The 72089-nt window shown below is 40.0% G+C and overlaps 1 long non-coding RNA gene across 1 annotated transcript; it reads left to right on the forward strand.

Annotated features, from left to right (window-relative positions):
* Positions 1 to 38666: 38666 nt before the first annotated feature.
* Positions 38667 to 51414, forward strand: LOC122465679. The gene is made up of 3 exons (XR_006290674.1): positions 38667 to 38693; positions 47998 to 48113; positions 51128 to 51414. It is a non-coding gene; the product is annotated as an uncharacterized LOC122465679 (long non-coding RNA).
* Positions 51415 to 72089: the final 20675 nt, after the last annotated feature.

A 72089-nucleotide genomic window follows, 5' to 3' on the forward strand; every position in this document is an offset into this window, starting at 1 on the left:
CAACTCTTGACGTTGGCAATATTGTAAAAGTAGCATCAGCCATGGGGGGCAGTCACTGACACGGAAACATGTTGCCTTTAAGGCCAGTTGCTGAGTGCCACATGATCTATATTGGATACAGTAATATTCTGGACCACCAGTCTGCAGCTCCTGTTCGCTTCAGCTTATGTGACCTTGTTAGATCATAAGTAATAACAGACCATCCTCCTCAGTTCAGTGTTGTACTTGCTCATGTGTGTTCTCTTCTCAATTGCAGGACTAAAAACAATTTTAGGTGTTTCAAAATAAAATTTAAAAACTATAAATGGACCCAGTGATGATGATGGGCTCATTATTATAAATCAGTAAATATCTCTTTGAATCAGTTTGTAAGTAAAGACATGATTTTCCTAATTACCAGCACTGCATGTCAAACTTTTATGTGAAGCTCAGGCTGTTTCTTCTACTTAACATAAGAATGGCCATATTGGGTCAGACCAATGGTCCATCTAGCCCAGTATCCTGTCTTCTGACAATGGCCAATGCCATGTGCTTCAGAGGGAATGAACAGACCAGACAATCCTCAAGTGATCCATCCCCTTGTGGTCCACTCCCAGCTTCTGCCATCAGAGCCTAGGGACACCGAGAGCATGGGGTTGCATCCCTGAGCATCTTGGCTAAAAGCCGTTAATGATCCTATTCTCCATGAACCTATCTATACCAGGGTTAAAAAAATAGTTTTAGTCTTCACAACATCCCCTGGCAATGAATTCCACAGATTGACTGCCTGTTTGTTTTAAACATGCTACCTATTTTATTGGATGACCCCTGCTTCTTGTGTTATGTAAAGGAGTAAATATTACTTCCCTATTCACTTTCTTCACACCAATCACGATTTTATAGACCTCTATCATCTCTCTCTCTCTCTCTCTCTCTCCCTCCCTCCCCCTCCCCCTTAGTCATCTCTTTTGTAAGATCAAAAGTCCCAGGCTTTTTTTTTAATCTCTCCTCATAGGGAAGCTGTTCTATACCCTTAATCATTTCTGTTGCCCTTCTCTGTACCTTTTCTCATTCAAATATCTTTTTGGAGATTCAGCAACCAGAACTGCACACGGTATTCAAGGTATGGGTATATCATAGATTTATATAGTGCTTCCTAACTTTTTTTTGTTAGCTTTTTTGACTGCTGCTGCACATTGAGTGGATGTTTTTCAGAGAACTATCCACAATGACTCCAAGATCACTTTTTTGAGTGCTAACAGCTAATTTAGACCCCATCATTTTCTATGTATACTTGGGATTGTGTTTTCCAATATGCATTACCGTGTATTAATCAACATTGAATTTCATCTGCCATTTTGTTGCCTCATACCCCGGTTTTGTGAGATCCCTTTGCAACACTTTGCAGTCTGCTTTGGACTTAACTATATTGAGTAATTTTCTGGCATTTTCAACTTTCCCCACCTCACTGTTTACCTCCTTTTTCCAGATCATTTATCCAGCTGTTTACTCCTCTCCACTGTGAAAACTGACCATTTATTCCTACCCTTTTTTCCTGTCTTTTAAGCAGTTACTGATCCATAAGAGGACCTTCCGTCTTATCCCATGACTGCTTACTTTGCTTAAGAGCCTTTGGTGAGGGACCTTGTCAAAGGCTTTCAGAAAGTCCCAAGTACACTATATTTACTGGATCACCCTTGTCCACATATTTGTTTGACCATGTAGGGGGGCAGTTACTCTGCTCCTGTGAAAGGCTAGGCTGATTGGGGAAGCAGCCACAGCTGGGGCCACCCCCAATCAGGCCACAGCTGGCCCTATAAAAGGGCTGTGAGCCAGGAGCTAGGTCAGTCTCTCTTCCACCTTGGAGGGAGATGGACCTGGCTGCCTGGGAGCTCAGGGTACAGAGAATGGAGCAGTGCTGGGGAGCTCAGGCCTGGCAACTTCCTTGTCAGCGGCCTAATAGAAAGGCCAAAGCAGGTACTGGGCTGCAGGGAAAGGCAGCAGGTCCAAACCCCCCTTGTCAGTGATGAGTGGATTAGACTGCAGTCTGCCCCAGTGAGTGGGGGGACTAGATGATGATTGGCAGTAGCCACTGAGGCAAGGTGGGGATAGAGGGTTGGGGGTTCCCTGGGAAGGGGAGACCCAGAGACGGCAGGGGTACTGCAGAGGGCAGAACCCTGGGATAAAGGGCACCAGGGTCCGGGAGGGACACAGGGGGCCAGCGGCAGGCGAGACACTGGCCTGCAGAGGGTGCTCTGGGCTGGAAGAGCTAATTCCCAGGACAGCCAGCAGGAGGAGCCATGCTGGTGTGTCGTCGCTTCGCCTCAGACCCCCTCAGAGAATTCTAATCGGTGAGGCATGAATTACATTTACAAAAGCTGTGTTGACTTTTCTCCCAACAAATTGTTAATCTGTGTCTGATAATTCTTTTCTTTACTGGGGTGCTGGAACAATTTGTATAGTGGGGGCGCTGGTTCATTGAACCACACTATAAACCCTGTATATGGTGGAAACCTCTGATGTTTCATTCCATATTTTTTATGGAAATATGCTTATGATATGAATATCCCATAACTGAGATACCTTACATGAGCCATCTTGCATCAAGTGCATCATTGGAAAGGTTATGATTTACTGAATGTGTTTATCCAATTTGTATGCATGTATCATTTTTATATCTGAAGCTGGGAATATTGACCATGTCTCTGTATTTCAGATGTGCAATGTTGGATGAAGCCAAACAATGTTAGTGGCTTATTGAAGAAATGCACACAAACATTACCCCAGGAACTGTGTGCAAGAGAAACCTCTGAGATAGCTCTATACAATGGGAACTGTTTGACCCAGGTCACAGCAAAAGAGTTTTTTTACAAATACGGGGAAGATATAGAAGATGTACAGTGACAACATGAGGGGTCCTCACTCTCCCTATAGAACTCCTGAGGAACAAAGACTGAACTGTGAGAAGTGATGGTCCAGGGCTAATATCTTTAGCCTGTGTAAGAAAACCTGGGAAAGCCAAGGCAACTTGTGCCTTAAGAATCTGCCAGCTTGTTTATCACTCAGGGTGAGAATTTGTTAATTTGTATCCTGCCTATCTAGTGTGTTAAGCTCACTCTTCAGTTTTTGTTTATTTACTAATGTAATTTGCTTTGTTCTGTTTGCTATTCCCTTAATCATTTAAAATTCACCTTTTTGTAGTTGATGATATCCACTTTATGTAATTTCTAACAGGGTGGGGGGAGAAGTCATGCACATCTCTCTTTGCATTAAGGAAGAGGGTAGATTTTTCCATACAGCGCAAGACAGTATTATTTTGGGTTTATCTCCCAAAATGGGTGTGCATGTGAGTGCTGGGGGAGTCCTCTCACATAGAGCTGACTTCAGTCTGTGACTTATGTTGTTCCTTGACTTTAGCAAAGCTTTTGACACAGTCTCCCAGAGTATTCTTGTCAGCAAGTTAAAGTAGTATGGGCTGGATGAATGGACTATAAGGTGGATAGAAAGCTGGCTAGATTGTCGGGCTCAAAGGGTAGTGATCGATGGCTCCATGTCTAGTTGGCAGCCGGTATCAAGTGGAGTGCCCCAATGGTCGGTCCTCGGGCCGGTTTTGTTCAATATCTTCATAAATGATCTGAGGATGGTGTGGATTGTACCCTCTGCAAGTTTGCAGGTGACACTAAACTGGGAGGAGAGGTAGATACACTGGAGGGTAGGGATAGGATACAGAGGGCCCTAGACAAATTGGAGGATTGGGCCAAAAGAAATCTGATGAGGTTCAACAAGGACAAGTGCAGAGTCCTGCACTTAGGACGGAAGAATCCCATGCACCGCTACAGACTAGGGACCGAATGGCTCAGCAGCAGTTCTGCAGAAAAGGACCTAGGAGTTACAGTGGACGAGAAGCTGGATATGAGTCAACAGTGTGCCGTTGTTGCCAAGAAGGCCAATGGCATTTTGGGATGTATAAGTAGGGGCATTGCCAGCAGATCGAGGGACGTGATTGTTCCCCTCTATTTGACACTGGTGAGGCCTCATCTGGAGTACTGTGTCCAGTTTTGGGGCCCCACACTACAAGAAGGATGTGGAAAAATTGGAAAGAGTCCAGTGGAGGGCAACAAAAATGATTAGGGGAATGGAACACATGACTTATGAGGAGAGGTTGAGGGAACTGGGGATGTTTAGTCTGCGGAAGAGACGAATGAGGGGGTATTTGATAGCTGCTGTCAACTACCTGAAAGGGAGTTCCAAAGAGGATGGATCTAGACTGTTCTCAGTGGTAGCTGATGACAGAACAAGGAGTAATGGTCTCAAGTTGCAGTGGGGGAGGTTTAGGTTGGGTATTAGGAAAAACTTTTTCACTAGGAGGGTGGTGAAACACTGGAATGCGTTACCTAGGGAGGTGGTGGAATCTCCTTCCTTAGAAGTTTTTAAGGTCAGGCTTGACAAAGCCCTGGCTGGGATGATTTAGTTGGGGATTGGTCTGCTTTGAGCAGGGGGTTGGACTAGATGACTTCCTGAGGTCCCTTCCAACCCTGATATTCTATGATTCCAGTGGGGTGTGGCCCTACGTGTGTGTGTGTGCGCGCGCACACGTGATACAAGAGGCCGAAGAGCCTAATTCAGCAAAGCAGGGAAAGGGAACACAGGCTGGCTGAGCAAGAGAGGCTCATGAAATCCCAGTACAGGGGGTCCAAACCATCACAACCTCTTCAAGCCAGGGGATGTGGCAGCACACCCCACACCCCTAGTTCTAGCACCTATGTTCTTCACTATAGTTTTCAACCAATTTGTCTGGTACTGAAGTTAAGGTTATTATCCTGTAATTACCAGGATCACCTCTGGAGCATTTCTAAAATAGGCATTTCATTAGATACCCTCCAGTCCTCTGATACAGAGGCTGATTTAAGTGCTAAATTACATACCATACTTAGTTGTTCTGAAGGCAATCAGATATGAAATTGCAGAACTCTTGGGTGAATACCTGCTGGTCCTGGTGACTTAATACTGTTTAACTTATCGGTTTTTTTTTTTTTTTTTTTTTTGTTCCAAAATCTCCTCTATTGACACCTCAATCTGGACAGTTCCTCAGATTTGTCAATTACTACATATATAATCAAATGTCACCTCAACGTGTTTTCTGTCTAAATAGGCAAGCCAGATAGTAACCCTTCCTTGTGCCATCTCCCTTTTACTCTCCATGCCTCAGTTCCCATCTGTAAGTGATTTATTCAGGTGTTGTTGGAACTCTGAAGCAGAGCTAGGAAGTGAACCTAGATCTTTCTCTGAGTCAGTAGCAGCTGTGGTAAGCTTGTCTCAGTTGGGAGCCGCTCTCTGTGAGCAATGCAGGGAAGTCATAATGATTTCACCAATGTACTTGTTTACATCCAAACCCAGATTTATGACTTAATCAGATGATCACTCAATCTTGAATCTTAAACTCTGCTAATATTAACCTGACACGATTTGCTCCTCCTTCACTGGTTTAAAATGGGGATCAGCCCCCTTAAGTGTTTCCATGTTCAGAAATGATGGGGTCAGATTGCACCTTCATGAGAGAGACCCATATAAGAAACTCCTTTTTTTTTTTTTTTGTTGACTAGATTTTTCTATCTGTCCTCCCCTCCCCTCCCCGCAGTTTCTGGAAATCAGCTTCGGAAAACAGCTATCCATGTGAAGGCTCAATGCTCTAGTCTTCCTTGTGAACCCTCCAGCCTTCCCTGGTCCCTTGGCAACTGCCAGGGGCTGGTCCACTGGTTAACGTTCCTGCATTCTTTCTGGGGTAGAAAGGGAGTAGGACATTCCCCTCTACAGAGTGAGAAGCACCTAAACTAAAAAGTGCTTTATCTTCTTGTTTCCCTCTAATTTTAAATGTTTACATGGGGGCCTTTATGTTTGGCTTGTGCCACATATTTGCAAATTTGTTTTGACATTAGTGTTCTCATAATTTTCCAACCTGCTCTATTTTTGCAGGTCCTGCTTAAAATAAAGACTAATCGTGGGTTTTATACCACTCCCAGAAAGAGGCTGCAAGATACTATAGGACTAAAACTTGACTATAGCTTTCTCATACAGAGCATTGACAAAAACAAATAACGAAAGTAGCAGTGAGATGGAATATGGAAATACTAGAAATCTTAGCAAGACCTGGGTCATGTGAAATTTTAGCCATATAGCTAAAGAGATTTGAATAAATTGTTTGGATAAGCATCCAAAACAAGGGTATGACAATACAAGATGCTCCCCGACTTTCCTTAGGTTGTATTTAAGGCTCTTATCTTTCAGGAGACACCAAGAACGTTGCAGGATCAGGTCCAAACCTCCCATCATTAGCAATTAGTACTCTAAAATAGAGAAGTTATTTCCCTGTTAAACTAATCTACAGCAAAAAAAAAAAATACACTCTAGGTTTATGTAAAATTGGACTTGAACAAAATACAGCACTTTCATTCTTAACGTGTAAATGAAGTACTACAGAGGTCACCTCAGCCTTATGTCCATTTCATTGGTAATGGACAATGAGACAAAAAGAAATGTGCTATTCAAGAATCTTCTCTTCTTAGTTAGAAGTGTTCTAGTTCATTCAAATTCATATCCTGACCCTTCATTTATTTTAGCATTCAGCTTTTTACTAACTTGTGACCCATTTACAAAATACAGAGCTGTTTCAACATCAGAAGTAAATAATATGACAACTTGTCACACCAATCAACTTCGAAAAATGTGTTTGGTGGCAAAAACAATGTCATAAATGCAAGTTAGATTGGGGGAAGGGAGTATTTATAGCAGGATTGCACCTACAGTCAATCCTGAAGAGTAAAAAAAAAACAAAAAACCAGACACTCTTGATAAACTAAATCTTAAATGTCTTTGAAGAAATGAATTAATAATGGCATAACTTCCTTAGATCTTTTCCCTCTGATGTACAGCCACCCTCAATCTATATGGCACTTTCACTCTTCTTATTAAAAACATATTTTTTTCTACATATAAATAAATAACAATGGAAGAGGAACTGAGGTGGGGCAGGGAAATAAAGCTCTATTTTTTAGATAGTATTTGAAAAGAGGGAGAGTTGAGGAGGAGCAGAATTACACATGGGCTTGTTGATATAAGGGTGTTTTGCCTTCGTGTAGTTGTTCAGGTGCTGAATCCATCCAGATCCTTAGGGTAGCTGTGATGCTACAGGGGCAAACTGCACGGGCATCTTCCCCCCCCACCCCACCATCAGTACAGCACTGTTCTGTTAATATAGCTACCCCAGTGCAAAACCCCACAGGGTAGACAACCCACAGCAAGGCTTTCTCACAGGCAGACATGTCTCTGTAGAAAGTGACAAGTTTGTATAGTGATTGAGAGGGAAGAGTGATGACAGAGAAGTGGATGGAATAGGAAGGAGAGTAGAAAGTGTCAAGGAGCATGAGGAAGAATGAAACGAGCCCAGTCAGTCTTACTATTTTTTAAAAATGAATGATTTTGAATTTATAGGAGACCCTTATTGTGTGCTTACATACTTTACGCTAAAGTGATTTAAATGAAATAGGATATAAAAGATCCACATCTGAGCCTTTTATTCTAAAGTTACAGCTCAGAGCAATATTTTATAGCAGAGTTAAACTCCTGAGAATACGGGTTTATAATGGAAACTCTGACAGACCATCAACTACAGAAATGCTAGCAGGTGCCACTATAACCAAAAATTTATTCATACTAATAACAATGTTCCACCAGAACAAGAGTTCAGAGAAGTTTGCTTATGGCAATTAGATCTATAGCCAGTTGAACCTGTTCTTCATTTCGAAGGATAATTTCCTTTTTATTTCCTGTGTCCTTTGTATCTGGTTATTGCTTAAACATAAGGATAGTAGTTATTGTTGGTTTTTGTGAATGGCTTTCCTTGAGCTCCAAAAGTCTTGTGCCATTTTTGGGAAATAGCAATTAATTCTTTGCTGTTGGGTTTTACAGTATTTTGATATGTCATGAAAATGTGACCTTATGCCAGTTCTGCATTCAATTTATTGTCTTAAAGGAAACTTTAGCACAGATTAAACAGTATGAACTATGTTACTACAAGGACTTTTCCTTGCAGAGTGTTGGTTGTACATTTTCTATGATGGCCTCTGCTCTTTGACACACAGACCTCCTGACATTCAACAACCTCTGAAACTATGAATCTTGCCTTTTTAATGTAATGAAGGAGCTCCTATGAGGGAACTGTGATCTCCTCTTCAAGAGAAAAATAGAGTGTGTGTGTGTCTGATCAGATATTTTGAATAAATGTCATAATTAAACTGGAATTCCTGAAACACATTAGTCACAATAAATCTGAAACACAAAGGAAAAAAGTCAGATGGTTTCATGAAATTGTGATCAATTTCCTAATAATCCTCGAACTATACATTGAGTATTTGGAGCTGTAAGGAAAGATAGGAAGTATGGCAAGAGACCACCCTTAACCAGGCAATCTTCAATGATCTAAAAATCAAAAAAGAATCCTACAAAAAGTGGAAACTAGGTCAAATTACAAAGGATGAATATATTTAAAAAAACACACACACACACACACACACACACACGTATGTAGGGAGACAATCAGAAAGGCCAAGGCACAAAATGAGATCAAACTAGTTAGAGACATAAAGGGTAACAAGAAAACCTTCTACAAATATATTAGAAGCAAGAGGAAGACCAAGGACAGGAAAGGCTCATTACTCTATGTGGGGCGGCAGGGGAGACTAACAGAAAATGTGGAAATGGCAGAGGTGCTTAATGACATCTTTGTTTCAGTTTTCACCAAGAAGGGTGGTGGTGACCAGACTTCTAATGTAGTGAATGCCAGTGAAAATGAGGTAGGATCAGAAGAGGCTAAAATAGGGAAAGAACAAGTAAAAATTACTTGGACAAATTAGATGTCTTCAAGTCACCAGGGCATGATGAAATGCATCCTAGAATACTCAAGGAGCTAACTAAGGAGATATCTGAGCCATTAGTGATTATCTTTGAGAAGTCATGGAAGACTGGAAAGATTTCAGAAGACTGGAAAAGAGAAAATATAGTGCCCATCTATAAAAGGGAAATAAGCACAACCCAGGGAATTACAGACCAGTCAGCTTAACTTCTGATAAGATAATGGAGCAAATAATTAAGCAATCAATTTGCAAATATCTAGAAGATAATAAGATGATAGATAAGTCACCACAGATTTGTGAAAAACAAATAGCTTTCTTTGACAGGGTAACAAGCCTTGTGGATGGGGGGAAGTGATTGCTATATCTTGGTTTTAGTAAAGTTTTTGATACTGTCCCACGTGACTGTCTCACAAATAAACTAGGGAAATCCAGCCTAGATGGAGCTACTATAAGGTGGGTGCAAAACTGGTTGGAAAACTGTTCCCAGAGAGTAGTTATCAGTGGTTCACAGTCATGATGGAGGGCATAACGAGTGGGGACTGCAGGGATCAGGTCCGGTTCTGTTCAATAGCTTCATCGATGATTTTGATAATGGCATACAGAGTACATTTATAAAGTTTGAAGATGATACCAAGCTGGGGTTGCATGTGCTTTGGGGGATAGGATTAAAATTCAAAATGATCTGGTCAAACTGGAGAAATGGTCCGAAGTACATAGGATGAAATTCAATACGGACAAATGCAAACTACTCCACTTAGGAAGGAACAATCAGCTGCACACAAACAAAATGGGAAATAACTGCCTAGGGAGGACGACTGCGAAAAGGGATCTGGGGTCAGAGTAGACCACAAGTAAAATGAGTCAACAGTGTAACGCTGTTGCAAAGTAAGTGAACATTCTGGGATGTATTAGCAGGAGTGTTGTAAGCAAGACATGAGAAGTAATTGTTCCACTCTGCTCTACTCTGATTAGGTAGGCCTCACCTGGAGTATTGTGTCCAGTTCTGGGCTCCACATTTCAGGAAAGATATGGACAAATTGGAGAGCGTGCAGAGAAGAGCAACAAAAATGATTAAAAGTCTAGAAAACATGACCTCTGAGGGAAGATTGAAAAAATTGTGTGTTTAGTCTGGAAAAGAGAAGACTGAGAAGGGACATACCTTTTACATACTTGAAAAGGTTGTTACAAGGAGAAGGAAGAAAAATTGTTCTTCTTAACCTCTGAGAATAGGACAAGAAGCAATGGGTTTAAATTGCAGCAAGTGAGGTTTAGGTTGGACATTAGGAAAAACTTCCTGTCAGAGTGGTCGAGCACAGGAATAAATTGCCTAGGGAGGTTGTGGAATCTCCATCATTGGAGATTTTTAAGAGCAGGTTAGACAAACACATGTCAGGAATGGTCAAGATAATTAGTCCTGCCACGAGTGCAGGGGACTGGACTAGACCTCTCAAGGTCCCTTCCAGTTCTATGATTTAACACAGAACAAATTTCCATTTTTAAGAGTTGGAATTTAGGCTTCAGACATATGTCCCTTCTCAGCTGATGGTTTGTTCTTCCAGAATGTCTTTCACTCTTGCTATTCTGTGATGATTTCAGTGTCCAAACTTCTGTATTCTGTAAAGACGTTTCCTATATAGCAGTACAGCGAGTGAGAAATTATTGCTGGGTCATTCACTGGAATCTTGCATGTTTGCCCAGGATGCTTGCATATCAGCGTAGATTTTTTTTTTGCAATACAATGGATCTACATTCATTAAGAAAATAGAATTTGGACCATGCAAATACATGAAATATTTCAGACATCTCATAAGAAGTGATTACAGTTAAGTTTCTAAGTCCATTGCACAAATAAGCTTTTGTTACTCTCCCCAAACCCCTTTTGTTATAATGTCAAATTCTAGGAAACTGTTCTGTACCACTAGAAACCATTTTGCTAAGTGTTTAAAGATGTTATAGCTATCTTAATGATTAACAAGAGGCCTGTTAGGAAGTTTGCATTTCTCATTTTCCTAAGTACTTTAAGTGTTGAAGGTACAGATATTGGGAGGGGGAAGAGACTTCACTGTCTTGATAGACCTGATATGATCTATCAGAATTCACTCAGATGAAATTTATATTGACTTGAAACGTATTTGAGGGGGGTTTGTTTTTAAATCTAATTGCTTGTAAAAATTGTGAAAGAATGGATGAACAGGAGGTTGCTGCTCTCCTTGTACAAGTTAAATAAAATGTCAGCTGGCATGATGTCTGTTTTCCTATCTGTGTTCTTCTTTATGGTTTAACCTTGCTATGTATATCATAGACTAGAAAATAAATGATTCAGATCTCATCCACAATGGAGTTACCTATGGTGTAAATGAAACTCAAATTGGACTCTAGGTACCTAAGTCCCTTTGTGGATCTGGGCTCTAAAGAGTCATTCTCTCAGACCTAATGCATATTTATTTAAGGAAAGTGAAACAACTTCAATTGGAGACACACGTCAGAATCTCCCTGTAGTCCAGTGGTTCCCCACTAAGGTGGGGAAACCCCAGTTTAAATCATATGACCCAGGAGCCTCCGGATACCAGCTGGCAGAGGGATCCTCTGTTTTCACCAAAAGAATGTCATGTGTAAATAAATGAATGTGTGAGCCTGTGTCACAATGGTAATTATGATCGTTGCAAAAGATTGTGTGTGTGAGAGAGAGATATTAAAAATGATGGTAAGTTCTGTGACTAGGGACTGGTCACCAGAAAGGTGAAAAACACAGGCTTTCTTTCAGGCAAGAAATGTTTCTGTTTACACTGAAATTAAGTATTGTATAGTTCACAATGGGCATCCCCTTACAGTCTGGGCCAAGTGCTAATGAAAGACTGAAATCATTAAAGAGAAAATTTGCAGGAAGAAGGGAACCAGCAGGGGAAAGCTCTGCTTACACGTAAGGGGAATGGAATTTTTAGTGGTGTAACTAGGGGTATGGAGATAGACCCTCCTTCTTTCAATATGGAAGGACAAGTTGCCAGTGGGCTTGATCTTATGAGAAGGAATCTTAACCAATTTGGTTGAAAATGCAGGAGAAGGACTTATGGTAAGTTATCTTGTTAGAGTCTGGAAAGCATGTTATGATTGTCTTATGTAACCATTTGTTTCCAATATTCTCACTATCACTTGTCTCTGGTCTTTGATAAACTTATTGTCAATATATCTACATAATGTAATCTGTATATCTCTTTATATAAAGTGCTGTGTGTTACATGAAGAGGTGATCCTGAGTTGAATCCTACAAGGTGACATGTAATATTTCTTTGGGAATAGCAGTTATGTGTGTGTAGCACAGAACAGGGGCTGGATGCTCCAGGGGGATGCTTGGAGGATACAGTGGTTATGTGCCTATTGTTAGCCTGCGCACAGAGAGCAAGGCCTGGAAAGTAGTGCTTGTATTGCCAGAGGGGGTGGCTTCAGGGAGCTGATTCACAGCAGGCAGACAAGACTTCCTCCATGCTAAGGGCAGATGGTGGAGAGGTGCCTCATGATCCTGGGAAGCATCACAAATCCCTTCCCCCCACATCAGGCATGGCAGGAGAAGGGAATTGAATCAGGGTCTCCAACATCTTGATTGAATTCCCTAATCGTTGGGCTAAAGATTATAACGGTTCTTAGGGTAGTTTACATCAAAAAATAGTTTAGGTTTTGATTTAAATGATGATGGTCTGTGACAGGGGTAGGCAACCTATGGCACGTGAGCTGATTTCCAGTGGCACTCACACTGCCCGGGTCCTAGCCACTGTTCCGGGGGGGGAGGGGAGAGCCTCTGCATTTTAATTTAATGTTAAATGAAACTTCTTAAACATTTTAAAACCCTTATTTACTTTACATACAACAATAGTTTAGTTTATATATTATAGCCTTATAGAAAGAGACCTTCTAAAATGTTAATGTATTACTGGCACGCGAAACTTTAAATTAGAGTGAATAAATGAAGACTCAGCACACCACTTCTGAAAGGTTGCCGACCCCTGGTCTATGAAAAGGTGCTGCAGGTCTTCAACAGTCTTGAACTGCACCAAGCACAGGTTTCTGGGTCTGATTCTTAAGTCATGCAACAGCGAGACTAAGGCTCAATAAGGATATAATGCCCAAGCACAAAAGAAAAAGCTGCTAAAACTTCAGGCCCCAGGACGAATATAGGCATGTGGGGTGCCTCCTATTACAGAGCTTTCTGTGCACAAACCATATGTAGTTGCGCATGAAGTGGATAGCAACTGCTGAAATATAAGTATCAAGGTGAGTCACCAAAACAATCTTCATGGTCCAACGTAATCTAGATTAGTTCAGTATTGCCCAGATGGAAGAACCATGTTACGACAAGAGTCTTCCCTGTAAACAATAAGGTTACTGCAACACAGACAACAGTGTCCAAGACAAAAAATCTAATGGTAGACTTGCTAATCATGCGTTAGGCTAGTAAAATGGTAGTGGTGTAACATAATTTAATCAAAGCAGGTGCAATTCCACTTAAACCAATAAAAATGCACCTGTTTAAATCTGGCATGTAGGTATGTCTCTCCATTGTTCTCTTTATTAGTGTAAAATATTTGGAACAAACCAGCTATTTAAAACTTTTTTATTTCAGTTTTTAAAAGTGTGCATGGATGTAAAGGAAGAAAGATGTTTAGTATACTGGGCTTCAAATCCAGAAGGCTGGCAGACCAGAGGAAGTAAAGACTCCTCTGTGTGGTGATTAAACATCTAAAGTTACTGTGAGATCAAGCAACAAAACCTCACTTATTGTTTGTAGCCTTTGCTTTTGTTAGCAGTCTGTATGAGAAGAGAGGGACAACACATTGTCTCCAGATGCTTAAATGTAAAAGAGATCAATGCCAGTTTTTCATGATTAGCCATTTGGTTTACCTGTGAAAAGAAGGCCATTTTCCTCAAAGACAACGAGAACTACAGAATATGTGGTATCTCTTCAGTTTTCAGGATATTATGTGAACCTTCTTGTCCTTGTTTTCCTTACTGCACTGTAATTGCTTATGTCTTTAATCTGAGAAGAACAGGTTTTCTGAGTACAAGCAGGACTGAATATAATCTATTCTATAATCTAAACTACCCTTGAAGACTTTTGAGTTCATACTAAATTGCATACTGAGAAACTGGTCACTTTCAATTCTGAAGGTTTTAAAATCAATTTTATGCAATGAGACTTTATTATTTGTTACAAAACATTTAAAAGAATATGTGGTACTTGAAGTCATAGACTCAAATGAACAAAAGCTGTATCTAAAAGAGTCAGTATAGTGCCACAGAGGACAGTCCTATACTAACTCCTTGAGACTTCACAAAGGCAATTAAAATACTTCATTTTGCAGATGCCATGTGCTTCCATTATGCTTATAAAATTATTACAAAGTATAAAGGATGCAGAGCTTCCAGTGTTAGTTCAAGTGGAACTAAACCGTGAGTGGATTTATCTGAATATTGAAGTGGCTTGAATGTAACCAAAATAAGTTTGACAACAGCTTCGGCTTAGAGGTGAAACGCTAACAACTAAACCATTACAATTTAAGTGAATCATCTTACAAAAGCAAATAGATTTGTTTCTTCACAGGGAGGAAAAAATCTCTTGGTTAAGAAGTGGGGAGCAAAAAAAAAGGTGGTGGGGGGGAGAAGGAGGATCCTGGGAACTACAGGCCAGTCGGCCTCACCTCAGTCCCTGGAAAAATCATGGAGCAGGTCCTCAAGGAATCAATTCTGAAGCACTTAGAGGAGAGGAAAGTGATCAGGAACAATCAGCACGGATTCACCAAGGGCAAGTCATGCCTGACTAATTGCCTTCTCTGACGAGATAACTGGCTCTGTGGATGAGGGGAAAGCAATAGACGTGTTGTTCCTTGACTTTAGCAAGGTTTTTGACACTATCTCCCACAGTATTCTTGCCAGTAAGTTAAAGAAGTATGGTCTGGATGAATGGATGATAAGGTGGATAGAAAGCTGGTTAGATTGTCGGGCTCAACGGGTAGTGATCAATGGCTCCATGTCTAGTTGGCAGCCGGTATCAAGTGGAGTGCCCCAAGGGTCGGTCCTCGGGCTGGTTTTGTTCAATATCTTCATTAATGATCTGGAGGATGGTGTGGATTGCACCCTCAGCAAGTTTGCAGATGACGCTAAACTGGGAGGAGAGGTAGATAGGATACAGAGGGCCCTAGACAAATTAGAGGATTGGGCCAAAAGAAATCTGATGAGGTTCAACAAGGACAAGTGCAGAGTCCTGCACTTAGGACGGAAGAATCCCATGCACCGCTACAGACTAGGGACTGAATGGTTTGGCAGCAGTTCTGCAAAAAAGGACCTAGGGGTTACAGCGGATGAGAAGCTGGATATGAGTCAACAGTGTGCCGTTGTTGCCAAGAAGGCCAATGGCATTTTGGGATGTATAAATAGGGGCATTGCCAGCAGATCAAGGGACGTGATCGTTCCCCTCTATTTGACATTGGTGAGGCCTCATCTGGAGTACTGTGTCCAGTTTTGGGCCCCATGCTACAAGAAGGATGTAGAAAAATTGGAAAACATCCAGCGGAAGGCAACAAAAATGATTAGGGGACTGGAACACATGACTTATGAGGAGAGGCTGAGGGAACTGTTTAGTCTGCGGAAGAGAAGAATGAGGGGGGATTTGATAGCTGCTTTCAACTACCTGAAAGGGAATTCCAAAGAGGATGAATCTAGACTATTCTGAGTGGTAGCAGATGACAGAACAAGGAGTAATGGTCTCAAGTTGCAGTGGGGGAGGTTTAGGTTGGATATTAGGAAAAACTTTTTCACTAGGAGAGTGGTGAAACACTGGAATGCGTTACCTAGGGAGGTGGTGGAATCTCCTTCCTTAGAAGTTTTTAAGGTCAGGCTTGACAAATCCCTGGCTGGGATGATTTAGCTGGGGATTGTTCCTGCTTTGAGCAGGGTGTAGGACTAGATGACCTCCTGAGGTCCCATCCATCCCTGATATTCTATGATTCTAACTACAAAATTGTGTGTGGCATGCTTTCTTTAGCAGCCTTCAGTAGGACTGCTGGGGTGAACAAAACAATCTCGAAGGAGTCATTGAACAAATCATACAAGTGAGAAGGGCAGGCCTAAGAAGACAGCTACACAACAGGAGAACTGGTGAAAAATCAAACAGGAAAACCGTGTCAGCTTAATGTAAAATTTACAGGTGTCTTCCTTAATCATTATTAACATGGCTTGTACATAGGAACTGAAATGCAGTTATCATGCAAATGCAACAAATTTCCTGCAGAAATAGCAGAGGATATTTTTAAGTCATGTATGGTTTTTATTTACAGCAATGGTGCCTAACGAAGTGGCAAAATACAGCCATTCATGTAACCAAGCCTACATGTATGACATTCTGTCCAATCAACAGTAAACATGCAGTAAATCCATCACACTTTGTGCCAGAAAATGTGCTAGATGTTATACATTGCTATTAGTCTAATGGTTTATTTAGGGGATTTTCTCTGGTGCTTATTATAGCATCTGAGCACTTCACAAAAGAGAGATTTATCCTAACACACGTGTGATGTAGCATTATCCACATTTTACAGATGGAGAATTGACACACAGATTAAGTGATTTGCTGAAGGTCACACAGGAAGTCTGCAGCTACGCTGGAGTCCCAGTCCAGTGATTTCACTGAAGGACCATCTTCCTCCCATTATTCCTCTATTATCAAAGATCTACCAAAGTAAAGATGCTGCAACTAAGACCATGGATTAATGTCACTGAGAATCTTCTGAAGTTAATGTCAAAATTCTGCTGAATAAAATGTAGCCGCTCCAATTCTTATGTATATAGCAAAATGGCAGTCTGTTCCACCTCTCAGCAAATGTAGTAAGTGTTACATTAGTATAGGGACAGTGTACAGTAGTTAAAATAGCTTATTTTTGTCTGATGCAGCAAAACGTCTTCTCTGAGAATACTATATACACAAATTTCTTATTTGAGTCAATGGAACCTGTGCTCTGGTTTCTGATCAAATGGCAGGGAATCTAGCTAAGGGGCTCAGCTGGTTGAAAAAATGTTTTGTTTCCACAGAAAACTTCAAGGAAAAATAAAACTAACTTTCATGAATTTTCCATGGAAAATGTTGGGGTTTTTTTGTTGTTGATGTAAATCTTAAAAATAGTTCAGTTGGAAATATCAGTTAGGTGTAGCTCATGCTCACATTTTTCTCTAGAGGCCAAGATCCCTAGTTTGACTAATCATCTACTATGCACCATGATCTCACCTCTTGGTGCATTGTGGGAGTCCCAAAGCCATGGTCCTTCATGAAATGAAGTCCTGCTGGGGAGCCTAGCCCACAGAGGAGAACGAGGACATGAGGCAACTAAACTACAACTCCCATGGGGCACCACAGTGGCTTAGCCTAACTAACATTTTACCAAAAAAACACATATTTTCAGTGGAAAGCGCACAGGTTTCATTGAAACCTTCATTTAGCCCCAAAGCCCAATTTTCTGATGGAAAAGTTTTAGCCAGCTCTACTAATGGGACAAATTCAGCCCTGACTTAAGCCCAGACAGAAGGTTGATTGGATGCTGGGAAGTTGTGGGAGGAAGGGAAGAAAGCTTCCTCTACCCAAGGCTGTGGAGCTGCTCCACGGAGGCAGATGAGCTCTTTGTATCTCCTAACAAGGCTGAACTGTATGAGGGAGGAAAAAACAAGGATACTTTGCTTTCTCACTGTCCCTTTGATACTGCTCTTCCCTTACTTCCACCCAACACCTGTGTGCTGCCACCTTGTGACTCTGCCGTGCAAGAGTGTGCATCCCGTTTGCTGTCCCTTCAAATCAAACTCTTCCCATGTGCTGTAGAACAGGACTAGTCCTTCTTCATGAAGTAAGGGCACCATTATAAATAGTCAGTGAGCAAAAACCAAAATCAAAGGCTGATGTCAACTGGAGGCATGTGACTAAATTGATGATCCTTGATTGTGTTGACTTTTGTGTAAGGCTTATACTGTTTCTAACTGTTCCTTTAACAAAATATTCTGTTTTCTTACAAAACATCTTTTGATTTCACTAAATGGACAAATAGAAACAAGCTTTTTTGCATTTGGAGTTCATTCTTGTGAGGTGTACGCTTCAGGAAGCAGTTTCATAGAGTCGGTAAGAGAGGTTTTCCTTTTTTCTTTACTTAGTCATTCTATTTTGTCTAATACCCATGTCTGGGAAGAGCAGTAGAAAATGAGAACAGTAAATACTGCGGAACCAAAATGAAGCTCTTCCTTAGAATTGTTTGCATTCACAAAGATTTGCTCATTAATGTAATAGGAAGGAAAATAACCCAACAATCTCTTCAATTCAAGCATGTAAACGGGTTATACAGGCAGGGGATTTGGTAGGCTCTGATTGTGATTATAAAGGTCCATTAAGAGAAACAATGAAATGTAAAAGTGCAGAATGAAATAATCTGGGGAGAAGATCTGATAGATCCTTTGTCACAAACTTGGCCTGTGGTTTTTCAGTTTGATCTATTGTTTGTTTTGTTTCGCTTCAGAGTTCTCGTCTTCAGATTTGGTGTTCTGTCATTTTGTTTGGATTGGCTAAGCCTCCTGCCACTATCTTTTTACAACTCTTCATTTGCTTAATTAAAACTCCCTTAAGTAGACTTAACTAGAGCTGATCAGAAAATGTTTCCTTCAGCAGAAAATGTTGACTTTTGTCCAAAAAAAAAGGGTGGGAGGAGCACCTACCGAAACACACAGTGGGCCTGATTTTGTTGTCCTGTGCCTTGTGTAGTCACTTGCATCTGTGCAAAGTGGGTATAACAGATTCTTATCAGATAGCATTTTACACTCTCTGTACGGGGGTTTAATTGACCTTCATATGGAGTAGGATAGTGGAAAAGCCCAAGCATACTTGTTTTAGTTAATCTTTGTGTTACGCCCTCCAGCACTTGACATTTTGATCATCTGTACATTCTCAATATCTGTTAAGTACTTAGGGTGAATAATATTTAACAGCTTACTCCAGGTTAACTTTTGTTTTGGGAAGATTTTGTATGTTAAATGGCAAAAAAACATCGTTAATGAATGGCTGAGGTTGCCTGGTGATAGCTTGTGCCCTTCCAGAATGTCAAGTTCCGTGAAACTCAACTTTCAAAAACCAGGAAATAAAAGTATGCTTTGTGTAAGTGTGAAGGGGTTGTTAAAATTGATAAGTGTGGTATTTCAGAGGAGTAGGCTCAGTGTTTGAGTGTAGGGCAAGCGCAGATATTGTTATGTGACTAGGCCGCGGGTAGTCATGCCTCATGATCAGTCAGTAGCCTGGTGCCAGAGCCAAGGGTCAAAACCAGTTTACCTGAAATGAGTCAAGACAGGAGCAGGGACCAGGCCAGGCCTGAGAAAGGCAGAAGTGCTATCGTAGCTATGGGCAAATACTTTGAGTAGATGGTAAGCTGCTGGCTTGAAAGCCAGTCTGCTGCCTCTTCCAACTAAGTAGGCCAGCTATACACATTTGGTTGCCTTGAGCCTGCCAGTGCTGCAGGCCCTGATTCCTGACAGGTAGCACCTGTCCACTACAATGTGAGTGTGTGTTATGGGAGTTGTGGGGCACCGTTCAAAGAGGGCAAAGTTAATGTTGCGTGGACATTTACCTTAACTCTGTATCTCCTGGCTTTCAGAAGTTTGAGTTTTGCTGAACTCAACAATCTGGAAGCTATCACAGGGCAATCTTAGCTCTGTGTTAATGAAGTTTTTTGCTATTCAATTTCCTAGTTCTTTAAGCTGAAAGGAAATGTTAGTAGGAGCTTGTTGCAGTTCTTAACTAGGTTTGCAGTTGATATGCTACTGTTGCTAGGCAATGATCAACGATCAAGCTTTTATATAGTGCTTTTCATTCGTATATTTCAAAGTTACACCATTATCCCCCTTTTTACAGATGAGAAACTGAGGCACAGAGGTGAAGTGACTTTCCCAACGTCACCCAGCAGGCCAGTGGCAGAGCTAGGATTCGTCCCAGTCCAATGGTGTTTCCACTAGGCCATATGGCTATGTGCTCCTCCCACCTCTTGTACATATTGTTATAGTGAAATGTTTGCGATGTATAGTTGCTAACAGAGCCAATGAGAGAAACCTCATCCATGATCTATGTGTCAAAACATTAGCCCTCTTTTTTTTTATTTACTTTTTATTACCTGGTAGTTAAAGTAACTTTTTAAGCATGTGAGAAGTCGTGTGTATGTCACTCCTTCTTCACCCCATTCCACCATTCCCTGTGATAAGTACCCCTTCCCAACAAAAAACCCCAAACAAATAAGGATAGACAGATTTTTAGCAATATGCCTCACAATCTTTTCCAGATTTCTGCCTAAGGTGAAATTTAAGCTGATATTCTCTAGGTGGGTCAGGTTCAGAAAGACTATTCTTTATCCACTTGAGCTATCCAGTTCGCCTCCCAGTTTTCATGCTAACAATTAATTCTGTTAATTCCTCTATCTGCGCATGCTCAGTGTAATCTATTAAGAGTAAGAAGCACATGAGGCTTTCAGTGAGCCTAATAGAAGCAAAAATATTCTTCAAATATTTGATTTTTCAGAAAGGGTTGGTTGGTGCCATGCACTCTGTTTGCTACCTTCAAGTATTGGAGATCCTGTGCAATGATCTGAGGCCTAGGTTGATCTCCATCTGTGAACAAAAGAGTGTTGCCAGAATCTCTCAACTTCAAGAAAAGCTGCTTTTGGAGGGGTGCTTTACCTCAGGAAGCCTTTGGTTCCAAAGTTAGATGACTAAAGAACCCTGCAGCACCATGAGTCATACCAAATTTCAATGCAAGTAACCATGTAGATTTTAGAGCACATAGTCTAGCTTTAAACAGAAAGCTGATCTGAATCTTAACTATAGCAGAGCTGTTGCTCTGCTGTAATATTTTGTTTTCTAACTTTACATAAACAGTCCTTCTATAGCAAGAGTTATTTTGGATCCTTGGGCACTTCAGTGAGACTGCTAATTAGTGCCAAGTGTGGTGGTGTCTTTTATTAGTGGGTACTGCCCAATGATCACTCAACTGAGACCATCCATTCATCTCAAGCACAAAATGACATTGCCATTTGTTCACTACTTGTCTGGGCTGGATTCAGACCAGTGACTTCTAAGTAAAAGGCTCTGTATTCTCTTCTAATAACTAGTAATAACTTTTGTTTCCATAATTGCTTCCATTTTAAACTCACAAAGCTTTAGTCTCCCACATGTGAGGCATGTCTGTCTTTGAATTCACTATATTACATATTCTCAAGGTACATTGGAAAAACTAGAACAAATACTTATTGCTAGCCTGAAATATTCAGTTAAAGCCACATGTTGGGTTTTGTGTAGCTACAAGCTTATTCATTCTTTAATTTTTTACTATCAGTGATTACTTTTTTTTAATACAAGTGGATTCCTTTTCAGGGAGCCTGAAAAAATCAATTTCTATGTTGTGTTGCCCTTTGAAAGTCATAGCCAGTGCTGCTGATTCATAGCATACTTACCACACTTTCTACAGGTTCAATTAACTCAATTTAAAACAGAATTTCCAAAGTCAATGTTATCTTGTAAGGCACTATAAATGTCAGTAAAAATGTACTATCTACCTAGAGTTAAATGCTAAGAGAGCAGATGGGTTCTACCTACGTCACTTAAAACAAATAGTGCCATATTGGACAAAACACTAAAAAATATGCTTTTCATTCCTGAGTATCTTTTGTAAGAGGCACTAGTAATTATAAACAGATTCTTGCAGAAGCCTGAAGGAAGATTATTCTCTCTGGGTGACAGGAATCAGGGCCTGCAGCAGACTCAGTCTCTAGGTAACCTAATGAGTGTAGCTGGCTTGTAGTAGGCTTCCTGACTGGTTGAAGGATCAACAGACTAGCAGTTTAGTGGCTAAGTGCTTAACACTTAATGCTTAAGAAATACAGCCAAGTCTATTTTTAATAGTGGTTCTTGCTGGTTCTTGCTATTACAGCTTCAATAACTTGGATTATTTCTATACACATGCTTAGCAAATAGATAATATATTTTAAATTTTTAAACCCCAAACAAATAGTCTCCAAGATCAGAAACAATATAACTTAGAACATGCAGTGTTAATGAACTTCAACAAGGCTATCTATGGAGGTAGTGGAATCTCCATCCTTAAGGTTTTCAAGGCCCAGCTTGGCAAAGCCCTGGCTGGGATGATTTAGTTGGGGTTGGACTAGATGACCTCCTGGGGTCTCTTCCAACTCTAATCTTCTATGATTCTAAGGTTATATTGCACTAAACATATTAGAATAGCATAAACAATTTTAGGTTCATCTGACAGCCTCTGTCAGTTATTCCTGCCCCCCCCCCAAATGGTACAGACTAGTGTTGGCACAAATAACTGAGTGTAATTTTTAAAGGTGTTCAGTGTTGACCGAACTCTGTTCCCATTTAAAGTCTGTGATAAAATTCCCACTGACTTTATTGGTAGTGAAGTCAGGCAAAAGCTGAGTCCTTTGAAAATCTTAACCTAACTGTCCCTGAGTGAACTGTGACTTCCTTTAATTTTGTTCATTAATCATAGAAATAAGTCCAAAAATAATTTTGAATAATGTGCTGCATTGGCAGGTCTGGGTAGAGATGAAAAATATCATTTCCATCTTTAACTTCGAGGATGTTCATCACTTTTCCATTTGTTTTTCATGTCTAACTTCTGTGATTCATAAGCTCAGCACTGCTTCTGAAATTCTGTATGCATATACAAACCAAAATCCTTTTTGGTTCATCCATCTCTTGGCAACATCCATTTGTACTTAAATCAAGGTAGTGACTTAAAAGTGAAAAGCTGCATTCCATTATAAGCCCCTTGATCACTCTGACTCATATGCTAAAAAAGTATTTAATACTAGAACTAAATAACTTGTGAAACCTGTCAGATTTGATCAGTAATGAGTAATTAGGATCATGCTCTTGATTTTGTAAGGCTTTTGGCACAATCCTACATGACATTCTCATGAGCAAAATAGGGAAATGAGGTCTAGATGAAATTTTTATATGGCAAGTTCAAAAGAGGTTGAAAGACCATACTCAGCATAGCTACCAAGGATTTGCTTTGAAACTGGAAGGGCATATCTAGTGGGGTCCAACAGGGGCCAGTCCTGGGTTTTGTACTAGTCAATATTTTCATTAATGACTTGGTTAATAGAGTGGAGAGAGTGCTTAAAAATTTGTGGATGACAGCAAGTTGTGGGGGGCAGGGTTTGCAAGCACTTTGTAAGACGGAATTAGAATTCAAAATGATATTAACAAATCAGAGAATTGGTCTGCAATCAACAGGATGAAATTCAATAAAGGGACGTACTAACTACTATACTTAGGAAGGAAAAATCAATGCATAACTACAAAATGGGGAATAACTGGCTAGGCAGTAGTACTGCTGAAGAGGATCTGGGGATTATAGTAATCACAAATTGAATGAGTCAACAATGTCATGCAGTTGTGAAAGAGTATGATTCTGGGGTGTATTAACAGGAGTTCTGTATGTAAGAACCAGGAGGTAATTGTCCTGCTCTACTTGGCACAGGTGAGATCTCAGCTGGAGTACCATGTCCAGTTCTGAGTGCCATAGTTTATTAAAGATGTGGGCAAATTGAAGAGGGTCCACCAGAGAGCAACAAAAATTATAAAAGGGTTAGAAAACCTGACCTATGAGGAAAAAATAAATTGGGTATGTTTAGAGTTGAGAAAAGAATACTGATGGCGAAGACCTGATAAGCTTTTATACAGAGGACAGTGATAACTTGTTCTCCATGCTCACTGAAGGTAGGGCAAAAAGTAATGGGTGTAATATGCAATAAGGGAGATTTAGGTTAGATATTAGGAAAAGCTTTCAAACTATAAGGCTAATTAAGTTCTGAAATAGACTTCCAAGGGAGGTTGTGGAATCCCCGTCATTGAAGGCTTTTAAGAACAGATGAGATAGGGATGGTCTAGATTTACTTGGTCCTGCCTCAGTGCAGAGGATTGGACTTGGTGACCTCTCTAGGTCCCTTCCAGCCCTACATTTTTATGATTATAGGAGACAGCAGCAGCTCTAGAAATACCTCTTTAGTGAGTAAAGCAAAACATTCAAGGTGGGTTAGAAAGGCAGATCTCAAGCTACCCGTTATTAAAAAATCTAGTTTGGTTCAATATCAGCTCTGGAGCTGGTAGAGAGGACAAGAAGTAGATGACATGTACTGAGATCCTGACCATTTAGGGATGGGTTGACCCAGATTTAAAGATTAGTTGGATATACTAAATCCTTATGTAGTACTATGTGTTGGAGTTACTCATGGATAGTGGCTAAAGTGAAGTAATTTATCACTCCCTGTCCTAAAATGATACACTACAATGGATATTTTAGCAAGAGCATAGTGGGGTAAAATCCTAACTCTGTTTCAACAGTACAGGATAGTGCAAGTAAAAGTGTCTCTTTTTAGGTCAACAATCTCTAAGTCCTAGATCCTGGAAAACAGTAAAACATGGAAGTAGCACTACTGAAGTCAATTGGACTGCCTAACTCATATGCTTATTTACTTATTCTAAATTTAGGATGTGCAGTGGAGTTGGAGGCTGAAGTGGAACATCCAAGTATTAATTCATATCCATATTTTCCTGAAATCTTGTGCATAGGTGACCCTATTGCTCTGGACGCCCAGGAGCACCGTAAGAATGCCATCATAGAGTTGGGATGATAGGCAGAAGTACAAATAACAAATGAAATTGTCCTACTGTACATTTCATTGTCTATAAAGGGACTGAATGAAAGCATTAGTATGAGCTTTAATGTGTTTCTGGTTACCAGCAATATGTTGAATTAATCTGCTGTAAATGAATTAGTCTCCTGTAGCCTTGCCATTACTAGGAAATGCAAAGTTACCCTTTGACCCATCATAATTATTACATGAACAACATTTATTCAAAATAGTGGCAGGAATGATTTCTTCAAGTGGAAGAACAGCATTAAAACTTGCTTTACACCTAGCTTAATGAATTAGCTCACCCTCATGGACAGGACTTACAGAAATTAAGATGACATCATGCCAAGACTCAGACAAATGGCACCTCAAAACACTGCTTGGTATTCCATCACATTTACAGAAATATTGACATTAACCACATTGTGAAATACATTTAGTTTTCTCTCAGGGCTCAGGCAAGACCATCATGGTCAAGGCCGGGTCCCAAAAGGTAGGACGCTACAAAAGTATAGTAACCTCTGCACAGTTGTACACCAAGAACGGGGTGTACTGCAGTAGGGTAACATACAGTATAATAAAGGAAATTTATGGGAATTTCCACTCACTGGCTGTAAAAGCCATAGTTCTGTTGTATGAGATCAGTGGGATATGGGGAGAGGGGGAGAGAGACTCAGGGCTTCAAGCGCAGCACTAGGGGTAGCTGTAATATAATACAGGGAGATGCTGTTACAGTTCCTATAGGCTGGCCAGTACACAGTAAGAAATAAAAAAACCAGTAGCAGAGAAATAGCAGCCGCACTTGTCAGGATAGGAAATTCCCTCCCCAAGTGAGGCTGGCATAGGTCAACCATTTCACTGTTGCTTGCTCCATAGGTACGTATTTAGGACAAAACAACATAGCTGATAAGAATTCAATAGTTCTTTTATGAATAAAAATAGATTGTTTTGAAACATTTAAAAGTCTACATTACCCGCATGAATGTAAAGAGGTGAATAAACATGGCTGCCCCCTGCTGTACATGACTAATTGCCTTACTAACCAAGGGCATGGTTTAGCTGATGATGCATGCATAGAAAAGCTTGTATCCCTCACAGGAGTCATGTAGCAAGTAGAGGCAGGATGATGATTACCTAATGTACACAAAAAGAAAAGGAGTACTTGTGGCACCTTAGAGACTAACCAATTTATTTGAGCATAAGCTTTCGTGAGCTACAGCTCACTTCATCGGATGCAGTAGAAACAACAGTGAAAAGGGGGCTCTGTTGATCAGACAAGGAAGGGAGCTTAGAAAGATTGTGACTGATTTCCATGAGAACAGTTCTGTGGCTGAATAAATGTAATAACATTTTGAAGTGTGCTAACTGTATAGCAATTCTTTTTATTGCAGACAAGAATATTCACTGTTTATTCAAAGGCCAAAAGACTCTGCTTTTACCCAACATCTCAGTGTTCCTTCAGTCCTCAGATCTTTTTTCCTCCCATCATGTTTTTCTCTGTCGGACTTTGCCAGTGCTTTGGTTCTGATACAGAAGTGGCTCTGTGGTTTTCCCTCAGTTGTACTGAGTTTGTGGTCAGTTGGGTTTTCATAGACCTGAAGACTCCCAGAAACCTTTTCAGGTCTCCCTAAGAAACTTGTATATCGACTTTACTTCAGGTTTCTACAGCCAATCAGTCAGCATACAGCTTGTTTGATAAAGCTGCTTGAAGGCTAGCTTCTGTCTGACTTTTCTCCTTTCTTATAGCTGCTCTGTTTCACCTGTGGCTTGTTAAACATCAACTACTGGCTTCCACTTAATGCTTCTGTAACCGCAACTGTCCAATACATACAGAAACCACGGTCATCAGTGAGAAATGAATTTGGAACTTCAGGACCAAAATTATAAATCAGGCCAAACCTACCTAACTTCCTTCTTTGACAAGGTCACTGGCCTAGTGCCTGGGGATCAGCTGCAGATGTGAAATATCTTGATTTTTAGTAAAGCTTTGACACAGTCTGAAATGACATTCTCATAAGCAAACTAGGGAAATGTGGTCTAGATTAAATTACTGTAAAGTGGGTGCAAAACCATTTGAAAGACTGTATTCAAACAATAGTTATCAATGGTTTGCTGTGGAGTGGGATCCCCCAGGGGTTATGTCCTGACTCTGGTACTAGTCAAGATTTTTATTAATGACTTGGAAAACAGAGTGGAATGTGCGCTTATAAAATTTGCTGGTGACACAAAACTCTGAGGAGTTGCAAGCACTTTGGAGGACAGGATTAGAATTCAAAATGACCTTGACAAATTGGAGATTTGGTCTGAATTCAACAAGATGAAATTCAGTGAAGACAAGTACCAAAACACTTAGCAAGGAAAAATCAAATGCACAATTACAAAATGGGGAATAACTGGCTAGGTAGTAGTACCGCTGAAAAGGATCTGGGGGTAATAGTGGATCATAAATTGAATAAGAGTCAACAAAGTCATGAAGTTGTGAAAAAGGCTAATATCATTCTGGGGTGTATTAACAAGAGTGTTGTATGTAAGAAACAGGAGGTCATTATCTTTCTGAACTCAACACTCTTGAGGTCTCAGCTGAAGTACTGTGTCCTATGGACAAATTGGAGAAAGTCCAGAGGAAAGCAACAAAAATGATAAAGGTTTAGAAAACCTGACCTAGGAGGAAAGATTTTAAAAAACTGGGCATGTTTAGTCTTGACAGAACAGAAAATGGGGCGGGGGGGGGGGACATGTCCTCAGATATGTTAGGGATGGTTATAAAGAGGACAAGGACGAATTGTTTTCCATGTCCACTGCAAGTGGAATAGGAAGTAATTAGCTTAATTTAGGTCAATATTAAGAAAAGCTTTCTAGCTGTAAGGATAATTCAGTACTGGAATAGGATACCAAGGAGGCTGTGAATTCCCTGTTGTTGGAGGTTTTTAAGAACAAGTTAGACAAATACTGATTAAGGACGGTCTAGTTATACTTAGTCCTGCCTCACCACATGGAGCTGGTCTAGATGACACCTCTCAAGGTCCCTTCCAGCTCTCCTTTTTTATGATTCTATACATTTTCCCCCTTGAACTAAAGAATATGTACTTTAGTTGAGGGATAGTAATAGAAGATATAGGTGCTAGAACCAACCACTGGAGAAAATCTGATCCCATGCCCTAGCCCAGCACATTACATCTATAGATCATAGTGTGGTAAACTATATTTCTATCACAATACTAGGGGGAGTTAGGACGGTAGGTTCCCTAGGTGAACTAAGGAAGAGTTGGTTCCCTTGCATACAATATGGAAAAAATCAGACTAGCTAGGAAAAAGAAATATCATTCAGGCATGCATGGCATTGATCCCAATTTGCTTTTCACTACTCTTTACTGAAGATCATCTTCTTGCCACCCTAATAAAAGATAAGTTTATATAGTCTATTTTCAGGTTAATATTTTAATTTTAACCGTTAGTATAAAGAAAAGGCTGTACCAGTATTTCTGCCAAAGTTACAGATAACACTGTCACATTGACTAATGCTGTCTCCAAAGGTCAAAACCCCCTTCTGTGTTAAGTATAGCCACAAGCCCTAGACAGAAAAGGTGTTCCAAAATGCTAATGACGTCCATCAGATGAAGATCAATTTTCAAGACCTGGCACTGAAAGCGTCCAGATACAAGGAGTTACATTTTCTGCTTCATTGACGAATGGTGAGTCATTGGCCATAGAGTGGAAAAAAATGATTACCAAGGAATCTGTGACGAGGTGATACTGTTTCCCATAGTGGCTGTGATGATTCACCACATCCTCTGCTTTAATAAGTTTTCCTTACCCTCAGGTCATGTACCTGTCAAGCTATTAAAATTAATTTTTCTTTATTTTTGTCCTGGAACACAAATACTGAGTGAGCATGCTTGTGCGAAAGGACAATGAGACTTAAACGCAGGAATAGTTCAGTACCACTTTTAGGAAGATTTTTTAAAAAGTTTGTTTTAGTTCTGTCAAAGGAAGTAAAATCCTTGTTCATATTTGCGAAATCTGCCATCAGGTTTTGTTTCATTTTCCCAATTTAGAGTTGGATTGTTCTTATAGAGCCATAACTGAAAATAAATTTGGTGTTTATAGTGATACAGTTTTTAAGTTCATAGATCTTCATATGTGAAGATAGTATTGCAAACTTGTTCCTTAACAAATTGTTTACACTTTTATCTTTGTTATGTTAATGATAAAGTCACACTAGTTTGTTGGTATAGCAATTTTATGTGGAGGATTGGGAGCCTTCAGATTGAGGTTTGGAATAGGTTATGAAAAATAGTATATTGACATGTAGTATTACAGAGAGGATGTTTTGCTTTGCCAAAAAAAGTCTCATTAAAAAAACATTACTTTTTCCCATAGAAAAGTTTATAGTATAGAATTTTAAAAACAACTTCATAATTCTATAGTATGGTATAGAAGTCTCTATATTCTAAAAATATCTATTTATATGAATATTCTAATCATTTTCCATTAATTTCTGATTTTTTTTTTTTTTTAGTTAGGGTTTTAGAGGAATTTCTATTGAATCTTATTGGTTACATCCCTATTAAATTCTGCAGGTATTTTCCATAAGGGGAGAAAGATACTTTCTAGAATCTTTTAAAAACCTCCTATGATTGTCACTCTCTCTCTCTCTCTGTGTCTCTCTAAGATATAGAGATAGATATAATCTATCTATATATGAATTTTCCTTTGTTTTCTAAGTATTATGGATTTTTTTTAGTGAAATTTCTATAGAATCTTATTTACTTCATCCATATTAAATTCCCTAGGCAAATATTCTACACTAATCAAGGAAATGTGAACTTAAATATTTTCAACTGAGCTGAGGCTTCAGATTCCATATATATGGGTGCACTTTGTGCCTGAAATCTTTGAGGTACAACACAAAATTTCATCATTATGTAATCAAGATAGAATATTGAGGCTACATAAAGCTCAGTCAAAACAAAATGCTTCATTTTGTGTCAGAATGATTTTTTTGGGGATGTCTTGGAACTTCCAGAGAACCAAAAGAATCAGTTATTTGCATAGCTCTAATTAGGACAGTCAGCTTTGAGATATGAATCTACAAGATTTGCTCTTAGACATTTCAAATAAATAACTAAACCCCACCCAACCCGCTTAGCTCCCTTCACATAACCGTGTGGATTTACTGAAGAAGTTGCTTTTTATCAGCATACAGTGTAATTTATGAGTATAGCGGTTACTATGGAAACGACTCTTTTTTGCTTAATAGCTGAGAGCGAATGATTGCCTAGATATTTACAGTAATTTGCTGAGGGCTCCAGAACATCAGTAATGCTCTATGCAATTTTATTTTGTGATTATTTTTCCCCAAAGACTTTAAATCTAAATCATTTTATAGATCTGAGCTAGTAACAACTATTTTGTAATTTTGCATCAGGGCTTCTACATAGGACAAAACTGCTCATATTCAGTGTAAAGGGGGTATAATTGAAGACGTGTATTTTAAAAGGAAAACATCAGGAAGATGGAAGGCCTCTTGTAGTTCTGCTGTGACTTTTAGGTCACATTGGGTCAGGTCTCCTAAGACTTCATTTCCTGACTCTGCAATGCAGTTCACTGCTAAGTCCCTTCTTAAAACACACTTTTCCCGTAAACCCTGGTCCTGTCTCTGAGATATGCACTAAAAAATCTGGAACTAAGACGACAAACTCTGTTCAGAGCTTCTCAGTCACTTGTACTTTTATTACACCATCCTTTGACTGATCATTGTCTACTTTAAACTGAAGAGCCTGGTTGTTTTCTCATGTAAAATGCCTAGCACAATTTGGGTGATGAATAAAAAATGTTGCCAGAGGTGGTATCTTTCAGACTGAATCTAAGTGCAAGAATTGGTCATTCCTTTCTTCTAGTGATCTTCTAGGTAGAAGTTTGAAGATCATATGGAAGATATCCTCAGTACCACGGGGCAGATCCCCAACTGGTATAAATTGTCAGCTCTATTGACTTAAATGGAGGTGTGACAATTTACACTAACTGAGGCTCTATCCCCAGTGGCTTTACTGTCCAGGGCTGTGCATCACTCAGTTCATGTGTGTCAGGCCTTTGTATTCAGGGGAGCAGGGGAGCAATCTTTTTCACCTGCCATGCAAGTGTCAAGCACATTTGGAGTCCTGCACTAATGGGAATGCAAAGGGTGATGCACTGCCATCATTTTAATGGGGGATAGGGAGGCTTCCTAAAAACACTTGCATCTCAGTTAGCAATACATATAACATTTCCTAGGTAACCTACTCTTCTTCCACACTCACAGAAATCAAGGCTGAGTTCTTTTAGAGTGCCTTTAGTGTCTAACAGTTCATCTTCATTGTTTTCTTTTATTTTAGTACTTAATGGTAGAAATCGGTACGGATTGGATATAGTTCTGCAGCCCTGGTCTCCCATCCAAACTCTCTCTCCATTTTTTTTTTTTATGAACTTCTTTTATGGAGTGCTCAGAGTCATCTTATCACCACAAGATACCGAACCAAAGAGGTGCAGTTCATTGAAAATATTTTTAGAAACCAGACAGAATGGGGTCAGTTTTCTATGCCAAGGAAAAGGAAAAAATGCACCAGGTGTGAGAGACTATTTTTAAAGAGGTCACATTATTTGCACATTCTCAAGCTTAAAATGAAGCTTTTATAGAAATGCCTTTTCCCCTTGTGAGGTTATTTATGTTACCTTGAAACTATTCTGTCTGAATAAGTTCCCATAAGATGTCTGAAAATAGGCCTGATCAGTCTTCCATTTTAACTTACTTGCAAAAATGTTATTGACTCCAAAGAAAGTAGGATTAGGTCAAACTGCAAAGAAAGTTATTCAGCTTAAGTCTTTTAGGGCCTCATCCTGCTCCCATCAAAGTCAATGGCAAAACTCTTACTGACTTCACTGGACAAGATCAGCTTCTTATATTATTGGTTGTTTTGATCTGTTCTTTTTTTATATATGCAATTATTCTGGCTTAGTCCTATGAACTCCTTAAAAATAGCATTTTATACAGAAAAGGTGGCCTTTTCCTCAGTGCATGAACTGTAACTATTGTGAGTAATGTTAAATATCTCAAATTATTCAGCATAAACTCTTTATCAAACAACACTGCAAATTGCAAAAAAAAAAAAAAAATCAAGACTATGAAGGACCTGTTTATTAATATACGCAAGACTGGATCAATAGAGTGGCCTAGAAGATCAAGCCCGAGCCATTGTGTGGCTTAGATTTTGAATGGTAGCATTCAAGCTATGGAATGACACTGGTAACACTAAAAACTTTGCTGGATACCTTTCTTTATGTTAGCTTTTCAAATAACTGGTGTCTGAAGAGAGGATCTATGTTGAGGGATGACTCAAGGCTGACAATAGAGCAAGAACAGAACTGTATTATTAGTAAAAGTACTTTCTTTCAACTAATACCATATAAAATACAATGCACAAGGTCATGCATGGCACTGTGATAGTGGGTATGGTGTTCTCAGCTCACAGATAGAGATGATTCTGCCTATAAAAAAAGAAAATAAATAGACTTTATGATCTTTCAGTCAAGTCCACAGTATAAGTAAGAGACTCGATTCCACAATAGACATTAAAGGAAGTTTCATGTGGATGATAAAGCTATCAAAATACCATTATTCATTGGTTCTGCACACTTAGGTGTATCAAACCCATTAAAGAACCAATTGTAATTCACTATAGAATGGCACATTTATTAAGCTGAGGTATCAAACTTCAGAAAGGTACTTTGGCATGAAAAGGAAAACAATTACTTTTTCTTCCACCCCCCACAACTTCATACATCCAGAGCTGCACAACAGACACACTTGAATGAAGGTGACCAGTCCAGTACAATGTTCTGTGGAATTGCACACCCACTCAGAATTGACAACAAATATTGTCTGAGGTAAGGCTAATGTTGAACTGTAAAGCTGCGAGAGATTGTAAAACTGAACTGATTTGGAAGTTTGCCTAAAAACAAAGATCACAAGTCCAAGAGCTTAATTAAAAGTTACTCTCAGTTACAATGAAATATGCTCACTTCCAAATAAAGCCTTATCTGTCATGTTTGATTAAAAAAACAAACCAAAAAACCCCCCATTTGGCTGTTGATCAAAAGTGATTAATAACAGGCAATGTAATGCTGATCCATATTTATTCTCTCTTGGGGGTTTCCATTCCAAGTGCTGTCAAGTTAATAAATTCCTATTAAATGGAATTCAATCTACTAAACTAAGCAATCAGAAATATGCTGGCATTAGTAGTATAATAATGTTTTTTCATCTTGTGATCTAAAGGGATAAGAGCAAGGGGCCAGACCGCAGGCCAAATCCAGACCACCAGACACTTTTGAACAGACCCTAAACTCTTTGAATGTGCTTATTATCATTATTGTTTTTATTATTATTTTCTCTGGAGACTGGACCTTGACTATACCTTGACCAAGAAATTTGGACCTTGACAAAAAATAATTGACTACCCCTGGTTTAGAGTCTGCAGGAGAAATCTTAGTTCCACTGAAGTCAATGGGAGTTTCAGTGGACACAGATTTCACCCAAAGTGTTTAGAGACAGGGCAAAGTTAGAATAGGGCCATATTCTCCATAACATTCTCCATGGCATATTTCCATCCAACCCTGTTGCTATCCAACTGGGCATTAATGGTGCTCCTGGCATCACTAAATCAGAGCAATATTCATTAGCTTACCCACCTACCAGATACTTTATAAATATATAAAATTTAATGCCTTCAAATACTTTTCCCAGATTTACTGCTTATATTGTGCTCAGATGTCCCTTTTATCTATGGGCCAGATTTTAAAGTTATTTAGAGTCCTATGGGTGTAGACGTTGCTTTTGAAAATCCCACTACGTACCTATCTGCATCTTTAGTCACCTAAATGTCTTTGAAAATCTGGTCCTGTGGGTCTAGATAAGAACACTCTGTGGGGATATCACCAATGTGGCTCTGGGTCTAGTTGGCTCATGAGCTTTATAGAGGGCTTTTCATTTATTCTTTGAAACGCCTGTGAACATCTCAGTGCAGTTAAAAATGCAGACTTCTATTAACTTTGAAAAGAGTTCTGAAAGTTGGGCTGGCTAGATAATGGAATAAATTGCTAAGGGTGATCATTGGTGCACCATGACTAGAAGTATTCAGGAATAGACTAGACAAAAGGTATAGAGGGATTTAATATAAAGGGCATGTCTGTATTAGTGATGGGAAAGATGTTCTAGCAGCTCTTTCAAGCCCTTGTTTCTAACACATCATTCAGATGCTGTTTACAGTAAGTCATTTTACCATTTTCCTGCTTGAAACCTGAACATTCTTTCTTAAGGGACAGCTTGTGATACCCTTGGCTACAGTGGGCTACTTGGAGAGTAAGGTGCTACCTGAGTGAGTAAGGGAATCAAAATCTGCCCCCATGTCAATTATTTTGTGTATAATTAATCATTCTTTTCAGTCCTTGAGCATACGATGTTCAGTGGGGGACCGTTAATATGGCTTTATAAGGCATTCAGTGTAGTGGTTGCCATCCAATGGCACTGACAGTAACCTGAAAGCCTTTGTGGGGAGCGTGTTAGAGTATCTAATCTCCCACAGATGGAGCATTTCTGTACATGGAAACGGGCTCAGGCAGGAAAACAGTATTTCTGACCCAGCTCATCTTACTGAAAAATAGAGATGCTCTTCATGATAGTTGAACAGATTCTTCAGTTTAAATACTTCTACAATGAAACACGTTTTTCTTTTCTTGATTGTGAAAGATGCAGGGTAGATAGCAGGATTCAGAAAAAAGGTACATGACACTGTAACCCTACTAAAACATGGTCACATTTTTGTGACATGAAAAATCTTTTTTTTTTTTTAATTTGGCAAGGAAAAGCCAATTCTGGAAAAAACCAATCAGCATTCTCACTTTAGCTACTGGTTTTCTTAGGGCTGATGTGTAAAGTGATAATACTATCACACAGAGTCCTTCCACAGCAGTTTTAGTAACTGGCAAAGACTATAACCTTCTTTGCCTTTAGCTTTAAAATAATGGTCTGAATGTTTCATGCAGGCAATTACTTAAACAGTCTGTTTGCAAGCATAAGGATGAAATTATATCTGGCAAACTGCATCATTTCACTATGGTGAAAAGGTGGTGAATGAAGCAGCAATATTCAACTGATAGCTATTGCCAGAAGATCAGTAATAAAGTACCCATGCCCTAGTCATAAAATTCTCATCCCAAATGTATGGGATGAAGGGAAAGACAGGAAAATTTATTACTCTTTATAAAGACTTTCAATCCAATTTTCACTTAAATAACCACAAAAGAAAGTTCAGATAGAGGGTCCCCTACGTCTAGATTTACAGTATTTGCATGAAGAAAAGGAGTACTTGTGGCACCTTAGAGACTAACCAATTTATCTGAGCATGAGCTTTCGTGAGCTACAGCTCACTTCATCGGATGCATACTCATCCGTATGCATCCGATGAAGTGAGCTGTAGCTCACGAAAGCTCATGCTCAGATAAATTGGTTAGTCTCTAAGGTGCCACAAGTACTCCTTTTGTTTTTGCGAATACAGACTAACACGGCTGCTACTCTGAAACCTGTCAGTATTTGCATAGTAGCCACTTTTTTTTATGGTAAGCCTGAATTCATGCACTATTTTGCTACAAAGATCAACCCAAGGAATACATTTAAGTCCAAATTTTCAATATATGGGGCCAGATCCTTAGCTAGAGTAAATCCAGTATAACTCCATTGTGATGGAGTCAAGTGATGGACTTTGTGCATATAAATTCCATCACTTGAGTGTTCAAGTGAGAGCACCCAAGCAAATGCACTCCATGAGTGATTATGGAAATACAGCTGTACCTGCATTAATGAAGATCAGGTACTATGTTAGAAAATTTGGCCACAAAACTGGACCATCGGGCCATGAGGAAACTGAATGTTTTTCAAGAAAGGGATCCAGTGGTCATGTTCTGAATGTAATTGTTTTTTTCTGGGGGAAGGAGGAGGATTAGTGGCATAAAGTACATCAGGACCTTCTTTGATCATAAACTCTTTGGGGCAGGAAATTTTCACATGGTTTGTACAGTCCTAGCACAAATTGGACCCACAAATCTGATTACATTCTTTAGTGTTGCTGTAATAACAAAAATGGGATGTAGCTGACTGCCAATGTTTCCTGAAATATGATACTCCACTGACTTGAATTTCTTTTCAATGGGGCTGTTCATAGGAGGCGAAAGTTAGGCACCTGATTCAGTACATTGCAGAACTGGAACCAGAGTATGTAGTTTTCTTTGGAGTGAGGTGGGCAATTCAGCTACGTACCTGGAACCAAAAAGGAACAAAAGAGAGTAGGGAGAATCAAATGGTTAATGTTAGGGGTACATTTTCCAAGCCCTTCCTGTTGATTTTACTGTGAAACTTCCATTGGAGTCGCATGGCTAACTCCTCACTGCTCCCATTAGCCACTTTAAAAGTTTACCTGTGGGCTTACAACAAAAAGATACTGGGCTGAAGAACTCGCAGTTGAGCCTTAAATTTGGAGACTTAACAGTTATGAAAAATATGTCTCAAGAGTTAAACCTGCTTATCTCCTAGTTGCAGTAATTGTTTATATTGCAGCTCTGATAGCTTAATTCTTCTTGCATTCTCCCATCTGGTAAAAGACGTGCACTATTTTATGTTTTTTTCATAGGGAAAGAGCAATAATGGACTTTCAGTCTGGATGATTTTTACTGTAAAGGGAACAGTAAGGAAAGAATAATATAAAGTCTTAATAAGAAATCACAGTGGACATGAGTCACTCACTAACAAGAGCCACCTCGAACTCTCAGGCAGTGCCCTACAAACTGGGTTGGAGGCCCAATTTTCACACACTTTGCTCAGTGGGATATTTGTTTAGACTTTGAAAGTTAAATTGTACTGTCCAGAGATGATGGCAGGAATGTAGCATAATCTTTGAGAATTTGAGTTCTGTATTTTGAAATGAAAATTTTCTGCAGACATTCACAACTCCTTCTCTGAAGAGACTGCTATTATCTAGTCATAGAAGATAGTAATGTGTAAGTAAAACAGTGCCAAGAACTTGCCATATCAGTGGGTTAGTGCACAAGCTGTCAACTTCGGTAAATCTGTGCTCAAATTCTGTCTCCTGTCAGAATTCAAAGTGTTTGATAGGATCATCCTAGGACTATTGTGTATTAGAAACCACAACACAACTTCTCATATTTGAAACTTCACTCAAGACTAGAATGGGACAGGTGCTGAAAAATTACTTGTAAATATTTGTTCCCAACATTAAATGTGTCCACTTTACCTGTATTTGTGCCTCTTCTCCGTTTGCTTTTTGTGAGTGTCCCAGAAAACAAGCTCACTGGCAGGAAAGATTGCCAGAATATTACACTTTAAGTAAATATTGGAGAATATTTGTTGAAAAGCAAATTTCAAAATTTGTCTATTTTCTTGTGTGAATATTCTCATTTACAATGTCATAGAATCATAGAATATTAGGGTTGGAAGAGACCTCAGGAGGTCATCTAGTCCAATCCCCTGCTCAAAGCAGGACCAATCCCCAAATAAATCATTCCAGCCAGGGCTTTGTCAAGCCGGGCCTTAAAAACCTCTAAGGATGGAGATTCCACCATCTCCCTAGGTAAGATATTCCAGTGCTTCACTACCCTCTTAGTGAAGTAGTGTTTGCTAATATCCAACCTAGACCTCCCGCACTGCAACTTGAGACCATTGCTTCTTGTTCTGTCATCTGCCACTACTGAGAACAGCCTAGCTCCATCCTCTTTGGAACCTCCCTTCAGGTAGTTGAATGCTGCTATCAAATTCCCCCTCACTCTTCTCTTCTGCAGACTAAATAAGCCCAGTTCCCTCAGCCTCTCCGCATAAGTCATGTGCCCCAGCCCCCTAATCATTTTCTTTGCCCTCCGCTGGACTCTCGCCAATTTGTCCACATCCCTTCTATAGTGGGGGGGACCAAAACTGGACACTATTCCAGGTGTGGCCTCACCAGTGCCGATTAGAGGGGAATAATCACTTCCCTCGATCTGCTGGCAATGCTCCTACTAATACAGCCCACTATGCCGTTGGCCTTCTTGGCAACAAGGGCACACTGCTGACTCATATCCAGCTTCTTGTCCACTGTAATCCCCAGGTCCTTTTCTGCAGAACTGCTGCTTAGCCAGTCAGTCCCCAGTCCGTAGTGGTGCATGGGATTCTTCCTTCCTAAGTGCAGGTCTCCACACTTGTCCTTGTTGAACCTCATCAGATTTCTTTTGGTCCAATCCTCCAATTTGTCTAGGTCACTCTGGACCCTATCCCTACCCTCCAGCATATCTACCTCTCCCCCCATCTTAGTGTCATCTGCAGACTTGCTGAGGGGGCAATTCATCCCATCATCCAGATCATTAATAAAGAAGTTGAACAAAACTGGCCCAGGACCCTGTGGCACTCCTCTTGATACCAGCTGCCAACTAGACATTGAGCCGATGATGTCAAGCTCATCGTGTCAGGGAATGGAAACCTGGACCTATGTGTTGAATCAAAACAGCTCAAGTAGTTTGAACACTTCATATATGGAAATATGTTTGCCTAAAATTAGCAGTTGTACTGAAATATCTGTCAGAAACCAAGATATGGAGGGTCAGGCCTAGTGGTGTGAGTAGTGGCAGCCAGGACAGGAACTGGAGCCCAAGGTTGGAGCTGGAATCATGAGTCAAGAGTAAGTTCAGAACAAAGTAAGAGTAGGGTTGGAGCAAAGGCATTGCTAGAGCAGGCCTGGGAACAAGGCTGAAGTCAGACCAGGGCTGGAGCAAGAGGAGCCCTGTGGAATCTGTCACCACTACCAGGCAAGAGAATTCTAAATCATGAAGTGACACGGGGCAGACTGAGCTGCTGTTTCACTGGTGTGGCTTATATGCTTGCTGTGAGAGTCACCAGACCAGCTTCTGGCTTGTGGATTGACTAGAGCCTAGCAAAGAAATGACTTATCACCACATGTGGCTTAATCAGGCCCTAGTTCAGAGATGACTCATTACCTCACATCACCAGGTGAGTTGCAGGTCATTGATATCAATGAAGCTTTGCTGATTTAAAATTTAGCCCTTAAAATCTATTTTTAGAGTAAATTATGAGTCTCATGTACTGGCACAATGGGGTTGTTGTCCTTAACTAGGGTTTGTAGGTGCTATTATTCTACTAATAATAATGTTTTAGTATTTTGTAAGCTTTTTAAGCTTTTTATTGAACAGGTATGGCTAGGAGATAGTGACTGAAGTCTTAGCACTGCTCTGAAATTCATTTTGAATTTCAAGAGTGTGATTCCCTCCCTCCCTGTACTTACAAGTAGGTACTCTAGTGATATGCCTCTATTTTTTTTTTAAAAAAAAGGGGTCGGGGAAGCCCTAACTACATTAACTGAAGGGAGGGGAAAAAACCTGAGAGTGAAACTTCTCCCAACACAAATGGCTATCGCAAAGCTGAAGTGCCATTTACACCCTCAAAATAGGTCTTAAGTAGAATGTAAGTGGTACACAAGCCTTCTGCACTAGCCCTTTTCACATGGTAAATTTCACCCACTCTAATGTGAAACTCCATCACCGGTTTCAGAAAGCAACTTTAAATTCTGTACAGTGTAGCTACATACAACCCAGGCATTTGAGTGCAGGTGGTGTTTTGAACCAGCTGTACCATTGTGATGTAAAAGGAATTCCTTGTAATATAGAAGGGCACCTCATCAGCTGAGGGGAATGTAAAGATAAGCAGCCTAAATGAGCCAGTAGAAACATCTGTTGCACTCATAAATTTATATGACTGTTCAGCTGTATAGAATTAAAATGTTTCACTAACGCTTATTTTAATAAACCATAAAAGGGATTGCATTGCAAATTATAGATGCTGTCTGAGTTTTGAAATCAGGTTAAATACTTATTTTTTAAGTTGAAGCTCTGCATTTCTACATCTATCATAACACTGCATTTCCTTTAATAAAATTAGAAATTTAGTTAAAGTTAATAGGCCTGCCTGTAAGCTTTGAAAGAAGCCACAGTTTGGGGGACTAGAAGTACATTTTGTGTATGAATCATAAGTAGTGAAAAATCATTAAACACTAAGAGCCATTGGTATTTAAATATGAAAGCTAGTATGATACCACATCTTTGGAAGTTTTATTTATACTCCTGTCCATGCATCAAGGGTCTTTGCCCAATGACCACTGAAGTCAGTAGAAAGTCCCCCATTGACTTCAATGAGCAGTGGATTTAGATTATTCCTTTCTATAAATTAACAGTAATACAATAAAAAGAACAAGGAGTTATAGCGTGTATGGCAACAACCATTTTTTCATGTTCTCTGTGTTTGTGTGTGTGTGTGTGTGTGTGTGTATATATATATATTTTCCTACTGTATTTTCCACTGCATGCATCCAATGAAGTGGGTTTTAGCCCATGGAAGCTTATGCTCAAATAAATTTGTTAGTCTCGAAGGTCCCACAAGTACTCCTTGTTCTTTTTGCTGATACAGACTTACATGGCTACCACTCTGAAACCACTAATACAATGTTCATAGAAAGAAAGGGTAACACATATGAGACTAAGTAGGGGGAGAAACTAGGGTGTGCATATATACCTATACAACACCTCTCTCTCTCTCTATCTATATAGACACACCCCAAGGATGAAATCTGGGCTCCTTTAGAGTCCATGGCAAAAATTCCATTGATTTAAATGGACCCAAGATTTTCTCCCCTGCTGTCTTGGTCTCTAATCTGCAACTGTATTTCTAGTCTCTCTTCCAGGATGTTCCACTGCCAATACAAACTCCATACTTTTCTTCTCTCAATTTTCCAGCATGTTAGTAACTCCATCAACCTCCTCATTTCTCAGGCCTGATACCTCAGTGCCACCTCCCTCCTGTACCCAATATCTAGTCCGATATTAAACCCTGTTGATTCTTCATATATAACATCTCAAACATTTGTCTTTCACTTCTTCCCTACTGCCTAGCCCCTGATCCATTCCTTGGTAGTCTACCACATAGCCAACTGCAGATATCTTCTCTGAAGTCTAGGGAAAGGGGTGGGGTCCAGCCTGAGCTGCAACTTCAAAGAACTATCTACACAGGTATTTTGAAAGCTGTGAGGCTTGCTTCCATGGGCTGTATAGACACATCCTCTGTGGTATACTGACTCAACTTGCAGCTCTCTAACCTGGCCAAAATGTTGTTGCTTTTGTCTGTCTAAACTAATCAATCTAATTGATCTAATAGGCATCATTTGGACAGACTATGTATTCAAGGTACATCTATAAAATACAATTTTAAAATAAAGCTGAAAAAATATTAAATCTGTTTTCTGCTTGCAAATAGTCTATGAGCAACTTTATAATTTTCTTTAAATGTTTCATAGAATCATAGAATATCAGGGTTGGAAGGGACCTCAGGAGGTCATCTAGTCCAACCCCCTGCTCAAAGCAGGACCAATCCCCAACTAAATCATCCCAGCCAGGGCTTTGTCAAGCCTGACCTTAAAAATATCTAAGGAAGGAGATTCTACCACCTCCCTAGGTAACGCATTCCAGTGTTTCACCACCCTCCTAGTGAAAAAGTTTTTCCTAATATCCAACCTAAACCTCCCCCACTGCAACTTGAGACCATTACTCCTTGTTCTGTCATCAGCTACCACTGAGAACAGTCTAGATTCATCCTCTTTGGAACCCCCTTTCAGGTAGTTGAAAGCAGCTATCAAATACTCCCTCATTCTTCTCTTCCGCAGAATAAACAATCCCAGTTCCCTCAGTCTCTCCTCATAAGTCATGTGTTCCAGTCCCCTAATCATTTTTGCTGCCCTCCGCTGGACTCTTTCCAATTTTTCCACATCCTTCTTGTAGTGTGGATCCCAAAACTGGACATAGTGCTCCAGATGAGGCCTCACCAATGTCGAATAGAGGGGAACGATCACGTCCCTCGATCTGCTGGCAATGCCCCTACTTATACATCCCAAAATGCCATTGGCCTTCTTGGCAACAAGGGCACACTGTTGACTCATATCCAGCTTCTCATCCACTGTAACCCCTAGGTCCTTTTCTGAAGAACTGCTGCCGAGCCATTCAGTCCCTAGTCTGTAGCGGTGCATGGGATTCTTCTGTCCTAAGTGCAGGACTCTGCACTTGTCCTTGTTGAACCTCATCAGATTTCTTTTGGCCCAATCCTCTAATTTGTCTAGGGCCCTCTGTATCCTATCCCTACCCTCCAGCGTATCTACCTCTCCTCCCAGTTTAGTGTCATCTGCAAACTTGCTGAGGGTGCAATCCACGCCATCCTCCAGATCATTTATGAAGATATTGAACAAAACCGGTTTCACTATTTGCTGAAAAATTTCCATACAAAATTCTTTCACTGTCATTCACTAGGAATTCATTGCAACTACTCAGTACTGACCATTAGGAAGCAGGTAGTCAGTAGGGAATACTGAGATCATTACTGTTGCCCCTTTTGACCCTAATATCTCATCAAAGTTTGGGGCCCCGGGGAGGTTCAAGTTAGGAAGAGAAATTTGTGATGCAGTCTTGTTTATTCACAATGAATGTACAAAATTCTCAGTGTCTGAATGCAGAAGGAATCAACTAGCAGGACACAGCTTCTTCTGCTCACAGCACCAAGAACACTCTTTTCAGCCTGCACCCTGGCCCAGAAACCTCTTCCCAAGGTGGGACGTCATGCTTTCAGTTGGTCCTTCAGACTGTCTGTGTTTCTCTCTGATCCTTTGTGTTCTGCCTCTGCCCCCTCCCACCTGACAACAATACTTGGCAAAATCTCTCCACCCCCTCCGTTCAAAACTTCCTAGACAGGTTCACAACTAGAGCTCTACATGGATACAAAATTTATATCCATGGATATACAGCAAATATCCACAGAGCTGCAGGTCTCTATCAGGAACCATCGTGATGAAAAGCAGCAGCATGCGTAGGCAGCTTCTCCGGGGGAAGCACGAGGCTCAGAAGCAGCTATCCCTGGTCACACGCTGTCAGACAGGAGTCCCTTCCATGCAGTCTTGTGGACGTCTGTAGCTATGTAGCACCCCAGTGAAGTCAACCGAATGCAGGATTCCATCTGCCTGCAAGGGGCTCACTGCAGGATCAAGATTTTAGGTTATAATCACTTCAGGACATGAAATGTATTTTAATATGGATTTGTACAGTGCCCAGCACAGTCCTGATTGGTGCTTTTGTACACAAATAATAATAATCCTGGTAAATGATGAATGGACACATGTGTCTGTTATCTAATATGTGAGCATGCTTCTTAAAAACTGGTTTCAAGGACCAATGTTTGTTTACATATTTCAAATTTGCTGTCTGTAAATTTCCCATAGTGGTCAGTTTAAAAAGTTCTTTCTATGAAAAGTCTTGCTATTACAATTGTTCAGTTTGTACCTCTGTACTTTTTTACATGCAATAAAACCTAGTGTTAAAAAAAGTTAAGATTATAAAGTCAGACACTCAAAAGTTAGTAAATGACACTGGTCTACACTAGAAAATTAATCAGGCTTAATTTCATTGCTCAGGAGTGAAAAATCCACACCCCTGGACAGCGTAGTTGAGCCAACCTAACCCCCCTGTATAGCCAGTACTAGGTCCATGGAAGAATTCTTCTGTTGACCTACCTACTGCCTCTTCAGGAGACGGATTACCTACTCTGATGGGAGAACCGCTCCCATTGGCCTAGGTAATGTCTGCACTGAGGCGTTACAGCAGTGCCACTGCACCACTGTAGCTTTTCAGGTGTAACCAAGCCCATCGTAAAGGTTGATTGTACAATCTTCATTTTGGCCCTATATGTCTTTATGATATTAATGCAGCCATTATTTTCATGGTGACATATTTTGCCACAGGAGGTTAATAGAGCAAAGCCAGTTTATACCACTGAGGTTCTGACCCATAATAAATTAACTAGAAACCTCTTTTGTCAGATGGGTGTAAATTCATAAAATCGTGTGCCTCTGTTTACCAATATGTGTGGGAACAGACCACAGATTCCAGTGATGATTAAACCTGGTGATACTTTGAATAAAAAGAGCTATCAGCCATGCTTGTAGAAGTTTCTGTTGCATCACACTAACTCAACAGACATTCTAGGCTTCAGAGTGACGCCTCCAGTGACAATCCCAGAATCTTGTTATGCAGAAAAGACTTGAACTTAAACATTGCATATGCGATCATTATGAAAAGATAAAATTAGTGGCTTATAAATTAGTGTTAAGCAAATCTCTCAATGTTTTTGTAAATACTGAGTCAAATGAAATAAGGATGTTTCAGCTCTGCTGACATTGCCATATTCTTTGAAAGTGAATACTAAAACAATGAAAGAGTGTATTAGCAGGAATACTCATGGGAATAGATGATTTAAGTGCATGAATATATAACAAAAGAGAGACTCAAATGTAAAGTCTCACAGGTAGGACTGTTGTCAACTTATTCCAAATCTGAATTGTAAAATCTTTGGCAATACCCTTTAAGATGATTTTTCTCTTCTCACTATACAGTCCGTACAGATTCATGGTGAATCCTGCCTGAATACACCAACACTTTTTTGTGCTCAGGAAAGAGGCAGAAAGGGAAGTGGAAGAAGCTCACTTTTATTAATTGAGGTTGCTATTGTGCTTGACAGCATCTTGAAATACATCTTCAGTTCTACTCTGGCTTATACCATTTGACTGGTGTTCACCTACTTATGCCTCAAGGTGGAGCTATTATATTTTCAGTGGAGCGGAGGGAATGAAAACATTTCTTCATTCCCCAGAGTTCTATTTCTGATCTTGAATAAATGTATGCGTTGTGTTGGTAATGAGAAATGGCAAGCTACTCCCCCCCCTCCCCCCCTTCAAGATGAAAAGTTCAATGAAAGCAGGCAATGTGTCACATGGGTGGAGGAGCTTAGACACTGATTTTTTTTTTTTTTTTATTCATGCCAATATTACCTTTCATAGTGTGAGGAAGACGCATACCTTTCAGTTACAACAGGTATCCAACAGGATTATACAAACATATGCATAACGGCTTTCAAAAGCAGAACTATTTTTGTTGTGGGTTTTTTAATTGGTAACATTTTTCCAGGAGATATTTTGAGTCTGTACCAGTGTGCTACTTAGAACTATTCTAGACAGTTATGGCTGGTTGTCAGATCAATAGGACACTGGATATATTTTAGTCTGTGTGCCATAGCTTAAATAACCTTTTAAGGATTCCTTTCTTTCAATGCTGTAAATAAATGCTGATGCTTATGTGCTTAATAGACCTTTGGGTAATACATTCCACATGGCTTTATTGCTGGAATGAGACCCTTCTTATCAGTAAATATACAATAATGATGTGAGGTGATTTCAGCTTGAAGAAATACATAGAGCTCATGGATGAACAAAGTCAGGGTCTGGGGAAGTTCAATTAAATAAGAATACTTTTAAGTAAACATCACTGAATGACAATAAAAAAACTTGCATATATTATTAATTACATGCTAGTCATCTTATTGCTTATTTTAGCTCAGATTCTTAATTGTAATACTACTGTGCACTTGTGGATACATCATAAGTGGGGTTGTGAGAGTCTGGAATGTCTCACCCTTTGGGGTTTTTTTTTTTTTTTTTGTCTTTTTTTAAAATGTGCATTGCTTCTGAGTATAAAAGTATTCAATCCTGTTACTTTAAAACATGCCTGCTTCTATACTATACACTGCAAAAAGTTCTTGCTCCCAGGGAATGTCCAACTGGGAGCTGGCAAGGCATATCTCTATCAGGTGCACTCTTCCATATACAAAAAATTTCATTGTGCTCCCAGATGAATAAACTGAGGAAGAAATTCACCAGAGGTGTAGATGGCCTATGTAAGATCCTCTAAAGCCCTTAAGTTCTGCAGTGGGACTGTATTGTGGGATCAGCATGAATGCAGAGGGCTCTGCACACCCAGCCCCTATACTGTGACAGGGACCTCTGTGCTGGCCTTAGAAAGGCAGCTGCATAGGAGAGATTTGAAGACTGACTGAGGATGGACCAAGTTATCAGAATAATTCAAAGCTTTCATACTTAGCTGCAGACAAGCAGTTATTGCTATGCCCATCTATGGCCTGTAGTTGGAGTTATAGAAGGGTTGTACTTCAGAGATCCTGGTGTTGTGTATTGGAATGTGTGTATGATTTGAATTCACACTTTGAGCAAGAGGAGTGAATGTCAGCCTATATGATTTAATTAATAGAACAATTAAAACCAACATGATTGACTTTTCTTTTCACTCTTCTCACATATGAAAACATTCATACAGAGCCAAGTTACTACGCTAATGTATTTTAGAGATGGGCCAGGATTCATTTAGTCATGTTTGAGTATTTTAAATTTTATCTATAAATCACCTTCATTACCAGTATGCACAGTACATTAAATGAATTCTTTTATGTCGCCCATGAAACCTCAGTCTCTGCCTGGAAATACTTTGCCAGAGTGAAAACATAGATTTTTACCTAGTCAGTATTAGCTGTTGTGATATCAGTCCTGAAGATACTGTACCAGCAAGAATGTAATTCAAATTATAGTTGTTAATAATTTTAAAATAAATCAAGGTCAAAATTGGAACAGCAAATTTTTCCTCTTTCATTTAACAATTTCATATTCTGTTCTATATAGATTCTAATACTATACTTATCATTTTAGTATCTGAGGTATCTGGTCCCCAACGTAATATTTGAGTGTCTCAAATACTGTTAAAATAGAAATACTCTCTCCTTCCTTCCTTCTGTAGAAGAAGTAGCTTTATTCGTTTATATGTTTTTGCATTTCTGTGTGTGTGAAGAACTTACTGAGGCCTGTGATCATTCTTCTGTTTTGAGGGGTTAAGTTCAATCATCAAGGTCCAGTTCTGTCACTCAGACTTCCTGCACTCAAACTTCCCCTTGTTGGTTGACAAACGAATGTTGTCTACCAGAGTAACTAATACTGTCTCTTGTACCCTGCCTGAGCTTGAAGCCTGACTGACAGGGATCTGAGATGACTGGTGAGACTTCAAAGAGAAACAGCAGAACTACAATTCATTTGCACATTTAACACCATTAATTTGGGCTTGAATAGGGACTGGGAGTGGCTGGCTCGTTATAAAAGCAGCTTTGCCTCTCCTGGAATTGACATCTCCTCATCCATTATTGGGAGTGGACTACATCCACCCTGATCGAATTGGCCCTGTCAACACTGGTTCTCCACTTGTGAGATAACTCTCTTCCCTTCATGTGTCATTATATAATGCCTGAATCTGTAATTTTCACTCCATGCATCTGAAGAAGTGGTGTTTTACCCACGAAAGCTTATGCCCAAATAAATCTGTTAGGTGCCACCAGACTCCTTGTTGGTTTTGTGGATACAGACTAACACAGCTACCCCCTAATACTTGGTGATACTTTAGTCTTCTTGGCACTAGCTTCTCGATTAGCTTGCTCAGGAAAGATGAGTTAGACATATGGAAGTAGTTTACATGGTCTCTCCTGTTGAGTGATGGTTCATTTGGAATTTGTTGGACTGTTTGGTACTGGTCAGACTACCTAGGGTGGATGCCTAATTCCCCTCACCAAAAGAGATGTTGAAATGTTTCTGTTACTAGGAGTCCCAGCTGTGCTCTAATTTTCTACTGTACAGAAAGAGCAGGGGTCAGATGGCCTTTATTGGCATTGATGTTTCTGTGATTCCTACATTGTGCATTGAGGCTTGGGAGGTGAGTGTAGTGTTTAGGTCCTACTGTGCCTTGTCACTCTTAGTGGCTTCTGAAGTCATTCTGGATATGGGTGATCTTTTCTGAAAAATAAAATAATTCCTTCAGGACGAGGTGTTGGCTGGGGCTGAGTGGCGGTAGTTTGGGTTCAAAACAGTGTTTCATGAGCCATCTTGTCAGCCCATCTCAAACTGACTTAAAATGAACATGGGCACACTGTCTCAGCAGAGGCCAAGGATTGAATACACATTGAGACTTAACCTTCAAAGTACCTCTCACATTCTGAGTCAGAGATGAGGCACATTGGTGGGATAGTTTTGGGAAACCTGCATTGACGTGCCCCGTGATGTACTATATATTTTCTATGTGTAAACAGAAGACTTGAACTGCCAGGGCTCTGAAGGCATCAACGTTCACAAGATTGATCTATCTACAAAGTAAATAAAAAGTAACTTTAAGCAAATGTATCCCATCTTTTCCCCCACACTCCTTGCTGAAGAACCCCACTTTTGATCTCTGGTTTTCTCTGAGCTTTTCATAAAGCTTTCAGATGCAAAATAATCAGCCAGCTTCAACCCTTATTTTATAAGCCAACTACTGTTTCTCTGTACCAGTTTCATCTGACGGTTTCAGTATGGATCAGACCAGAGTGCCTGGTGATGATGTCAGCAGCAGCCTTTCTGATGCACTCAGCCAAAGCAATCAGAAAACCATGGCACAAAGGAGCAAGGTGAGATGAATAAGCTTCTAACAGGTTAATAGCAGTGAGGTCACAGACCCAGCAGGATTTGACTATCTGATGAAGAGCATGCTAATTCTCATGTTTTCTGAGAGGAGCTGGCTGAATTATATAGCTGGATAACACATCTTCACAAAGGCATCACTCCACTTCTTCCAGTCAAGAAATTCCATAAGGAAAGAATCCCTCAGATTTATGAACTGTGGAGTTTAAATCACATCAGTCAGATGGGCTTATTAGCATTTCTCAGCCATTTCAGACATTTTATAAGTGTAAAGAAAATAATGAAATGGACAAAATGTTGATAGATAAATTTGATTAAATTGCTCTCATGTAAATGCCAACAGCTTATCTTATTACAACAACTCTGGCATTAACTGAGCACCTTGTTATATGCTGTTGTCATGGAAACTTTTGTGATAGTCCATTAAATTCCCACTGGAAAATAATTTGATAATAATAACAAGCTGACATCAATTCTCTACTGAAGTCTGAATTAATATTCCAGAATAAATATCTGTATGCAGTGTTGTTGTAACCATGTTGGACCTAGGATATTAGGGAGACTAGGTGGGTGAGGTAATCTCTCTTACTGGACCAACTTCTGTTGGTCCAATAAATCTATGACCCACTTAACACTTCCCCCAGTTTTTTTTCCTTTCCCCCCCTGTGAGTGGAGAAAGGTTAATGGGCCACTTCACCTTGAATGGTCCCTTGAAATATATATTATCTCCTTGTGTTAAACAATCCTGTTCCACCTTGTATTTAGCTGTGACACTGAGTGCATTTCCCAGACTGGAAGAAGAGCTCTGTGTAAGCTTGAAAGCTCACAAACAGAATAAACGTTTGATATACTAGTGCAAAGAAGGGAAAGTCTACAGAAAATGTATGTAACCCATTTTTAAAAATTCCAATTAAAAAGTCAATACTCATTTTACGGTGTCTCTTGCACACTATAAATACACAGAGCTAAGAACTCATGTTCTGGATGTAACTTATTAAAATAATTCTTAAAAAAAGAAAAAAAAACAGGAATCAATTTTTCCTTTTAATGTTTACCCATCAGCCAGCATATTCTGTAGGATTTCCTCACAAGATCTCCAAGATATGAAAATGGTCCATTCATAGCTAGGAGACTCTTGATTAAGCATTAGATATCCTATTTTATTGAGGTTTTTACTGTGCCCACAACCAAATTATTTGCTTGTCTATCCAATTCCTGTTTAAACTGTTGGGTTTTAATTATGTTAGGACATGCAGAATTAGTTTTTTGTCTTTGGCAAGATTGCATCATGTCACTCAATCTAGTGAAAAACAATAATATTTTTTAAAGTTGGTACTAAATAAAGGTTGACAGAAATTGGATTTATGATAATAGCTTTACTCTAATTTACTTAAGAGTGTTTTAATGTAGACCCATCTGACAAAAATCTGTGCTATAAAACACATGGGCTCATGAACTGTACTGAGGCATAACAAGAGTTACTTATGGAGAATTTATGAAGAAGTGGAGCTGCATATATTTCTAACAGAAGAAAAGAAAATCAAATGAAGCTGCCTGGCAGGCAGGATTTTAGTGGTTGTGGTTATGGTAATGACTCTGGGAAAATGCAGAGAACTGAAATGCATTATTTTATTCAAAAGTTTTGAATACCTTTTTTAGAAGTGCTTGCTTACCACAACACACTCTGTTAGTGGAAACAGTACTGTATCAGAAGTCTATTGCTGGATGATAACAGGTTTAAAAAAAAAATATTCCTGGTGGCAGGCTATTCTTCAAGGAGGCATTTGTTTGTCACTCAGTGCCCTGGAGACACTGGCAAGAGCACCAGTAACAAAGGAGGTAATATACTGTCAGAAGCAAGCCTAGAGGTAGTGGCTGTATCCATTGAGTTTCTCTTTTGTGACTTCTCCTGTTTCATTTTGTCTTAGATTATTTGAGACTGATCTTTTATAGACCTGTAGCCTAGGGAAATAGATGACTAATGCAGCAGTGGGACTGTGGAAACATTTGACATCACTGAGAAATAAAATTTAATTATTTCAGTTTTCATGCTCCCCCCCCACCCCAACCCTTCCTGTATGACGGTTGCCGGGGTGATTATTGCTGACATGGCTTTAGGCCTGGTTGAATGTTGACAGGGACAGGGGTGAAATGACAAAGTGAGTTCTGAGAAAGTACTGTGTTCTGATGGAACAGGTAGTGCTGGTGTGCTCCTGTTATACTAGTGTAGAAAAACACTGATGACTAGGCTCACTAGGAACCAGTTAACAGTGGGAACTCTCCATTGTCTCAAGCCTTTTATTATAGAGTATTTTTTCAACATATATCTTTATAAAGAACTAAAATAAAGTTCAGCTGATGGAGCAATTAAAGGACAAATTTTTGCCTTCACTTATGCCTGGGCAACTCTGTTTAAAAGTAAATCCACGTGCAAATTCTAAAACCAGTGAAGCTTCTGAAAGAGGGTTGCTGAGAGGAGAGAAAAGAGATTTTTTTGAGGCGGTGGAAGAGCCTGCCACACTGTGAGAAGACTGGTGGGCCGGTCGGGATCCTAGGGGCATGCTTACACTAGGAAAAATGGGTTGAAGTTAGGTTGCAGTGTGTTAACTAATCTTGACCTATCCACCCATTTTTCCTAACATACCCAAGGCTTCCTATTGACTGGCTCAATCAAAATAAAAGGTGTTGCAACACGTCCACAGGTGGTTAGTTAATGCACCCACAATTAAACTCAACCCGCTTCTTCAGTGGAAATAAACTTCTAGCGAGGGTGTTGGGAGGCAGTGGGAGCCTGTTAGGGTGACCAGATGTCCCGATTTTATAGAGACAATCCCAATAATGGGGGCTTTTTTTAAATATAGGTGCCTATTACTCCCCACCCCCTGTCCAGATTTTTCACACTTGCTATCTGTTCACCCTAGAGCCTGTGGGTTGTTGGCATTGTGAGGGGGGTTGTCACAACCCCAGCGAGGTCCAACCTTGTTCATTTCTCAATCTCTAGTATTCTAGTGAGGAGCAGAGGCCTTTCCAACTCCTTTCTAACACCTGAGCATGCTGTGTCCAGTCTTGGAATGCTGCTGTTTCACTGATTCAACTGCCATCGCTGAAGGAAGACTCCTGCAGAAACCATATGTAGTTTTGAGTGAAGGGTGCGTGAGCACTTGAAAAAAAAAATCCAACATTTCTTGGAGAATTATTTTGTTTTATTACAGTACACGTGACATTAGTTAGAGGCTGGGAAGCTTAAGATATTTGTATCCCTAAGAATAAAGTGGTTGATGTATTATACCTATGTCTTTATGGATATCCCATAATTTTGTTTTCTTTGAAAGACTCTGTATGAATCTAGTACAAAACTGATACAGTAATACCAGTTCACTTTATATATTTATTTTTGAGGGGAAGGATTCCAGTGTCTGAATTAGGCTGAAAAATTGTTACCATTTTTTGGATTAAAAATTGGTAGAGTGTTTCTAATAAAACTGTGAGCATGCTGGTCACCAGGTGCTTTTACCTGAGCCCTGACAATTTTACATAAAACACGGTTACTTTTACAGTAAATCTGGTGATGAGAACCAAAAGAAAAGACTTTTTATTAAATGCTTTTTCTATGCATTCCTTTGTTCCCAGCACTTCTATGTAACATGAGACTCCTGAGGTGCTTTTGTTGCTATGGCAAACATAGTGGGGTTAGCATAATACCTGCAGACACATTTTCCTGTAGGTAGTGAAAAAGGGCTGCTTCGTGACCACCTGCCATCAGAAAAAAGTTTGTGTTCCTTTAACCCTTTGCAGCCTACAGATATATACTTCAGCACATTCATTTAGCTGGCATAATGGAAAATACTAGCATTCTTTTCTAGACAGTAATGAGTGACCGAGTTGTGGTATACGTCAAGTCTTGAGTAATAACATCAAAAGCATCATAAAAATGAGTATTTGCTTATATATTATTTCCTCTAGATTTGCCATACGTTTATGAAAGAATAATTTAGTTGGATCACTTCATGCTGTCAATTATTCTTAATTTGTTGCTATGGGTATTAAAATAATGTGATAGAAGGCTCTGTTGCATGGGGCAGGTGGGGATTAAATGTAAGTGTGAATAAACCCGAAACATAGACTACCTTGCTATTGTTTTTCCCTAAAATATTTTTAATTAAAGATGGTGTTTAAAATATTCTATAATACACAAACTAACTGCTCTTTAATTATTTAGGACCTTAACTGATTTAAAACATATGCTGGGTAATTTCACATGCAAAATTAAACCCTATTGGCTTTATTTTCAGAGATGTTAAGAACCCATATCTCCCACTGATTCTAACTAAAGTTGTGGGTACTCAGTATCTCTGAAAATCAGGACCCTGGAACTTGTGCTCTAATTCTCCTCTCTTTTACTCCAGTGACTATAATGGTTAGTTTTGATTTTCACCCATGCAAGTGACAACAGAATCAGGCCCAAATAATTTACAAGGAAAGTTGTGATCATGTAGCTATTTATGTGGTAATGATATGGTACTTAGTACATGATGGGCACATAAATATTATCTGGACACACATAAAAAAGAGAAATATATAGAACCAATGCCCAAACAATATTGTCACCACATCAAATTGCTCTCCTTTTTTCATCCTCACTGTGACATTGCATTCCGTATGTTTTATGGAAATATGTTTATAAGTGTGAATATGATGTAACTGGAATTTGCTTGCCCGTTGCCAACTGTGTCCACATATCTATTCGGGGGACACCATCATAGGGCCTAATCACATCACACTATCAGAGGCTCATTCACCTGCACATCTACCAATGTGATATATGCCATCATGTGCCAGCAATGCCCCTCTGCCATGTACATTGGCCAAACCGGACAGTCTCTACGCAAAAGAATAAATGGACATAAATCAGATGTCAAGAATTATAACATTCAAAAACCAGTTGGAGAACACTTCAGTCTCCCTGGACACTCAATTACAGCCCTAAAAGTTGCAATTATTCAACAAAAAAAAGTTCAAAAACAGACTCCAACGAGAAACAGCAGAACTGGAATTAATCTGCAAACTGGACACCATTAAATTAGGCTTGAATAAAGACTGGGAGTTGATGTGTCATTACACAAAGTAAAACTATTTCCCCATGTTTATTCCCCCGCCCTCCCTCCCACTGTTCCTCACACGTTCTGGTCAACTGCTGGAAATGGCCCACCTTGATTATCACTATAAAAGGTGTTTTTGTTATTTTTTCCTCTCCTGCTGGTAATGGCTCACCTCACCTGATCACTCTCATTACAGTGTGTATGGTAACACCCATTGTTTCATGTTCTCTATGTATATAAAATCTCCCCACTGTATTTCCACTACATGCATCTGATGAAGTGAGCTATAGCTCACAAAAGCTTATGCTCAAATAAATTTGTTAATCTCTAAGGTGCCACGAGTACTCCTTTTCTTTTTGTGGATACAGACTAACACGGCTGCTACTCTGAAACCTGTCATATAAACTTGTGTTACTGATGTAAACATGTTAAGTGAAAGCCATTAAGGGTGCTTCAGAAAAAATGAACTGTGAATGGGTTTGTTTACCTGCAAGCCTTCCTATGTACCTGTCTTCCAGCTACTAGGTAATGAAGAAGGCTTACAGTGACATGTGATCATGTCACCTGAACTGGAACCATCTTAAACCTGGTGCTTTTCCATTTAGAAGGAGGGGTGGGGATCCAGAGAGACAAAAGGTTCCCACCTTGTGCCAAAGCTATAAAAGGGGTGGAACAGAACAACGGGGGCTGCAGTCATGAGAAATCCCCTAGTTACCATCTGAGCTGGAACTAACAAGAACTGTACCGGGGAAAGGATTGGGCCCAGACTAAGAAGGAGTCTAGTCTGTGAAAGAAGCTTATTGGAACATCTCTGAGGGTGAGATTTACCTGTATTCAGTTTCTTAAATATATTAGGCTTTAGACTTGCGTGTTTTGTTTTATTTTTCTTGGTAACTTACTTTGTTCTGTCTGTTATTACTTGAAACCACTTAAATCCTACTTTTTATTCTCAATAAAATCACTTTTGTTTATTAGTAAACCCAGAGTAAGTGATTAATATCTGGGGGAGTAAACAGCTGTGAATATCTCTCTATCAGTGTTCGAGAGGGTGGACAATTTATGAGTTTACCCTGTATAAGCTTTGTACAGAGTAAAAAGGATTTATTTGGGGTTTGGATCCCATTGGGAGCTGGGTGTCTGGGTGCTGGAGACAGGAGTACTTGCTGAGCTGTTTTCAGTTAAGTCTGCGGCTTTGGGGGCATGGTTCAGACCCTGGGTCTGTCTTGCAGCAGGCTAGCATTTCTGGCTCAACAAGACAGGGTTCTGGAGTCCCAAGATGACAAAGAAAATGGTCTCAGAGGTAGTTTCAGCACATCAGGTGACAGTCCCAAGGAGGTCTCTGTGACCAAACCCATCACACTTAGCACCTGATGTCCACTGACAATAAATTCCCTGCTAGCTACACAGCCAGACTGTTTAACATCATATTCTAAAAGTTGCCAGTCTTAAACTTGGGCAAGAATGCAAAAGGAAACGATGTTCCGAGCCTTCAGTGCTTTCTACCAAAAATACCATGCCACCTCTCCCCATCAGTTCAGTCAATGGAAGTTACTTGTAGAACATGATGAAAGAATATGTATGTTGCTGCAGCATACAGCTCTGCTGGCTTTCTTCTCACTTGGCTAATATTTTGTTTGCTACAGTATTGTACAATGATAAAGAAAATGTTTTGCTTCTTACCAGTCATGTCTGCTTTTAATCAATCTTGTGCACTTAGAGTAAAAGCTTTCTTCTGAATTTTGCTGAATGTCCGAACCCTATTCATGAAAGTTCACCAGTAAAATTTGTGAAGCCATGGATACCATCTCACTTGGGTTAGAGCCCTACCATCTGTTTTTAGTTTTTGATAATGAATTATGACCTTCATAGGATTCCTGAGAGACTGCCATTTTTCAATATAAGTTATGCAGTATAGCATATCCATGTGGTACAATTGTTCCTATGCACACCATTTCTTTCTTTCATTTTTAATTCCAATCTTGCTCTAGGACAGATAAATGTTTCTTTCCTAATTTTTATCAATTTACCATGCTGCTGTTTCACTCTGCTCCAGAAACCACCCTCTATGAGATTATATAGCTGTTCTTCTCAGTTTGACTTCATTGCCTGAGTATTCACTATATTTAATTCTTAATTTCCAATCTAGAGAAAACATTACTTTAGTGTCCTGCTTTGAAATTGTAAAGATATTTTTACTGGATCAATTGTTTAATTTTATTATTTTAATTTTGCTCCCTGGGACACCCTCATCATGAGAAACAAGCTTCATTTCCATTAGTATCCTTGTGGGACAACGTTCAAATGCTACTATTTGAATAAACTTCAGAGGAATAGCAGCAAGATACTGCAACACACTTGTTTTAAAATAACAGAAAAAACCAGTGAGCACTGTTTCTTCATAATCTGAACCTCCAGATTTGTCACAGAAGAATCTGTGCCCTTTTATCATATGCTTGACCAAAAATGGCATCAGCATAACTTTTAAATAACTAATTACTGTAAATCGTCCCTGTGTTCCAATGTGAGATTGACCTTTTTCCTCAGTCTAATTATCCTATATCTTGTACTAAATCATTTCAAGAGTAATTTTATTTTTTTAGGGATGGTGACCACTATTGGTTATTCTTTTTTTCAAGTGCAGTCTAATCAGTTCCTTATGTACACCAGTAATATTGGCATCTTCTCTGTTACACAAAATATTAATAATCTAGCTGTAGCTGCTACCTTTATTATATATTATATTCTTCAAATCTCACCTTCGTAGCTGGAAACAGGGTTCAGCTGGGCTAAGCACCATATATAAGTGTGTGGGTGGGTGTGTGTGTGTTTGTATACAAATATATATACATATATAATATGTAGTAAGAGATGATCCACATCCTGAAGAGCTTACAATCTGTATTTACAAGACAGACAAAATGTGGAATGGAAAATAGAGGCATAGAACAATGAAGTGACTTGCCCAAGGTCATTCCGTGGCAGAGCCAGGGGTTCGTTTCTTACATGAATGCACTAGCCATATTCCTTGAGATAAGGATTTTTAAGGTGTTAATCTCTGATGCGGACATAGCATTGAAATGAGAACAGACATATGGATGGATTTTAAGCATCAGGTTGCAACTTTTATTAAACTTGAACATCAGAGGGGAGTTACCCACTCATCACCCCTACTAGGATTTGGTTCCAGTTTTGGGGGTTTCAAGGCTCCTACCACATAACCAGTAATTTGGGGTTGGCTCTCAATTTCCCCAGGCACTGAGGTGGGTGGATGGCATATTTCAGATGTTCAGTGGTTATTCTTTGTTGTATTAGGACAGTATTTTTGTGTCAGAGAAAGGACAGTATAGTCTATGGGGTCAATTTCTACTCTCAAACAATTCTCTTTAAACCACTGATGTTAGGGAGATATTCCACATTTACACTGGAGTATTTTGGATTTAAACTGTTGTAACTGAGAGCAGAATTTAGCCGATTGTGGGGGGTTTTTTAGATTGGAATTCAGTTCAGTAACAATTAAAAGACATACCTTCATTAAAAGTCATTCGTATTTCTCTGTAAGAAGTGAAGGTGACTTCACTAGCTCAAAAAAAAAGTAATACATTGCATACCTTTTGGTCCAAATTCGGAGAAGAGTCTAAGTTGGTGTCATTTACATCTTCATATTCCCTCATCATGTAAATTAAGCCAATTAGTATCAGACTTGGACACTGTCCACTTACCAACATAATAATCAAAACCCATTACCCATCACCTCTCGATTTAACACTGTTGTAAATTGGGGGAAGTAAGAGTTATGTAGCAGAAAAAGCAACCACTATGAGTGTGTAAGATCAAGTACATGTGCCCTATTGTGATACAGCAATGTCCTCTTTTAGTATTCAGAGGACCAAATGAAGAAGTGATATACACAGGGATAAGTGGATGGGAGTCAAAGGAAGTGTAAGTTAGTGTAGATAGAGAGTGTAATTAACTCACACATTTGGATTCCTTTAGGTTCTCCTCTGAATTTGGTCCTTCAAATTTTGATATCTTCTTTTTAATTTAAACTATAAATATTTCCCTAAGACACAAATGAACTGAATTAGCATTACCTTGAGGGTTTGAAAGGCTATGAACATTGATCAATAGAAATTGTGAGCTTTTAGAACTGAAAAAAGTATGACGTATTATAGACTAGATTTCAAAAGCTGACCTCCCTTTTTCTGGGAACAGTTTGCATCATTGATAATGAGTATCTTATGACTTTGATAGTTAAGTACTTGATGTGAGCTTCTGCATACTTTTTAATTGTCTACTTTCTTACCTGTAACATGTACAGGGCCTGATACTACTCTCTGCATTATGCTGGTTTTACCCTGATGTGATTCCATTGACCTCATTGGAGTGACATTAGCATAACACAGGTGTAACATAATAGAAAAGCCTATCAGATCCTGTATTAAGCACTTTAAGAAAACACTGTGCAGCAGTCAACATGCAGCAGGAAAGGAAAAAAAAGGTTTGTTGACTAGTTGACTAGTTTGCCCTTAATAAATCAGTGCTGGTGAAGCATCTGATCTACCAGCATTGGGAAGATTGATGTGCTTCTTGCTGGAAATAATCCAAATGCAATCAGACTGCAGAAGTCATAGCACCCCAATCATAGTGGGATATGAATTGTTTCTCAGGTTCCAGACAAGACATGGCACAATCTATGACACAATCTATCAGCAATAATTACATGCATGGCTGGATGCATCTTTGTTTCAAGGTCGTCCAATAATAATCACTAGCCTAATTTTGCTACTGGGATATTATGGACAAGAATAAACTTTCCTTCTGGTGCTTATTACTTTTTTGGGGGGAAACTGCCCCTCTGATTTAAATTGCTTATTCTTGTTTTCCACTGAAAGGTGAACTTGTTTGGAGAGAGGTGTTCATTTCCATTGGATTGATAGTAAATCAACTCCAAACAAACATTGTTTTGTTTGTTTTTAAGAAATTCCTTAAAGCTATTTTTGTGATCAGATACCTCCTTATTTTTTAAAAAGATCCCCTCCGCCCCCCAGTGGGGATAGGTACCTTCAACACATCTGACTAAACTTGGTTCAACAAAAATGGGCCCAATTCTGCTGTCCTTAACTACCAAAAATGGAGTCTGGATTTCACTGAGAAATTTACCTGAATGAGGATCACATGGTTTAGCAAAGCACTGTGCATACAGGCACTCTTGAGCAGAACTGTGTGAATAACTGATTTTTTTGGCTGGTTGGCTCAATGAAAAATATTTTTCTTTTGAGTTGTCCAAAAATGAACTTTTTCAATTTTTTGAACTGACTTTTTTTTTAAAAGGGTGAAGATGCTAAGTCTTTCCAAAATCAAACACCAAAATAAGCAATGGATCACTTGTCTATTCTTCTAGGCAATGTGGGGTGAAGGGCTTCTCCAGGCTTGTCCTACCCTAGTCCAGCACAACACCCTGAGGGCTTTGGAACTATATTTCCCAATAATCCTTGAGCTCTGCAGGCAGAGGAGATTTGGGCATGCCCTCCTTTTAAAATTCTAGTCTTGTGCTGTAAACAAATTAGCAGTCTGGAATTTCCCTTACAAAGTACAAGCTGTGACTGTATGCAGTGTCTTCTCTTCTGTGACTGCATCCATGATGCCATCTGTCTGTCTTTTGAGTAAAACCTTGGAATGGGATAGTGATGAATCAAATGACGCCAACTTTGAGAGCTCAAGAATCAAAAGTCAGGCCCCCAAAATCATGGATTGGCTTAAAAATTGTGAGATTTAAAATATAATAAATGTTGGGATCTTTTTATATTCCTTCTGGTGTTTAGAGCATTTGGAAGTTTTGCAGCCAGGAGGACTAGAAATGGACTTATCTGAGATTCTCTGGCAATAACCTGATTCTAGCAAATTGGTGCTTTAAGAAAACACCAACTAGCGTGAAACTGGTGATAAAATTCCAAGAGTTTGCAACACTGTTGACCTGGAATTTTACATTCCCTGTTTTAAACTGGCACAGAATTAAAAACTAGCAGTGACAACCAGGTAGGGATATGGCATCATGCCTGGCCACTTTTCTTGTGGAATTGGTCTTCAAAGTGGAAATCCTTCTAACTTCTTCCTCTACTTGACATGCTTCAAGAATGACCAGTTTCTTTTGAATTAATTTTTTTATTTAAACAGCTCAAGCTAAAGCCTCCTGGGCACTTGATGTCGTTGTTTAAACAGCTGTTGCACCATAAACCTTAAGTGGCCCAACAGGCTTCTGGAACAGCGCAGTGCAGATTACCCATGGCCATAAGGATCTCTTGCTAAATACCTAATTTCTACATCTTTTGATCAAAAATGTGGTTTTAGTCATACAGATAGCACAGAATCTAAAATAGATTTAAATGATGAAGTGATTTAGTGAAATGTTAGTTCATGAATCTGGTTTAGATAGGTCGGGCCCCAGTTGAGAAATACACTTACTTTACATGCGTGATTAGACCAAAGGGACAAAGGAGTATGCTAGTAGTTTCTTCATAAGCTTGTTAGAGGATGCTTAAATGTCATTTATAATGGTCTTTGATATTCTTGGATGAAAGCTGTCCAACTGCAAATTATTGCTTTATATAAATAGTTGTTTTTGGTGATCATATTCCTACCACAATAATAATAATCATCTACATATAGGGTCATGTTCAAAACTTGGCCTTCCTTTTTGTGCCCACAGTTTGTGGACATTAAATCCTTTAGCCATTTACCTTATTACAGCTACTTACCAATTACTTTATTACAACCACAAGAATTTCCATATCCATATGGAAATAATGGGGGAGATAAAGTTATATCTGCAAAAATGGAGGCCCAAGTAAGAGCAGCTGAAAATAAGGCCCTTAAAACATCATTTGGAAACTCTTCATTTTGTTCTCATAAGAATAATTAAGAAAAATGTTTCCCCTCTCCCTCTACACATACATCTTTCCCTACCAAATGACATTGCTTTGTTTTCATTAGTTTACCAGCTGGAAGTTGACCCATTGTTCCTAGTGGGTGTGATCCAAAGCATGACAACTGTTTGACTGGCCTATGTCAGTTCCGTTCATGGTCACAGTCCATTTCCTTTTGAGCTATGTCTACACTTCGAGCTAGGGGTATGATTACCCTACTCGTGTACACATACTCATCCTAACTCATATCCTGGAGGGTATGTACTCGGCACAGCTCATCCCTCCCTCCGCTGCCAGTGCCCATGCTATCCCAGCTATGCTGCTATTCATACTCATGCTAGTGTGATGAGAGCGAGCATGAATATAGATGGGTAGGGGAAATCACATGCCTAGCCCATAATACAGACGTACCCTAAGACTGGTGATCCATCACTATAATGTGGCACTATTGCTGGCATTTGCAGTGGAGAGGCCAAGAATATGCTAAAAATAAACTTATGTTCCCAGCAGCTGTTGCTCTGAAAAAGATCTGAGGCACATTGGCAGAGCAGTATGCAGAAGACCGGACTGCCACTACTGTTCCTGTTCTGTGGATAATAAACATAAGGGTTCCGTTACTAAGTACTGTCAATCTGGCACTATTCCTGAGCATTACATTGAGTTTATAAGAGCATCCAACGAAGTGAGCAGTAGCTCACGAAAGCTTATGCTCAAATAAATTGGTTAGTTTCTAAGGTGCCACAAGTACTCCTTTTCTTTTTAAGAGCTGAAAGAGTCTCCCATCAATGTGTGATGTTAGCTACACATGTTCTGTTACACCTAAGCAAACAGTACAATCTAAGGGTGAAACATCAGTTTCCTTGCTTTGTTTCACAATAATCTGATTGTGTGGGTTTTCTTTTTTCATTTTTTTTTGTAAAGAGACAGCCTCTTGCATTTGATAATTTAGTTTAATCTGTTGGTAATGTACACTCTTAAACTCATATAACAGGACCCGGCTGCAGCAGAGCTCACACACTTTTCTATTCCAAGCATTAATTCTGATTTGTTTGGGTTAGGATGTTTTTTCAGGGCTACAGCCAGTGCCTGGGTTTTCAGTTAACACAGAGCTCTAGTCAGTGCTTATGAATTATAAAAAGATATTTTTTCCAATCATTGACTTAACAAAAACTTTTACACCAAAAGTTTATTTATGAATGATTATTACATAGACTTAACACCCAGAAGTATCAGATTCATAATATATTTTACACTGGGCTGTTAATATTAAAGACAATATCAGTGATACCCCCTGATTTTAATGAGGTGTAAAATTGGTTTAACTATGTGATTACTTCATTCCTTCCACAGCATTGTATATAATGGGATGCCCTATGATCAGAGATGCCATCTCTACAGCTTCCAAACAATTATTCCCCCTACATCTTTCACACATGGAAGGGGACTAGATCTTGAAGGCAGAATTATTCCACCTCAGCCCTGGTGATAGTGAGTCAGTGTTCTTCAATATGGGCATCACCTCGTCCTGATATGTTTCTTTCATATAATTTTTCATCTAGGCCAGCCATCCTGAAGGGTTCAGAGAGTTTCTTATGCCAGAAGCCCTTCTTTCTTGGGCATAAGGCTAAGCTCAATGTCCAGGTCGTGAACTATCAAACTCTGGGTGCAATTCTGAAGTGAGTTGGCCTCCTCATGTTAGTAAGTACTACTCAGAATTAGTAAGGGCTGCAGAATTATTCTCTCCCTAGGAAACATACTCAGGACACTTGAAGATGCTTTTACCTTGGCCACTTGACTATATGACTCTAGGTACAGCAACTCATCTAAACTGGTCCTGGGTGCCACAGACATCATTTGAGACAGGTGGAAAATTTGTGTTGGTTTAGAGAAAACTGGGGTTTTGGTTACCCATTTTGCCTACTAACAGAGGGGTAACCTTACAGCATTTTATTCATTTTTTAGTTCATAGTATTATTGATTTTTTTCCACATTCAGTTTAGGATCTGCAGGGTCAGACCTATAAAGATTAACAGATTTTGTTCTAGATCATTAAAATGATTATTGTCATGAAGTAAATCACAAATAGATGAAGTGTTTTAAATGCACTCATTAGGGCTGTTTAAAGATTTTCAATCAAAACTTTTTTCAATGGACAATCTCCCATGTTACACTGAGGCCAGAGACTCCCAACATGCACTGCAAAGGGTCAGTAAGAGGAGAGACTGTGGTGGATCATAGAAGATGTAGCCTGATCCATAGAGAAAATGGGACCACAAGGCACCTGAACAACAACTGCTTGAGGGACTATGCCAGCATTTCCTAGCTGAAAATTTCAGTTTTCAATCAACCCTCCTTTTTTTTCCATTTTTGTTTTGTAGTAACTGAAAATTCAAAATTTTCCAAAGAGATTTTTTTTAAACCAACTCTAACACATAACTACAGGAGAGAGATTGAATGCCCTCCATTTATTTTTGAATCAGGCATTTCTATAGTTCTCTTTACATTAATATTTATCTATTTACTTAGCTATGTAATAAATATTTACCAAAAAAGTACTTGGCACTTATGCTAAAAATATGGCCAGGAGCTGCTTCTCACTCCCAAACCAAAACTAACCACAGTAAAACCAACTCCAAACAATATAATAAACCCTTGGAAGCATGCCCTTTTTGTGCCTCTCCCTACATCCAAAGATTGTCTATTTAGTTTGCATATTACTTAATTCCCAGGTTGATTGGTCAGGGGTTCTCAGTCCAAAAGGGTCATGAACAGGCTTCAGAGTTATGCAATCACTCTGCTGTTCTATTGCTAGATGGGCCACTGACGGGCCATACCTTAATTTAAAGGCCCTAGGCTCTCATGCTATTGGACATTTTGCTAGCTTCAATAGCATGTTACCCATGGAGGCAAATCTTGATCTAGGCCATAAAGCTGAATCTTCAGTTGCCAAAAATATGTATTATCACCACAAAGCTACCTATTCTTTTCCCGCACATGTTTCAGAGCTATGTATATCATTGTAACTCCCTGCAGCACTAAAGACAGCCTTTTGGACAGCTTCCTTGTGCAGCACTTGTCCTGATTTCAGGCCAGAACCAAATAATTCAGGGATTTGTAGTTGCCAGAGTTGATGAGATTTTGTGTGTTTTGGGGCCAAGCATGTTGGGAGAAAGTGTGTCTGTGTGGCTGGGGTGGTTGGGTGGGGGGTAGGTAGGTAGTGACAATGCTTTAAAAAGTAGTTACTTTTCCTTGCAATGAGGAGAGCCTGGGTAGGATTAGGAGCTTCAGACATTCTTCCAGGTTATAGGAGAACTGGTGATATTTGATTATTTTTAATGGGATGAGAGGTTGTGGGGAGTAGTGAGGGAGGGGTAAGAAATTAGATTGAGCTCAATATAAATTATGTAGCTGCACTGCTGAGTTAATTTAATCTTTTAAAGAGGTCCATTCATGATGGTGGATCACCATATGACTCAGTCAGGTCGACCAACTGGTAATATGATTAGCTTTTCTTCCTTACCCCCTTTGCTTCAGACTCATGTAAATAGGGAAAAAATGGATTTTCTGGAGCAGCTGACCTAGTGCATTAGTTGTCTTACTATGGGGCCAAAGTCAGTGACCTCAGGATAATTATTAATGGATAGAACCCTTAAAAATTACTACTCATCTGTAAAGTAAACAAACCATTGCAAATATAAAAACTGAATTATATAGTTTAGACTTTTAAAACCAAAAACTTGAGTGACTTAAAAGGGAGCAGAGAAAGAAAGGGGGAAACAAACTGTGAAGTGTTAAGTAAAAAAAAAATAAACAAAAGCAAAGTTTTATGACTTTGGTTTAAAACGTCTCACCTTTTTAACTTCCCCAAAATATTTCCACTGCAGAAACATCATGAATTATTTATTGCTTACTTTTCTGATGATCAGAGGAACAGAGCAGATGAGGAAAATAAGTGTTTGCCAACTCAAATAGTTGATTGATATTTTGATAACCTACACACTAGGCTTCAGCTTTTAGTATTACTTTTCTGCATGTTATAGAAGACATTTGCAGAAGCTCTCTTTATGACTTTTTTCATTTTTTAACAAAAGCATTATTCATTTTCTTGGGTTTGAACAAAAACCCAGTCTGCTGGATTTTACCCTCAGTTGTGACCCCATTGACAAATGCACCATTGTAATTCAGGGGCCAGGGAATCACCAAGGGCAGAATTTGTCTCAGCAACTTTGCTCATGGGAATTACCAAATAATAAAAGTTTTAGTAGCTGAAAATGCGTGTTGAGTAACGTATTGTATTTATTCTGAATGATTTTGATACAGGATTCTGAACCATTACAGTCAACTAACCTCTCATCTTTTCATGTTGGTATTTATAAACAACAACTCTAATTTATATTTACTCCACACAACATTAAATATCAGTTGACTATCCACAAAACAAATCAATTTCAGACTTAAATTTAGAATTCAGACTAGCATCCCAGCCTTAACTCAGGGGTCTTCAAATAAAAAAAAAATGTAATGGAGTAAATTATGACAAAAGTGCTAGCTATAGCTCTGAATTTTCTTGCTACTACTATAAAATAAGAAAAATAAAAGTACCTAGTTTTATAGACAGATTTGAATAGCACAGTGTCTGCTGAAATAGGTCACCTATGAGACAAGAAATTAAACATATTTGAACAGAAGAGCAACTATGGACCAATGTGTTCCTAGCCCTGATTTAAGTATTATTCTTAATAAAAAAGACATTTTTAAATCATTGTGATGTTGCACTCCATATATTTTATGGAAATATGCTTATGAGTTTGAATATGATATAACTGGAATATGCTTTATGCAAAAGGTCTCTTGTAAGGTATCATTACAAAGCTTATAACCTACTGAATATATTCCTCCTATTTGTATACATGTATTATTCTTGTATCTGAAGCTAGAAATATGAAGTATAACTCTGAGGTCCTATTGTAATTATGCACAGTATGGGCCATTAATGGTGGTTTAGAATATTGATGGCTCCTATTGACTAGGACAATTGGTTGTAAACAGTTTATTTACCTGGAAACCTTCCTGTGTACGTGTGGGCCAACCCAGGAAAAATGGAGACTAGGGGTCTTACAGTGACATGTGACCATGTCACATGATACTGGAATCCATCTTAATACTTATACTTTTCCATTGATGAGGCGGGGGTGGGGACAAGCACAGACAAAAGATTCCTGCCTTGTGCCAAAGCTATAAATGGGCGGGGGGAGGGGGAAGCAGGACAAATGGGGCTGCCAGTCATGAGAAAACCCCACTTACCACCTGAGGGCCACACTAGGAAGGAGTCTAGTCTGTGAAAGAAGCTTATTGGAACATCTCTGAGGGTGAGATATTAGCTGTAATCAGTTTCTTAATGTATTAGGCTTAGACTTGCATATTTTTGCTTTATTTTGCTTGGTGACTTACTTTGTTCTGTCTGATATTACTTGAAACCACTTAAATCCTACTTTTTATACTTAATAAATCACTTTTGTTTACTAATAAACCCAGAGTAAGTGATTAATACCTGGGTGAGCAAACAGCTGTGCATATCTCTATCAGTGATATAGAGGGTGAACAATGTACGAATTTACCCTGTATAAGCTTTATACAGAGTAAAATGGATCTATTTGGGGTTCAGGCTCCCAGAAAGGCTGACCACTGGGCGCTGGGAAAGTCCATGTTAACTGAGAAGCCCCTGGACTGACTGAATCTCAGTTTCGGGGAACTACAAAGAGGTGTGGCCTGACCTCTGGGTCTGTGCTGGAGCTGACTGGAGTGTCTAACTCAGCAAGACTGGAGTGGAGGTCCTGTTCTGGCAGGAGGGTTGTTCTCAGTGGTATCCCAGCTCATCGAGTGACAGTCTCGAGGGGAGTCTCTGTGGCCGAACCCATCACAATCATACTTTAATTTACGAATTTATGACACTCAACAACTTAATTTTTCTAACTATATTCTTTGATCTCAGTAGGAAGCATCCACTTGCCTTATGATTGCATATGTAGAAAGCAGCCTTCTGTAAATACAAAGCTTTCAGTAGTGCACTAGAATAGGACATATTTCACCAACATGTGTGTAGCGGGGTGGCCACCTGCTCCTGCCTGGAAGGGCCTAAAACAGCCCTGGGAGAGGGCTGGGGTAGGGGAAAAGCTGGGCTGATTGGCAGAGCAGCCGCAGCTGGGGGCCATGCCACAAACAGACCCAGCAGGCCTTATAAAAGCCAGGGAAGCCAGGAGCAGAGGGACTCCCTCTCTAGCCCTGAGAGGGAGGGACCTGGCTGCAGAGACCTGAATAGAGGACCTAGTTTGGAGCAGGGCTGGGGAAAGGCCAAGGGAGCCAGGGAGCTCTGGCCTAGGAAAGCACCAGGTTGCATGCCTGGTAAGGCCTATTAGATACTAGGGTTGCAGGGGGCAGCCCATGGGTAGCCAGAGGCAGCAGGTCCAAACCCAGGCTTGCCTGTGATGAGTAGCTCATACTGCAGTCTGCTCCAGGGCACGGGGGCTAGCCGGTGACTAGCAGGAGCCTACGACTGAGGTGAGGTGGGGATAGTGGGTGGGGGGGTTCCCCTGGGAGGGGGAGACCCAGAACTGCGGGGTACTGCCAGGGAGCAGCACTCAGTTAAAGGGGCACCAGGTGGGACACAGGAGCCAGCAGCAAGGCGAGACACTGGCTGACAGAGGGCGCTCCAGAGGCTGGAATTCTAATTCCCTGAGATGACCAGCAGAAGGTGCCACCAGTGAGTCTGTGCCTGGTTACAGTGTGCTGGTGGAATACTTACCTTCTGAGTCATCAGTTATTGTAATATCTTAGATTAGGCATGCATGTGCTGCACAACCACTAAAGTGACTCAAGGCTTGTCTACATTTACTGGGGGATCAATGAGCGGCGATCAATGCATTTGCGGTCGATTTATCGAGTCTAATCAACTGCAGATCGCTCTCCCGTTGACTCCTGTACTCCACCAGACCAAGAAGAGTAGGGGGAGTTGACCGGAGAGTGTCCCCTGTTGACTTTGTGTAGTGTGGACCCCGCGGTAAGTAGGTCTAAGCTATGTCGATTTGAATTATTCTATTCAGTAACTCAAATTGCATAGCTTAGATCGAATTTCTCCTGTAGTGTAGACAACGCCTTAGTGTGGGAAAATGAGTCAAAAGGAGAAGAGAATGCATGCTAATGAAACAACTATTCATGCAGGAAGAGAACTGTTTACTGATGCCCAAATACTTGCATCTGAAATGCATCCATAAGCAGAAGTGTAACTCTGACATTTCTGAAGTGATGAGCAATGCTAGAAATAGGAACTGCCATAAGACAAATGCTGGAACTAATTTGGCCAGGAATACTGGTCAGGTCATGCATGTCATTTATTTTGCTGATACAAAAATATGAATTCATATTTTACCATGTCTAATGAAACAAATATTTTCTACTTGTTAAACACATCTAAAACTTCCAAATATCTGAATGTTTTAATATAACCAAAAGCAATCTGCATTCTCCTAAAGATACAATACTAACAGCCCATGTTAGAATGGTTTTGCAGGTGAACACAGAGAGAACACAAAGCTGTGGAGAGAACGAAACAAGGAGGAAAGTAGAAAATGATCCTATCAGTTTCTGAGAGATGAAGCTGGAGATTTGTTTCCAATTTTATAATGTTGAAAGAAAACTGATTGTGAGGCAAAAGACACAGCAAAATAACTCAGCTGCTCCTGACATAATATCTGCTGCTTTCGTGGATAGCAGGAGTTCTTTCTCTGATAAACTTGATATCTCTGTATGTGCCAGCTCTTTGATTCCTGTGCAGCTCCCAAGAAAATGGGATTCATGCAAGTGTTCTTAGTGGGAGTTGTTGGAATGGAATTTTTGCCTTTCTTAGGATGTAAAACACCAGTGGAGCTATTCCATGGCTGCTTCTGCAGCCTTGGGGCCTGTGTCCTGTTCTCTCTTTCTCTCTCTCTGTCCCTCCCTCCCTCCCAGTGAGAGGATATTTGGCCAGTGGATCCATTTAGGTATGTATCTAAGAGCTGCTTCCTCTCCCCTTCGAATTCCCCAAATTTTCTTGTGCATTGATACTGTAAGCAGGGTCTGCTGAATTTTTCCCCAACAGCTAGCTGGGAGGGGGAGAGACTTCAAGAGCAGTCTGTATTTACATAAGGACACCTACTGTGCTTAGGTTTCAGAGTAACAGCCGTGTTAGTCTGTATTCGCAAAAAGAAAAGGAGTACTTGTGGCACCTTAGAGACTAACCAATTTATTTGAGCATAAGCTTTCGTGAGCTACAGCTCACTTCATCGGATGCATACTGTGGAAAATACAGAAGATGTTTTTATACACACAGACCATGAAAAAATGGGTGTTTATCACTACAAAAGGTTTTTTCTTACCCCACTCCACTCTCCTGCTGGTAATAGCTTATCTAAAGTGATCACTCTCCTTACAATGTGTATGATAATCAAGGTGGGCCATTTCTAGCACAAATCCAGGGTTTAACAAGAACATCTGAGAAACAGTGGGGGGAGGAGGGGGAGAGAGGAATAAACAAGGGGAAATAGGTTACTTTTTATAATGAATCAACCGTTCCCAGTCTCTATTCAAGCCTAAGTTAATTGTATCCAATTTGCAAATTAATTCCAATTCAGCAGTCTCTCATTGGAGTCTGTTTTTGAAGTTTTTTTGTTGAAGGATAGTCACTTTGAGATCAGAAATCGAGTGACCAGAGAGACTGAAGTGTTCTCCGACTGGTTTATGAATGTTATAATTCTTGACATCTGATTTGTGTCCATTTATTCTTTTACGTAGAGACTGTCCAGTTTGACCAATGTACATGGCAGAGGGGCATTGCTGTCACATGATGGTATATATCACATTGGTAGATGTGCAGGTGAACGAGCCTCTGATAGTGTGGCTGATGTTATTAGGCCCTGTGATGGTGTCCCCTGAATAGATATGTGGGCACAGTTGGCAACGGGCTTTGTTGCAAGGATAGGTTCCTGGGTTAGTGGTTCTGTTGTGTGGTATGTGGTTGTTGGTGAGTATTTGCTTCAGGTTGGGGGGCTGTCTGTAGGCAAGGACTGGGCTGTCTCCCAAGATTTGTGAGAGTGTTGGGTCATCCTTCAGGATAGGTTGTAGATCCTTGATAATGCTTTGGAGAGGTTTTAGTTGGGGGCTGAAGGTGACGGCTAGTGGCGTTCTGTTATTTTCTTTGTTAGGCCTGTCCTGTAGTAGGTGACTTCTGTGAACTCTTTTGGCTCTGTCAATCTGTTTCTTCACTTCTGCAGGTGGGTATTGCAGTTGTAAGAATGCTTGATAGAGATCTTGTAGGTGTTTGTCTCTGTCTGAGGGGTTGGAGCAAATGTGGTTGTATCGCAGAGCTTGGCTGTAGACAATTGATCATGTGGTGTGGTCAGGGTGAAAGCTGGAGGCATGTAGGTAGGAATAGCAGTCAGTAGGTTTCCGGTACAGGGTGGTGTTTATGTGACCATCGTTTATTAGCACCGTAGTGTCCAGGAAGTGGATCTTAGATATTCAGCAGATAGAGCGGTGTTCTGCTCAAAGTGATCAACTTGGGCTGGTGTTGGGTTACAAATCACCTTAATACTGAATGCAGGGGTAGTGAAATGTTGTTACCAATGTTGGCATTATTGTGAATAAAGGGGAGCAGAACTGTGCTTAACTTGTTCCGAATGAGGGGGTCACGCTCAGCTGAAAGGACCTCATTAAGCCTGGGGCTCGAATGCCAGAGGCCTGTGAAGGGTAAGAGAGAGGGGGACAGGTGTCCCAGCCAGGAGGTTGTGAACCCTCCCCAAGTGTTCTCCCTAGACTGGTTTAACCTGTTCCTCCTCACTGTTCAAAGAAAGAGCTAAATAGGCTTCATTGGGAGTCTGTTTTGTTATTTTAAATGCTCAATCACTGAAAGCTGAAGTCACTTGAGAGGGGGCAGTGTTTCTGTCCATCCTGAAAAGAGCTGAAAATCACTAAGAGTCTGATGTGCAGAGGTCACTGTAGAGAGACAGGTGGCAGCAGAAGGTGACTGATGTTCTGTTGGAAAAACGAGTGGCTGATGAGACGGTGAGCAGAGTGAGTGGCCAGCAGGGCAGGCTGGCAGAGAAGTGCAGTGAGCAGCCAGCAGGGTTGCTGGCGGAGAGGGGCAGCAGGTGAATGCCTGAGCAGCGGAGCGAGTAAGGTGCCTCCTTACCTCTACCCAGAGTGGGAGGCAAACTCTGCAGACGCACCTTTTAACTCTGGGTCTACACTGACCAAGGACAGCAACTGTAAATGGAGTGCAGAGAAAGGGACAGGCACATTAAAGGGATTTCTGGGTTGCTGGACTGAGGGGAAAAGGACACTGCCCAACTTACTTGGGGGTGGGTCTTTTGCTCATGGTTTATGTGTATGAACCCTGTTTGTGGTGGTTCCCCAAATTAACACTGAGTTACTTCCCTCCGTTTATTAAAAGTTCTTTTCTACACTCAGACTCTGTGCTTGCAAGTGTAGAAGTATTGCCTCTCAGAGGTGCCCAGGGGTAGTGTGTAATTTTCCCAGGTTACTGAGTGGGAGCTTAAGCTTATTTTGTGTTGTATTGATGGAAAGGAACCCCATGATATTGAACCCAGCCCTGGTTTCTGCTGGCTGTGCCTGGCAGAAGTATTACAATACAAAGCAGAGAGAGCAGGGGGCGGGGGAGAGGGGGATCCCCTGGGTGCTCTCTCCACAGCCAGTGAAGTGCGACCCACGGTTACGTCCACAGATGAGGAAACATTGTCCTGTTTTTGCACAGATTTTCCGTTCATGTGCCTCAATGAACAAATACTTTCCAGCTGATTTCCTTGTTTCCCTTTGCTAACAGTATCTGTCTGATAAATGGCTAACACAACGGAACAAACACAGGTTGTGTGTACGTGACTTACAGTTTTTCCTGAAGTGATCCTGATACTGAATAAAATGAGAGGAAAATGTTATGTTATTAGACAAGAACCTTCACTTTGGCCCTGACTGCACAATTCTATCCATTCCCACTGCTTGTGCACCACTCTTTATGCATGTGCATGATGAAAATCTATTAATAACCTGTACTATTAGCTTTCACTGAGTTTAGCAAACTCTGCTATCAGATTTTGAGAAAAGATCCATGACAGAAAAACAACTGGGGCCAAATTCATTAGTAAAGGAAGTGGAAGCAATGTAATTGACTTTCTGCTTGTACCAACATGGTATACTAAGCTCATTTTCCACTTGACCCATATGTGTGACTTCAATGAATGCTAATGGCAGATATGCTTTAATTTCTAGTACAGCTAACAGTCATTTGGAATAAATAATTTATTTGATGACCTTAGCATCGCTGGCTATGTCTATACTGCAATTAAAAACCCACGGCTGGCCTGTGCCAGCTGGCTAGGGCTCGCGGGGATCAGCCAAAGGGGGCTCTTTAACTACAGTGTGACTTTCAGGCTTTGGCTGGAGCCAAGGCTCTAGGACCCTGTGAAGGGGGAGGGTCCCAGAGCTCAGGCTCTAGCCTAAGCCTAAATGTCTACTCTGCAAATAAACAAACCTCTTAGCCTGAATCCATGAGCCTGAGTCAGCTGGCACAGGCCAGTCGTAGTGTCTAAATGTCAACATACCCTCTTTCTGCTCATGGAATAGCTGCAAGCAGACCCTGGATTCTTCTTTCTTATTCATTATTTTGAATGTATTTGATTAATGTCTTTGAATATAAACTCTACACATCAGTGGTGGGCAAAACTGTGGCCTGCAGGCTGCACGTGGCCCATCAGGGTAATCTGATTGCAGGCCGCGAGACATTTTGCTGACATTGAGTGTCCGCAGGCACGGCCCCCCATGGCTCCCTCTGGCTGCGGTTTGCTGTTCCCAGCCAATGGGAGCTGTGGAAAGCAGTGGCCAGCACGTCCCTGTG

The sequence above is a fragment of the Chelonia mydas genome, chromosome 4 (assembly GCF_015237465.2).
Source record: "Chelonia mydas isolate rCheMyd1 chromosome 4, rCheMyd1.pri.v2, whole genome shotgun sequence".
NCBI lineage: Eukaryota > Metazoa > Chordata > Testudines > Cheloniidae > Chelonia > Chelonia mydas.